Source organism: Miscanthus floridulus, chromosome 8, assembly GCF_019320115.1.
Source record: "Miscanthus floridulus cultivar M001 chromosome 8, ASM1932011v1, whole genome shotgun sequence".
Taxonomy (NCBI): domain Eukaryota; kingdom Viridiplantae; phylum Streptophyta; class Magnoliopsida; order Poales; family Poaceae; genus Miscanthus; species Miscanthus floridulus.
The window spans coordinates 20,467,289-20,539,377 of NC_089587.1; the positions used below are offsets into that span (position 1 = coordinate 20,467,289).

The 72,089-nt window shown below is 43.9% G+C and overlaps 4 protein-coding genes and 1 non-coding gene across 5 annotated transcripts in view; 3 read left to right on the forward strand and 2 right to left on the reverse strand.

Annotated features, from left to right (window-relative positions):
- LOC136475917 (zealexin A1 synthase-like) overlaps positions 1-964 on the forward strand; it is a 1,674-nt gene extending 710 nt beyond the window's left edge. The window contains exons 1-2 of the mRNA XM_066473580.1: positions 1-152; positions 283-964. The exon at positions 1-152 is cut by the window's left edge and continues 710 nt beyond it. Of these exons, the coding sequence (XP_066329677.1) occupies positions 1-152; positions 283-903 (773 nt within the window). The 3' untranslated portion in view covers positions 904-964. The remainder of the gene's footprint in view (positions 153-282) is intronic.
- Positions 965-25,681: 24,717 nt separating this feature from the next.
- On the reverse strand, positions 25,682-28,922 carry LOC136475914 (intracellular protein transport protein USO1-like). The gene is made up of 2 exons (XM_066473576.1): positions 28,630-28,922; positions 25,682-28,233 (listed from the first exon to the last, which is right to left on the reverse strand). Exons 1-2 carry the CDS (start codon positions 28,720-28,722, stop codon positions 26,002-26,004), a joined length of 2,325 nt encoding a protein of 774 aa, XP_066329673.1. The 5' UTR covers positions 28,723-28,922; the 3' UTR covers positions 25,682-26,001.
- Positions 28,923-29,049: 127 nt separating this feature from the next.
- On the forward strand, positions 29,050-37,378 carry LOC136468662 (uncharacterized). The gene is made up of 11 exons (XM_066467151.1): positions 29,050-29,499; positions 29,748-30,569; positions 30,701-30,817; positions 31,966-32,107; positions 32,522-32,569; positions 32,659-32,966; positions 33,843-33,902; positions 35,669-35,963; positions 36,405-36,494; positions 36,576-37,115; positions 37,298-37,378. Exons 4-11 carry the CDS (start codon positions 32,039-32,041, stop codon positions 37,376-37,378), a joined length of 1,491 nt encoding a protein of 496 aa, XP_066323248.1. The 5' UTR covers positions 29,050-29,499; positions 29,748-30,569; positions 30,701-30,817; positions 31,966-32,038.
- Positions 37,379-50,934: 13,556 nt separating this feature from the next.
- Positions 50,935-51,041, forward strand: LOC136478750 (small nucleolar RNA R71). Its single transcript, XR_010764463.1, has one exon. It is a non-coding gene; the product is annotated as a small nucleolar RNA R71 (small nucleolar RNA).
- A 16,915-nt stretch (positions 51,042-67,956) lies between these two features.
- LOC136468663 (uncharacterized) lies at positions 67,957-68,789 on the reverse strand. Its single transcript, XM_066467152.1, has 3 exons — positions 68,475-68,789; positions 68,082-68,402; positions 67,957-67,986 (listed from the first exon to the last, which is right to left on the reverse strand). Exons 1-3 carry the CDS (start codon positions 68,787-68,789, stop codon positions 67,957-67,959), a joined length of 666 nt encoding a protein of 221 aa, XP_066323249.1.
- Positions 68,790-72,089: the final 3,300 nt, after the last annotated feature.

A 72,089-nucleotide genomic window follows, 5' to 3' on the forward strand; every position in this document is an offset into this window, starting at 1 on the left:
AACAGCACGAGGAGCGGAGGGCAGCCATGGCCACATCTACCGAGGGAGAGGCCATCGTGAAGGAGGATCTGGTGGACGTGCTTCTGAGGATACAGAAGGAAGGTGGCCTGGAGGTGCCACTCACCATGGGAATGATCAAGGCCATCATCCTGGTAAGTAGAGTACTAGTGCTACTGCATGCATGTGCATGTCTGTGGAAGGTTTTGGTTCACATCTATCTATGTGATTCATGAGTTCATGGATGTTGCGTTCCCTTTCTTGCTTGCTTGTATTTGTATGTAGGACCTTTTCGGAGCCGGGAGTGAGACCTCTGGAAGTACACTCCAATGGGCCATGTCAGAGCTTGTACGCAACCCAAAAGTGATGGAAATGGCACAAGCCGAGGTACGCGAAAAGCTCCAGGGGAAGCCAACGGTGACTGAAGATGACTTGGTTGAGTTGAGGTACATAAAGCTCATCATCAAAGAGACCCTAAGGATGCATCCGGTGGTGCCATTGCTTCTCCCAAGGGAGTGTGGAGAGTCATGTAAGGTCATGGGGTATGATGTACCCAAGGGAACTACTGTGTTTGTGAACGTTTGGGCGATCAGTAGGGATCCCAAATACTGGGACGATGCTTCGACATTTAAACCGGAACGGTTTGAGGCTGGTACAATTGATTTTAAGGGCACAGACTTTGAATACACACCATTTGGGGCAGGCCGGAGGATGTGCCCCGGCTTGGCATTTGCGCAGGCAAGCATGGAGCTCGTGCTCGCAGCACTCCTGTACCATTTTGACCGGAAGCTGCCTGATGGGATGCTGCCAAGTGAATTGGACATGATGGAGGAGATGAGCATCACCGCCCGAAGGAAACACGATCTTTACCTGCAGCCAGTTGTCAGTGTGCCGCCACATGTATGATCTTAGTTATTTAATTTACTTGCTATTTTAGCCTAGATATATGCTTTACACATCTAGTTGCATGTGTGTGCCGTTGTCTGAATTTACAAATAAGTACATGAAACACATTGTTTTTCTTTGGTGAAATGTTGAAGTTCTCTATGTAATAAAGATGAATATGAATGGTTAGAACCTCACGGTACAATGATATGTTGAAATCTATATGCTTCGTCAGTTCATCGCAAAGCTCTTGACTAGCTAGCATGGGCAGTTGGGCTGCTTTGGTTTGGCTAGGATGTGGAGACACCTCAAAACACATATTTATGAGTTCAGTTTGATGATAATCCTGGTTCTGGTTCTCATATATGGTACTATGGTCATGTACGCAGTCACAACCTCATAGACTAGACAGATAGTCCATGAAAATCGATCAAGTTGGCGTTGAATTTCGGAATCCTCCAGCCAGTCTTGCCCAAAGCTGAGGTGCTCTCTATATGCTGATGATGCTGGGGTTTTTGCTAACCCTTCGGCTTCCGAATTATAGACGCTGGCATGCATTCTTTACTTTTTTGGGAGATATTCTGGCCTAAAATTCAACTTAGAAAAAATGAGGATTTACCCGATCAATTGCCCTACAGAACAAATCCAGGGCCCTACTGTTTGTCTTCCCTAGCAAAATCAGTTCCTTTCTAGGGACCTATTTGGGCCTTCTGCTGCATACAAGAAGACTACGAAATGTGGAATTCCAGCCACTCATTGATAAAATTAGAGGGAGACTACCGGGGTGGAAAGGAAAGCTTCTTAATAAGGCTGGAAGATAAACTCTAGTTAAAATAGTTCTGCTTTCGCAACCTGTCTACCAGCTTACAGTTTCCCAGCGCAAAAGTGATTCATAAGATTGATCAAATAAGAAGAGCATTCTTTTGGAAAGGGGAGGACCTGGAAAATGTAAGTGGTGGCCATTGCCTAGGCAGGTGGACAACTTCATGCAAGCCAAAAATAGAGGAGGTTTGGGAATATTGGACTTGGAACGTTTTGCTCGAGCCCTTCGACTACAGTGGTTATGGTTCATCAGATGGAAATGTCAAGATAGAGCATGGAGGGAACTTGACATTCCTTGTGACAAGGTTGAAAAAGGGGACAAAACTTTTTTCTGGTGTTCATGCTGGATCGATGGTAGTGCTGCACGGAACATCGCCCCGCGCCTATACCCGATGACTAGGCGAAGGAAAATCAATGTGAACACTGCTCTAGTTGGAAATAGATGGGTACGACACAAAGTACCACTTTCATCGCCGGAAGAAACTGCAGAATTATTCCCTCTATGAGACGTGATTGACGACATAACAAGAGATATAAATTAAATCATTTTGACGAGATAACGTGGAGATGGACTACAAATGGAGAGGAGGCTTTTACATGTGTGCCATTAAAAAAGTTTATAATTACACACAGGCCATTAAAAAAGTTGACCGCACACATATACCACCGTTCTGAACTTTTTTGCTCTCCAAGCCATTCCGTCCGTTTTTCTATTTAACGGTGTCAAACCGACAGGTGAAATGACCATTTTACCCACGGTGGGAACCGTTTGTCAGCCACCCAAACTCTCTTTTTCTCTCTCTTTCATCGTGCTCCTGCTCGTCATCGCAGCGCAGGCGGTGTGCTGCTGCTTCCCCTTCGCGGTGGTGGAGCTCGTCGTGTTCGCGGCCGTGGGCGTGCCCGCCGCGCCGTGCCGCCGCGCGCTCCGCGCCCGGGCGAGGTGCGGGCGCGCCTCCCATGCCGCTGCGGCCAAGAAGAAGGAGATGGCGGGGATGGACAGGGTGAGCAAAGGGGAGCTGCAGCAGCCGAGGGCGGAGCTCCCCCGCGCACACCGACACGAGCCCCAACGGTGACGGCGAGGGCCCCGGTGTGCAGGGAGGCGGCCTCGTTCCCAACAGCGGCGGCGAGAGCCAGGAGGAGGCGCGCGTGGAGCTGCCGCAGCCGGTCCTCACCGTGGGTCTGCCGCAGCGCGCGTGGAGGTGACGCGAGGAGGTGAGCTCCGGCCGCCGCGGGCGCGGGCGCGGGCGCGGGCGAGCTCCAGCCCGGCCAGCCACCGCGGGCGTGGGGGAGCTCCTCCCCGGCCGCCGCTGGCACGCGCGGGCGAGCTCCGCCCCGGCCAGCCGCGGGCGCGCGCGGAGAAGAGAGATGAGGTCGAGTTTGAGAGAGAGGGGATATGGATGAGAGGGGTATTATGGACTTTTTGACTGACTTGACCCACTTGTCAGGACTCCCAAACGGTGAAATATGAACGGAATGCAGATGGAATGACTTGGAGAGCAAAGAAGTTCAGAACGGTGGCATATATGTGCGGTCAATTTTTTTAATGACCTGTGTGTAATTATAAACTTTTTTAATGGCACACATGTAAAAGCCTCAATGGAGAGTATTGACCCACAATGCTTACCTAGCACAATTCATGGGTGATGTAAGTAGGCTCAAGATTACTCCAATCTGGAAGGCAAAGGTTGATCTTAAGTGTCGATTCTTTTTGTGGACTCTGTTCCATAGGAAGAATCTTTCTGTAGAAAACCTCCAGAAGAAAGGATGACAACATGACCCTATCTACAAATTGTGTAACGGGCCAATGAAACGATTAACCATCTTTGCCCTGATGGCCCTTTCACAAAACATGTGTGGAACGTGCTTCTGAGTTGGTGAAATTTCTCAATGGTTAGTAGCGTCATTCTTCAGGGCTCACCACATAAATGGTGGAGAAGATCAAGACTCAAGATGAATGAAAAAAAGATGGAGTTAGTGTCGGCCCCACAATTTGAGTCCTAGGTGCATCCGTATTTGCGTCAGGATCACGCACAAATACGGACAAAACATAAGAATGGTACACAGATATATAATAAAAGGTTCCGAACTTTATTGATATATAGAAATAAGGTCTTACAACTATGGCCCAAGGGGCATAGTCTTAGGCCACATATCTAGCGGAAGACTACGGCTGTGATACGGCTTTATTGGTGGTCTCTATAGCGGGATTATTATACAGCGAAGCGGTGTCCTATTCCACAGGCAACTTGAGTCCGGTTGAAACCCTAGCCTCGATGTCATACTCCTACGAACGAATCTCCTAGCGGAAACTCTAATCCTCGTGGTATGCTTCTTCGTCGAAGTCATAGTATTCTTCTATGCCGAGATCCATGAGTCAACAACGGGTGAGTACTTACGTACTCAGCAAGCCATAACCATAGGGTGAAAATATAAGTGTACTGGTGATTATAATTAAGGGTGGGGTCGTAGCGGAGCATTACCATTCCCACTAGTACCTGGATTAGCATCGATTCCATTACTATTACACATAAAAAGTAAAACTAATCATAATATCACATCCTAACATTTGCCCATTCCAAGAACATGGCTATTCGAATAGATTTAAGTAAACTCTGCAGAGGTGTACAAATTTTCCCACACGATAGGTGCAACCTCATCTATGATCAGTGGACGAAATTGACCTAACGAGACCTCATACCCGAATGTATGCGACCTTAGACGTCCATATAACTCTACTATGGCTTCTCAGGGATTGAAAACACAGAACTGGGAAGATACTAAATCCCCCCAAACATGATGATACCAAATCATCACAAAAGAAAACATGGCTCAAACATAGCCAAGAAGAACAAGGGCTCGAACGCGGCCAAAAACAAAAAGCTTAACGTGAAAGATCACATAGCATCCACGCCAACCGGACCACGGAAGAAAACCTATCCCCGTGTCGGTTCCTGATATTCCGCTGCCTACACCGGCGATTTTTTTTAATTTTAACATTTTTTGTAAACTAATTCTAAATCTAACACTGTTGTTTTTATTTCCAAATCTAACACTTTTGGCCGCGTCTATTGTTATGGCGTGGCGAAATGTCTGTGCCGCGTCATGCATGGTGGTGCGACGAGAGGGCTGACGTGGCGACGACCGGGGCGCTGACCAGTGATGTGGCAGGCTTTGCCGCGCCACCGATCTTGGCGCGGCACCTGATCGGTGGCGCGGCTGAGCCCACGACGCCCTGATGATGACTGTGAGACTGCAGGGCACGGCGTGGGCAAAAGTCGATGGAGTGGGCACGTCTACCGTAGGAGTTGACACCTCTCCGCAGCGTGCACAGTGCCGCCTCATAGAGCATCGGGTCCAACGCCAGAGGGTGAGTAGTAGCGTATGGGCTGAGCCAGGGCATCGTCGGCACGTGTCTCCTGCACCGCGTGCAGCGCGCTGATGCCTGCACGACTCTAGAAAGGGTCACGTCAGAAGGTAGCCGAAAGCCCCGAGTCAGAGTAGGGCAGGCCTCCATCACGCAAAGCCCAAAGGTGTCCGACTGCCATGGACAGGCACTCTGAACCCCCAAGGAAAAGGTGACCTTCCTTAACTGTTACACTATGTGATTCCAATTTGCTCCATTTAATTAAATGGGAAAATCACATTTTTAGGTTTCTTTATTAACTTCTAACTCGGATGATCTGATGAACAGTGAATTTCGGCTGGTTTCGGATGAATAAATAGTGTTACGTGAGAGAGAATAAGCTGAAACAAGCTAGAAGTGGAATAGCCGAACACGTCGTAGCAGCAGCCGGTGGCCACGGCGCAGCAAGCACCCCTCCTCGGCCTCACTCCCTCTCGCTCCTGTAGTTGGCAACCAACGTCCAGCGGCGGAGCGGATGGCGTTGAAGCGTAGTCTTCTCCCTCGATGGCTCGCCCCCTCCCCTCCTAGCTCTGCTTAAAGGTGTTTGGATCTAGTAACTAAAATTTAGGAGGTGTGTCGGGAGAGTGTTGCATGGGGTGTTCGGATACTAATAAAAAAACAAATTACATAATCCATCAGTACTCCACGAGACAAATTTTTTAAGTCTAATTAATCCATCATTAGCATATGTTTGCTGTAGCACCACATTGTCAAATCATGGATTAATTAGGCTTAAAAGATTCGTCTCGCAAATTAGTCGCAAACTATGCAATTAGTTTCGTAATTAGTCTATATTTAATACTCCATTCATGTATCCAAACATTCGATGGAACAGCGACTAAAATTTAGGAGGGACAACCAAACACTCCCTAACTCTGCGTCTCCCTCTCCAATGTCCATTCTCCAGTCTAGACTCTAGGCTTCTAGGTTCGAATTTTGTTTTCTTTAATTTAAAACAAATTGATATCTTCATTAATGAAATCTAGTGTAAATCACTGCAATCAAGTTTTTTTGCATTATATTCTTGTTATGGTCACTATGTTATGAATTTATGGTCCAATATATTACACTAGTAGTATGCCCTTTTTCGTTTTTTTTTCTGCTTAAATTAGTCATTAGCTATCAAAATAGGTGAGGCTAATAGCAGAACTAACTTTTAGCCATCAATATTTTAGCTAAAGGGAGCTAGTTTGTAGTAACTCGCTAGCTAGCGTTCCTTGCACTCGAGACAGGCGGTGCATGCATGCCGATCAATGAAATTGAAACAAATATACTCTAAAAACAAAACCTGAAGGCGGAATTGACGGTCACATGCACTGTTTGTTTTGACTGACGAACATGGTGACTGCTGATGCATGTACAGACACAATCGAGGGGTGCCATTGTTGTGATGCGACGTGACCCTTTTTGGAGTCGCTCAGGCGTCAGCGCGCCGCACACGGTGCAGAAGACACGTGCCGACGATGCCCTGGCTCAGCCCATACACTACTGCTCACCCTCTGGCGTTGGACCCGATGCTCTCTGAGGCGGCACTGTGCACGCCACGGAGAGGTGTCAGCTCCTGCAGTAGGCGTGGCCACTCCATCCACCTTTGCCCGCGCGGTGCCCTGCAGTCTCACAGTCATCATTGGGGCGTCATGGGCTCTGCCGCGCCACCGATCAGAGCGCGGCAGTGCGGCGCCAAGATCGGTGGCGCGGCAGACATTGCCACGTCACTGGTCAGCGCCCCGGTCGTCGCCACGTCAGCCCTCTCGCCGCGCCACCATGCATGGCGCGGCACAGGCATTTCACCGCGCCATGGCAATAGGCGCGGCCAAAAGTGTTAGATTTGAAAATAAAAAACAAACAGTGTTAGATTTAGAATTAGTTTACAAAAAGTGTTAAAATTAAAAAAAATCACACCGACCTCCTAATAGAAGTTATACTTCTATCTAACGGGGTGTGAGATCAAGCCTACCCATATAGACATGTGGCTGTACGAAATAACTCAGTAGGCGAGAGGAACTACTAACCAATACTTATGTGACCGAGGCGAGTATCTTCCACAGGAATCCTTTCCAGGCATCCCTGTCATGGTAAACTACCTCCATAGTTTACCACCACTCGCCCCATCTCGGGGTTTTATTTCAGGTTTAACAAGTTTTAAATTCCATTATTATCCCTAAATCTAGTCATTACGTGGAGCTCATAACAAAATAACCATTTATCCGAAGCATATCACATTAACCGAGCTCATATTCTAGAGTAATAATCTTATAGTCATGTTTTAGCATTATAGTGGTTTAAAGCACGATGGTAGAGAGGGGAACTATGACTTGCCTTCGTCGTTGTCACCTTCCGGTATGTCTATGAAATTCAGGTCCTCGTCCTCCTGACGGTTATCGTCATCTGTCGATGTATCGATCCAAATAAGACTACCGCTAACCGCAAAAGAAAAGGGCAAAAGCAAACATAGAACTATATTGTGGCACTAGGTGCAAATGATAGGGTTGGATTTTAGATGAATTTTAGAGGTGGTTGCATGCGAAAAGGAGTTAAGGTTTAAAAGTTATATATTTTAGAAGTTTATCCTATAGTTATTTAACTGGGTAGAATTTTATATGCACTTTATAGTCATGAAAATATGTGAAAACTACATGATTAAATTCTCTAATGCATCTAGTTTACTTACAAATTTTCTGGGAATTTTTCTAAGCTAGGAAGGTGCATTTCTAACTCTCTGTGTACACTAGCCGGGTGTACCTAGCATTTTCTAGAGTGTACCCCGCGCTGTGTGTGTGGTGTGTGTGTGGATGATAGGTGGGCCACCCTGCCTATGTCAGCAGTGACGATGGTGTCGGTATTATGACCTCAGGCCCACGTGTCAGTGAGGAAGGGAGAGAGATAGGGAGACAGACGGAGAGGGGGGGGGGGTAATGGCAACGCCGTTACCACCTGGCCCCACATGCCGGAGACATAGAAGGGGAAGGAGGGGGAACAGAGGTAGACAGAGGTGATCGCCGCATCGTCGGAACAGGGGAGGCTCGGCTTGGCTCGCCGAAGCGACTTACGCCAGTCGCGTCAGCCCTCGACGGTGGCGGACGGAGCTCATGGAGTCATGCCACAGCTGGTGGCGGGATCTCTTACGACAGCGAGTGCCCATGGTGATGGCGGCGGCTCGTCGAAGGGGTTGCGGCGGCGCTGTGTGATGGACTTGGCCTTAGAGGCCCTATTCTAACCAACTAACTATGTGTACGTGCGTGCGGGTGGGCGAGGAGTGTAGTGGTGGTGGTGGCGTGCCCTGGGGTGGCCTTGCCGATGATGGCCGATGGCCATGGTGGCTCGACAGAGCGGGGCGCACGCGGGTAGCGCAACACAGAGACCTAGATCATCAACTAGCTATAGAAAACAGAAAGAGAGAAGCTTAGGGACTCACCGCTCACTCCAATCGGCCATGGACGCAGCGGAGAAGGAGAAGAGAGAGGGCGGCGTTGATGGCGCTGTTGAACTCCCAATTTGGGGAAAATGGAAGAAAGTGGAAAGGAGGAGGGGGGGATGAGGTGTTCCCGCCCTCGGCGGAGTGGATGGTGGAGAGGGTGAGGCGAGAGCGTCGCCGGCCGGGCCTATTTATAGGCCGGCTAGGCCGGTGTCCCGGCGGCGAGATATTTCTCATGTCCATGCTTATCCACCACTGGGCATGCTATTGACCTTGTTAGGTCACATCGCCATGGCTGGTGCTTGCGCATGTGCACGGTGAGGTGCCTTGGTGGCTACTCCGGTCCCTTGGTGCGGAGGCGACCATGGAGCTGGTGTTGACGAGATCACAGTAAGGGGGAAGAGAGGAGAGGAGGAGAAAGGAGTTGTGCCATGGGTCTTGTCTTATTGTCGTGTTGCCGTTGACGTTCTCTGGCATAGGGGTGGCGCTGGCGGGCGTTGACGCGCGCGCTACGCCACGTACGGCTGCCGGCAGCAAGGTTGACGACGGAGCTAATGGGTGGGGCCCAAGCATTAGCAGGAGGAAGAGGGGAGAAGAGAAGGGCATGGGTGAGCTGGGCCATGGCCGCTGTGGCATTGCTGGGCCGGCTCACGCGGGAGAAGGGGAGGAAGAGGGAAAGGGGTTGGGCTGCTACGGTGGGCCGAGATGGAGAGGGGAGAGATTGAGCCCAAGTGGCTTTATCCATTTCCATTTCCTTTTTCTTTTTCCCAACTCAAATATGTATATGTTTAAATGATTTTAAATTCAAATTTGAATGCATGAGTGTGCAAAAATGTAACACCATTAGTTCAACAAGTCAAGCAATCATTCACACACAAAGTTTTACATGAATTCTTGTGTTCGTATGTTAATTTATTTGTAAAAATTATTTAGGTTGGTTATATATGCTATCTCTTATTCAATATTTAAAAAGTTCAAATTTTTAGTGATTTTTAAACCAGGTCAGTTTTTAGGTTGTTACAAACCTACCCTCTTAAAAGAATCTCTTGTGGTCTGTGAATATCTAACATTTGTTTCCAATGAGATAGTATCTCCATATCTTCAATGCATGCACTACGGCTGCTAATTTCAAATCATGTGTTGGATAATTTTTCTCGTGTTTCTTTAGTTATTGGGAGGCGTAGGCAGCTACTTTGTCATCTTGCATTAGGACGCATCCTAGTCCTTGCCGGGAGGCATCACAATATACTATAAAGTTTTGGTGTATGTCTGGTAGTGTGAGTATTGGGGCGGTGGTTAACCAGGTCTTCAACTCTTGGAAACTCTTCTCGCATGCTTCGATCCACTTGAATTCCTTTCCTTTCTGTGTTAGAGCAGTCAAGGGTCTCACGATCTTTGAAAATCCTTCAATAAATATTTGGTAGTAGCTCGCTAGTCCTAGAAAACTATGAACTTCTGTCACGTTCGTTGGTTGCTTCCATTCTGGTACGACTTTAACCTTCTCTGGGTCTACCTTTACTCCTTCAGCGGTGATGATATGTCCTAAAAAGGTGACTTCTTGTAGCCAAAATTCACATTTGCTGAACTTAGCGTATAGCTCATGTGCTCGTAGCTTGTTCAATATTACTCTCAAATGTTGTTCATGTTCTTCAGCACTTCTTGAATAGATAAGAATGTCACCGATGAACACTACTACAAATTTATCCAATTCTTCCATGAATACTTTGTTTATCAGATTCATGAAATATGCTGGGGCATTGGTTGGCCCAAACAACATTATGGTGAACTCATATTTCCCATAGCGTGTCACAAACACGGTCTTTGGTGTATCACTGGGCCAAATCTTCAGCTGATAGTAGCCTGATCTCAGATCTATCTTGGAAAAATACTTGGCATCTTTTAGTTGATCAAATAGGTCGTCAATTATTGGTAGAGGGTACTTGTTCTTGATGGTGACTTCATTGAGTGATCGATAGTCAATACACATTCTAAAACTGCCATCTTTCTTCTTCACGAACAACACTGGTGATCCCCAAGGGGATGAGCTTGGTCTGATGTATCCTTTCTCTTGTAACTCATTGGCTGCTATTCGGTAGGATCTCTTTGCAATGGGTGCGGTTCTGGGGATTAGATCGATTATAAACTCCAAGTCTGTGTCGGGTGGCATTTCAGGTAACTCTTCAGGGAAGACATCGGGGTATTTACATATGACTGGTACTTCTTCAATGCTTGTTGCTTGTATACTACAAATCATTGGTTCTGCTTTGGGAGCTTGAGGATGACATTCTACCTTTAATCCTTTGTGGTTTATCAGGGTTACTACTCTATCGCTGCAGGATATAGTGCCATGTTGTTTCTTTAACCAATCCATTCCTAGTATTATATCCAAACCTTCTATCTTAAATACTACTAAATCTGCTTGAAATTCTACTCAATCTATCATTATCTTCACTCGAGGGCATTTAAGGGTGCATTTGAGGACAGCTCCAGGGGTTCGAATCAAGAGAGGGGTGGGGAGTAACACGGTTCTTAAACTATTTCTAAGCACAAAACAAGCAGAAACAAACGAATGCGAAGCGCCGAAATCGAACAACACAGTTGCAAGAGTGGAGTTTACTAGAAACTCACCGTACATGACATCAGGTGCTGCCTGTACTTCCTCTACGTTTACGTGGTTCACACGGCTATGGGACATAGTCCCTGGGTACCCTGCAAGGAAGGGAGAAGATCTAGTCCAACTAGGAATTCCTCACATGTAATCTTAGTAACATTGCTACCCTGTAATCCTACTAGGACTCTTACATTGTAACCGACTTGGAGACTTGCCTCCTAGCCTATATAAAGGAAGGCAAGGCTCCCTAGATTAGGGGAGAAGAGGCCATAACAATCATACAATCAATCCAATGCAAAAGGCTACACGCCGACTGGATGTAAGGCTATTACTCGACAAGAGGGCCTGAACCAGTATAAATCGTTCGTCTCTTTGCCTTTACCGTCGAGTTCTGCGTATGCCGAAGCCCTCCAAATGCCGTCCCAGGTACCCCCATGACGGATTGTCGGTCATCAAACACCGATAGCTGGCGTGCCAGGTAGGGGTTTTCGATGACTTCATGATCGAGAGCTCGATGGATCTCGACAACATGATCTTTCTAGCGGGATGAACATGTATCTTACATGGTCAACTCGTCAGCCACATCAAGTCGACCTCAATTCAGATCCTCATTACGGTGTCTCATCAACGGCGCACCAACCGAACACATCAATCTACTCAGATACTATGGCTCATCGATCGACTACTCGGCCACGGTGTCTGACTACTCGACTACGGTGACCAACTACTCAACCGTGGCGTCTGACTACTTGGCCATAGCCGTGGTCCGACTATGCCTCCACAACACGCTGACTACTCCACTCGGCCGATAATCAAGCTAAGTCAAAGCTTTAATATTTTTCTAAATATTCTTTAATCCTTATATATCTCCGAATATTATACATGCGCCTCTGCAGCCATACAATCATTGCATATCCAACTACTCGTATAGCTCCGCGCTTGTAGTCGGAACTACACCAAACAAGAGTATAACAAGCGCTCCGCGCGCATCCTCTTTTTCGTGTAGTGTCGACTGCTCTAGTCTTCTCTCTTGATGGTTGTAAAAATACTTGAGTAGTAAGAACTCACATTTGTAACACCTTGTTTCCTTGTGGCTCACATGGTCAAGGTCATGAACCTCACCACCATACGCCAGAGATCCAAGTGCTTACACATACGAGATCAACTACTTGGAAAATTTACACAGCCTAGCAAAAGCAAGACGCGAAAAAATTCATACATGCATTTCATAATACTAGGATCTGCTCCTGATCTATTATTTTACATGCATGGGACCTGCTCCCGAATTGATATCCTGAATATTAATCACAATAAATTTCTATATTTACCTTGCAGGGGACCAGATATCCACTACGCCGCTGGGTGAGGTATGCACCTGAGAGCTACCTTACTCGGCCACCGTGCTGGCTACTTTCACCACTCCGATCAAGCTTCTTCACCTCCATGACTTAGTTAGCACTAAGCTTGGGGGCTCGGCCATTGCCTCGGCTTAGTCGATATTGCTCCGACTACGCTCGAGGGCTCGGATTCAAGGATGGAAGACCAAATTTACAAGATTCTAACCACTCGGAGACAAGCACCTGTTGATCATCATCCTGGAAGGTTACTCGGCTGCACCCTTGAGGACGCCTACAATATCCTATAGTCAACTCTGAGTAGTCAGCCTTAGGCTTAGGGGCTGCGGGATACATATCCTTAGAGGATGCATTAAATTTTCTTTGACAAGGAATTGTAGACAAGACCCTCCAACTCTTTGTTCCAAATAGCAAGATGCTCGGGGGCTACATTCAGTGAGTGCAATTTTCCAGAAAGTGCATACCACTCGAAGATTTCAAGAAGCACTACATGGTTTCACCCAAGAAAGCACTCGGACAACACTTGTTTGTACTCGGCAAGACTTAGAGGAACAAGAAGGCTTCCAAAGTTCAACCATACCTTGCTCGGGGGCTTATGGGACATAGTCCCGGGTACCTTGTAAGGAAGGGAGAAGATCTAGTCCAACTAGGAATTCCCCACATGTAATCTTAGTAACATTGCTACCATGTAATCCTACTAGGACTCTTACATTGTAACCGACTAGAAGACTTGCCTCCTGGCCTATATAAAGGAGGGCAGGGCTCCCAAGATCGGGGGAGAAGAGGCCATAACAATCATACAATCAATCCAATGCAAAAGGTTACACGCCAACTAGACGTAAGGCTATTACTCGACAAGAGGGCCTGAACCAGTATAAATCGTTTATCTCTTTGTGTTTACCGTCGAGTTTTGCGTACGCTGAAGCCCTCCGAACACCGTCCTAGGTACCCCCGTGATGGGTTGTCGGTCATCAAACACCGACAACGGTGTTGCCCAAAATTTGGGCATTCCTTCTTGGTGGTCTAGAGTTCTAAGGTGCTATGCGTCCAATACCTAAGGCAGTTGTCTTATTACTAGCTATAGACTGAGTAGGGGTAGAGTTTGCGGCTTTAAGGGGGCATTGGGCTATGTGGTGTCCTAGTTGTCAGCATCTAAAACAAGTCTCCATTGTTGTATTATTGGTACTCTTGGGCTGGTTGTTGTTGTTGTTGTTGTTGCTGTTGCTGTTATTGTTGTTTTTGTAGTTGGATGTGGTCTGCGAAGTGTTGGGTCCAGATGTCCTATACTGCATGGTCAATTGGTACCTTGTGGGTGTGGTGTTGTGGGTGTGAACTCGTTGTGTTCTTTCTTGTTGTCAAGCATGTTGTATCAGGAACTTGCGCTTCCGTTCTCCTTCGCCTCTTACACGTTCTTCTTCTAGTAGGATAGTGTGGTTCATCAGCGTGTTGAAATCAGGATAGATGTGAGTGACCATTTGTTCTCTTAGGGATGCATTGTGTCCTCTCCTAAAACACTTCTGCTTCTTCTTGTTGGAGTTAACATCTTCTGGTGCATAGTGTGCTAGCTTCATAAATTTCTTGATGTACTGATTCATTATCATCGAACCTTGTCTTAGGGAATGAAATTCTTCTGCTTTTATCTCCATGATCCATTCAGGGATGTGATATTCATGGAATTTCTCCATGAATTCTTGCCATGTGATAGCTTCTAGCTCATTTTGGTAAATTTTCCACCATTCATTAGCGGCTCCTACCAGTTGGTAGGTGGCTAGAACAACTTCCTCTTCATCGATGGCTCTTACTGCATTTAATTTCTTGATGATTGTACGTAACTAATCATCTGCTGACAATGGGTCATCTTCTGCACTATCAAATGTTGGTGGGTGAAGTCTCATGAATGCTGCCATTTTTCCTTGTCCATTACCATTATCCTATCTTCTTGCAAGATTTTCCAATAACCTTGTCTGTCGATCCATCACTTCTGCCAATGTTGGTGGGGGTGGCGGGGCTTCCTCCCCTTGCACTGGGTCATTTCCAACATTTTACTCAACTTCTTCTTCACCTTCTTCATGTACTTCTTCTACACTTGGGTTATTATCCTCTGGTGGCTGCTCATGCCCATGCCTACGATTATGATTTTCACGATTGCCTCTGTTCTACCTGCCTCTAGGTTGTGGTGCAACTAGCTCTTCTTCCTCATGAGCTGGCCTTTCGGTAGCCCTTTCACGGCGATCCCGAATCCTATTTGACCTCCTTTCCATCTATTGCCATGGGGTGGCAAGCATGAGAAGACATCCTCCAGGATTTGGGCGCAAGAAAATAAAATAACAAACAAACAAGACTACTCGTACAAGGGTGCATCATACAACAACTGCTAGAGTGATTATTACAGGACTACTCGTCCTTCTAATGACATTGAAGCGATACTAGGCGTACTACCACTACTCGAAGTACTAGACATTACCACTAGTCACTAGACACTACTACTAGCTACTAGACACTACTACAGTTCTCATTATTTATTTTACAAGGACTGTATCTCACGGCTCTAACTTATTTTCTACTTCAACTGCAACTTGCGAAAGTCCCGGTGTGCAGCATTGCCCTTTTCCTAGGCCAACTACTCGTCTCACAGCATGTAAAGCTCTCTTGTATATCCATCACCATCCTGCCTAGAAGAGACTCATGACGGCTTAGCTTTTGTGAAGTTGTCTGCCATAGACTCCTCTGTCTCCACTGTCCCTCAGTCCGAGTATGACTCCTTGGGCTAATATTCATTCTGTAGTGTGAGTTCTATGGGTCATATGCTGGTACTTCATCCTATGGGCCTGCTACTATGGCCTTGATCCTTTTTTCCTTTCTTCATCTTCTTCACACGCTTCTTGGCACATAACTGCTGTAATGCTTCCTTCAACTCCTGATGACAGGAGTCTAACTTGTTGTTCAGAATTGACCTCTATTGTCTTACTAGAAACAACTCCTGGTTGGTGTCACGTAACTCATCTCCCTTCTCATTTGCCTTGGTCATCCATCTAAACAATTCCTATTGTTGGCCTTCATAGAGAGAGTCAAGTGCGTGTAGATACTTGATAGTGGATACTACTGTGTACTCTGGTGTCTATGGGTTGATCTTCTCTAGGGCCGGTACCTTTTTTTCGAAAGCATGCTATAGCATGTGCTTCATTAAGTGGAATTGGGAAACATTACAATCTCCGTAGCCGTCGTCACAACGAGATGCTATTTGAGACTAGGGGTGCACACTAGACACACATCACTGCCAGGTGGTGGAGACTAACAATTCTACTAACTAAGTAACAATTGGCGCAATGTTGCCACTAGGATTTGGCCGTGCTAGTCAAGTGACCTGGGCGGTGAGCGACACTAGACTCCTGTACCCAACGCTGATCCAAGCATCTGATTCCTCTAGGATCATGGCGATGAGCTACGTTGGTGTCCTTGACTTACGATCGAATATCCATCGGTTTTGCTCCTTCTAAAGTCCCCAAGTCACCAACAGCACCATACAGTCGAAGCTCCTCTTAAGGTTTCCTGGTAGTGGCATGCGCCCATGCTGCCACCAATCGAGCAGGGTTGAGTCATCCTGCGGTGCGAGGCCATGAAAGCCGACCGACTGTAGCAGGTGGAACCAGACCTCCTGGGCATAAACACACGAGCACATGAGGTAGTTCATGGGGCAGGGATGTGCTCAATGTCTTCTTCAAAGATATGATAGTATTCCTTAAGAGCTTGGCGTGTTGCTTTCTGACACATGTCCTATAATTCTCTTCCATAGGTTGTGTGGTACTGAGTCTAAAATGCTGGGTATGATGGATGTTCTGGAATTCGTACACGGATCTCACACTTGGGTGCACCATCCTCGATGTATACACGTCCATAATACATCGGTGCTTCGGTGTGACCCAGTCGCTGGAGCGTCTCCCATAGAAGTGGTGGGAATCCTTTGGCTTGCAGGCTGTCTGAGTTAACCAATCGTTGTCTAGTTGCTGCAAAATTCACCACAAGGGTTAGAACATTTTGCAACAAAAATGAGGAACGACAATGAGAAGGGTTCATTGCCTTCACTATTATTAGGTTTGCGGTTATTCCTAAAACTATCTAACATGTTCCAATCCTAGAGCTTCGTCCTACGGTCAAGCTCGGCTCCGATACCACTCTGTCGGCCCCTCAATTTGAGAGTCCTAGGTGCATCCATATTTGTGCCAGGATCACGCACAAATATGCACAAAACACAAGAATGATACACCGATATATAATAAAAGGTTCCAACCTTTATTGATATCTAGAAATAAGATCTTACAACTATGGCCCAAGGGGCGTAGTCTTAGGCCACATATCTAGCGAAAGACTGGCTGTGATACGACTTTATTGGTGGTCTCTAGAGCGGGATTATTGTATAGTGAAGCGGTGTCCTATTCCATAGGCAACTTGAGTGTGGTTGAAACCCTAGCCTCGATGTCATACTCCTATGAACGAATCTCCAAGCGGGAAGTCTAATCCTCATGGTATGCTTCTTCGTCGAAGTCATAGTCTTCTTCTATGCCGAGATCTGAGAGTCAACAATGGGTGAGTACTTACGTACTCTTCAAGCCCTAACCATAGGGTAGAAATAGAAGTGTAGTGGTGATTATAATTAAGGATGGGGTCCTTGTGGGGGTATAACCCCTAATACCCATAGCGCTGCACATGGGCCAAGCCGCTAGGGGAGGCACAGCCCATGAGACCACCCATGGGCTGCGCCGCCAGTCGAGGCCCAGTGTGCAAGACGATGGCATGTGAAGTATGGCGTAAGTCAGCGTGCCTCGCAAGACTGCATGAAGATCCTCGGTGATCTGGGAAATCTACTCGGATATGCTAGATTACCCTAATATCTGTAACTTCCTATCTTGTAAACCGATCAGGATAGAAACAACCGATCTGTAATCCTACCCCCTAGGCTATATAAGGCAGGTAGCGACCCCCTCATTTTCATTCGATCACATGCAATACAATCCATAAAGTCACAGGACGTAAGGTATTACGTCAACCCAATGGCCCAAACATGTCTAATCGCTGTCTCTTGCGTTTTGTGTCACCATCCGGTTTCCTCACACGCACCTCCATCGATTCATCTACTACCGTGGGCATATCTCTCGGTAGACTACTGACCAGATTTCGTCAACAGTGACATGCCAGGTAGGGGGGTGCTGAATTCATGGCCAAGCAGATGGTTGCCTTTCCAAGCTCCATGGCCCTTCCCGAGCTAGGCCAGATCTTCAAGATCAAATCCATGACTTGGGTCATTGGCCCTAACGGCAACAGGAGGATCATGGAGGTGGCATAGGATCACCCTGCACTGACCGTGCTGACACCAGCAATGACATCTCTGATCCTGGTGCCTCGCCGCTGGGGTAGGAGATCTATCAGTAGTGATGATCTGATTACATCCATCGATCAGGTCACTGACCGCCTAGCGGAATGTCAGCTCCTCATGGATTTGGTCCTAGACTAATCCAGAGTGGGTGACAATTTTCCTGCACTCTAAGATCACTAAGCCACTGTGACCGAGCGACTAGCTCGGCCACACCATTTAAGGCGACCAGATTATGATCTGGTGATCACAGTTACTCCAAAGGAGCGCACGGTGTGGCACCGACCACTTCCTGCTATCGGCCTGTGCTTGGCCGACTACGAGGACCTAATGGAGGACCCGCCAAGGCCCTATCCTTTTGGGCTAGAGGGTACGGGATCTGCGTACCAGAACACCATCCACCACCTCTTCGTTGACCACGTTGAGTGCGACCATGCCACCAATCTCTACATGATCGACCCAACTAACTCCGGTCAGCCTATGCCCGTGGTCAACATGATGGCTATTCACCAGCTCTCGGATGATTCCGATCTTCCAACTGAGTTTTTCTACAACAGTCTAGACGAGACCTCGATGATTATTCTGAGAGCTCAACCTAGACTATGCTGAGCTGCCCTACTTTCCCTCCGGGGTTCAGAGGCATGATTTTCCACATCAGCCACGACAGCATCACCAAGGATAGCAAAATTGCTGAAGAGCGCAAAGCTCGTCTAGCAAAGAATGCCGATCACCAACATCGCCGAGATGCAGAAGTATCTCAAGCGGCCGACGAGGATGGTCGTGGCCCGCCTCGCCATCAACGTAATCTAGAAGAAGCGTTTGACATGGTAGGCGACTAGCCAGTCTACTAGACCCTGAGCCCCAATCTAGCCGTCACTTTCAATGAGCTCGACAAACTCTCTCAGACTCCAGAGGTCAAGAAGGTCCGAGCATATATCATAGGTACGCAAGTCCAAGTCGACGAGTTTCAAAATGATGCCCCATCTTACTCCACCATGTTAGCTCATAGCCACCGCTCTCACCATGATGGAGGAGGCCATCAACATGGTGCTGATGGCCCCTGACCTGTGGCTAGAGGTCCTTACCTCTATAGGGGATCCAGAGGCAACTATGAAGCTCATTCATGCCACGATGCCCACCCGCCACACCACCAGGGAGGTTGAGGTGGCAACCGTAATCAGGAGGTCAATCAACCCCTCTCCCGTGACCATCGTGACCACATCAACGCTGGCGTAGATGTCCACGGCCGCATCAAAAACAGCAGGTCCGCACGCTATGAAGCAGAGATGGAACATCGCCGGCAATTTGACATCGAACATGTGGGATTTGCTGCCCGTCAATTAACACTTCCTGCCAACGTATCAGGACTTCGCCTCTTCACCGAATGGCTCCGAGCCATCTGGGGGCCTATTTCTTTCAAGGTCGTTGGTGTTAACACCTATGACAGAAAGGCCAACCCCGCTCAGTGGCTAACTCTATACGAGACTGCTATGAAAGCTATGGGCGGAGACAAAGACGTCATGGCAAACTATCTTCTCGTCATGCTTAACTAGTCTACAAACAATTGGCTCCTCAGCCTACGGGAGAACTCCATCTGATCTTGGGACGACCTCAAGAAAGTCTTCACCGACAATTATATGGCCACGTGCGAGCAGCCTGACACCAAGTATGACCTGGAGAAGCTTCATCAGTCCTCCGAGGAGTCCCTGTGCAACTTCATCAGGCACTTCTCGGAGACAAGAAACTCCATTCCCAACATCACCGATGCCGAGGCCATCGTTGCCTTCACCAAAGGTCTCCAGCATGAGCAGCTCCATGGAAAGCTATACCGCAAGAGGCCCACAACCATCGATGAACTGATACAAACAACAAACGGGTACGCTGACACGGAAGAAGCTGAACGGGCTGCCTGCTTCGCCCACCACCAGCGCCACAACGATGATCGACGTGAAGACATACGCTCTGACAGCCATGACTGCTGCCGTGACGATCATGACCGTCGCGATGACCACGACTGCTGCCAAGATGATCGCGATCTCTGGCGTGATGACCGCCCAGAGAGCTCTTGCCAAGTTCATGGCCATGTCGCACTATATGTACCTAGTGCTGAAGATGCCAACGGAGCAGGGGGACCTCTCCCTGCGTGACAACCTCGATGTCGCCTACAACTATGAGAAGGAAAACTTAAAAATACCCAAAAAACTATTTTCAGAGAAATTGTTTATGGACTACAGCATAGTAAACAATTAGTTAGTTAGATCTCACTTATTGCTATATAGGCTTAGCAGAATTATTAAGACATTGAAGTAATAAAGGAACTGTACATAGTGTAATAGCTGAACTTGGTACATAAAGTAGCCGAACCTGAATCAAAAACACTTTTGAATTCAAGTGCCTCTAATCATACTGTCGATGTTTCGGACCGGGGGGTCCTCAACCAACTAGTGAATTTGAGCTGCGTGCTCCTGATTCTGGATGGTGATGCAAAGAGACACAAAGTTTATACTGGTTCAGGCAATCGATGCCCTACGTCCAGTCCGAGAGATCGATCTTGTATTCCTTGCACTGAAGTGTTCGTAGTAGGGGGTTACAAGCTAGGGGAGAGAGGGAGCTAGTCCCAGGTCTCGGCAAGGCGTCGTGTGGGCCGTCTGAGACGTTGCTCTCAGGCGGCTGTGATGTGTGCGTGTGTTACCATGTGTTGCCCCCTTCTAAGCGGCCCAAGTCCTCGCCTTTTATAGTTGAAGGGAAGACAAGGACAATACATGTGTTAACTATGCGGCGTCGTGCCAACAGGGGCGGCATGTCCGAGCCCTGTAGCCTGTTCCTGTGGCGACGTGGTCGTCGGTGTGGTCCATCCTTGGAGCACCGGGGCGGCGTGCTAGTTCCATCTGATCCTATGCGTCGTGAGGTGGTCCGTCCTTGGAGCACCGGGGCGGCGTGCTAGTCCCATCCGATCCTGTGCGTCGTGAGAGCCCTGGGACCGTCTCGAAGCGGGTGCGGCGGTGGACGTGCAAACCGCTGTGGACGGACTGTGCGCGAGGCCGAGGCTTGGTCGGTGCCGAGGTTGCACCGCAATGGGGGTCTCAGCGGGCATGATCCCCAAGATAGCCGAGACCTTGGTGCACAGTGCCGAGGCCCCGAGTGGGCGGCTGATCTGGTACGTCGGCTTGGAGGCGGTGATGTCCCGGGACAAGTTGTCCGTGCGATGTTGTTTTCGAGGCGGGGATGGTGGGACACAGTGCAGTGTGGGCGCTGATCGTGGGCACGGCGTCAGAACACAGTGGCCGGTAATCCCCGCCGTGCCCTGCCCCGGCCGGTATGGCGCTGATGTGACCTCAGGTCCCATCGGCCATTCCGTGGCATCGAGCCCTCATCCGGCAGAGATTGCGGGAGTGGTTGAAGTATTAATGAGACACGACGTGCTGTCGGGAAGACCGGCCGAGGCGGGGGCGACGGATTATGGATAAGCTGGTCTCGTGCGATACGGGGAATGAGGCCTCGCGCGAGACGGAGAGCGGAGCCTCGCGTGGGACAAAGATCGGACTCCTTGCTGAGGCCTTTCGTGAGAAGCCTCGCGCGATACGGAAAAGGCACCCCCTGCCGAGGCCCTCCGTGGAGAGCCTCGCGTGAAGCGGAGATCGTGTTCCCTGCCGAGGCCTTCCGTGGAGAGCCTCGCGCGAGGCGGAGATTGCGTCAGGACGCCGAGACCTCCTGCGCGAGGCTCAAGGTGAGGCGGAGGGCCTGGTGGGCTCGGACGTGGCGGGTAAGGGGCCCACGGCTTACCTTCCAGCTTTGTTTTTTGACGGGACTTAAGTGACCCATTTGATTGTTCGCTCGGGGTACCCCGTTCTAAGGTACCCAACACATACATTGCTATAACCTCTAATCATACTTTTGAATTCCAGAGGATAGCTTGGCCCTTGGCCACTTGGATTGAAGGAAATGCAATGGCTTGTTTTTTACAATGACACTCCCTTGCCCTTTATAGGCAAAGGGGACTCTCACTTGCTACAATATATTCTAACCACTAAAGTGGATGCTGATAATATTCCTAACACTAGGCTTGGAAGCCAAGGAAAGTAAAAGTGCAGGAAAAGTAAGATACAAGTGCTTTAGCACTAGGCTTATCTATCAATTCTCCCCCTAAGCCTTGTGCCGAGCACTGGAGGTGATCTGCTGTAACCCAATCCTCTCCCTCATCTCCTGGAATTTGGACTTCCCCAGTGACTTGATGAGAATGTCAGCCAGCGACCAGTGGTGGCAATGTGGCTGGCCTTGATGCTCCCGTCCTCCGAGCAATCTCTGATGAAGTGGTACTTGATGCAAATGTGCTTGCTTCTCTCATGGAAGATAGGGTTCTTGGCCAGAGCTAGAGCAGACTTGTTGTCCACCTTTAGCTCAAGCACATCTACCTTCCTGCTAAGGAGCTCTGCCAGCATCCTTGACAGCCATAGTGCCTGAGTTGCTGCAGTGGTGGTGGCAATGTACTCTGCTTTACAGCTCGAGAGGGCCATCACCTTCTGCTTGAGGGACTGCCAGCTGACTAAGCAATCACTGAGGAAGAACATCATCCCGGTTGTGCTCTTGCTGGTATCCACATCGCTGGCGAGGTCGCTGTCGCAGTAGCCGACGAATCACACCGTGTCGGGGGCCCTTTCGTAGTGGAGACCGTAGTCGAGGGTGCCCGCCACGTAGCGTAGGATTCGCTTGATGGCCTACAGATGCTCCATCGTTGGCTGCTCCATGAACCGACTCATGTACCCGACGACAAACACAATATTCGGCCGGGTATGGACCAGGTAGCGCAAGCTCCTGATCAACCACCAGTAATGGGTTGGATCAACCTCCTCCGCTATGCTTTCCTAACTCAGCTTGAGCTTCTCCTCTAGCGGGGTGTGGGCAGGATTGTAGCCTGTCATGCCGCCGAGCACGAGGATGCACTTGACGTAGTGGGTTTGGCAGAGGGCGATCCCGCTGGCGTCCTAGCGCACTTCAACGCCGAGGTAGAAGCAGAGGAGACCGAGGTCACTCATGTCAAACACCTTCTTCATCTGTGCCTTGAACACCTCCACCTTCTGCTATTTAGCGCCGGTGATGATGAGGTCATCGACGTAGACACCGACCAGTAGACTGCCCCACCGGTACACCGCCACCTCATACGCGCTCTGCTTGAAGCCCATCTTCTTGTGTGTGGCGTCGAGCTTCGTGTTCTAGGTGCGCGGTGCCTGGCGCAGGCCATAGAGTGCCTTACGTAGGCGGTACACCTTCCCCACTTCTCCGGCGACGGCATAGCTAGGTGGCTGGCACACGTACACCTCTTCCTTGAGGTCGTCGTTAAGGAAAGCGGACTTGACGTCCATGTGGTGGACTTGCAACCCCTCTTGAGCTGCCAGCGTCAGGAGGACACGGACCGACTCCATGCGCGTCACGGGGGCGAAAGCATCGTCGTAGTCAATCCCCTCCTGCTAGACGAAACCGCGGGCTACTAGCCACGCCTTGTGCTTGATCACCACGCCCAGCTCGTCCTTATTGAGCTTGAATACCCACTTCAGAGTGATGGGGCGGTGGCCGTCAAGCAGTGGCACCAGCTCCCAGGTGCGGTTCTGCTCGACGGACTTGAGCTCCTGCTCCATCGCCGCCCGCCACGCCGGATCACCCTGCGCCTCAGCATAAGTGGTCGGCTCACCGACGTGCGTCAGATGTAGCTGAGCGAAGAACCTCTCGGGCTAGTCCGGTGGAGACTGCTCTCTGAGGATGTTTGCCACCGTGCGGTACCGGAGGGGCTCATTGTCGTAGTATGCGTCCAGGCGGTCTTCATCATCCTCCAGTGGCGTCGCGTACTCGACCCATGGCTGCCATGCGTGCCCTGGTGTCGTAGCGAGCGAGGTAGAAGATGCCGAGGAGGTCGGCTACGGTGCTGGAGAGGTCAGAGCTGCTGCCGATGGACTGTCGACCACCGCCGATGGGCTGCTGAGTTCCCCCGGATTTGGTGATGGAGAATGCGGCGGAGCTAATGAAGAGGTCGGTGCTGGTGATGAAGACGCAGACGTCGACGAGGATGCACCTTGTGCTCCCTCAGCACCGCCCACCCACGCGTACTCGATGGTGAAGTCGTGGAGCGCGGCCGCCGACCCGTCATCCACCGTCTTGTTCCATGCCCAGCCGCATCCTTCATCGAACACGACGTCGCGCGCCACGCACATGCGCCGTGTCGCGGGGTCGAGCACGCGGTAGGCCTTAGCCCCCTCTGCGTAGCCCAAATAGATCTCAGATTCAGATTTGGGAACTATCAGAGGATAGCTTGGCCTTTGGCCGCTTGGATTGAAGAAAATGCAATGGCTCGTTTTTTACAATGACACTCCCTTACCCTTTATAGACAAAGAGGACTTCCACTTGCTACAGTATATTTTAACCACTAAAGTGGATGCTGAGCATATTCCTAACGCTAGGCTTAGAAGCCAAGAAAAATAAAAAATGCAGAAAAAATAAGATACAAGTGCTTCACCAGTGGACTTATCGATCATACTATCGTTGAAATGTCTTCAGCCAACTGAGATGTCAACTGTCAGCGATAAAGCCTGAGATGTCAACTGAGTAGAATTCCGACGACCCTGCAGCGGACGGCGATTAAAAAAACAAGTGTTAAAAATTAAATAAGTCAAAGCATGTGAACTATATACAGTAAGAAGTATGCTACTATTTACTACTAAATCAATGACCAAATTGCTCGACTTGCTTTAATTGGAATTTGTACAGGAATAATGGGCGAACTCTCATTGCAGTACCCCAAGCAACACACTCATGATCGAAACTTCAACTATCACTGCATTTTGTGAACAGAGAATAAAAAGCAAAAGGACAATACTTAGCACAGCAGTCAATGGAATCCGAGAAATGGATCAGTCACCTTGCGGAAAATTGCTACTGCAGTGAATTCACTGCACTACCCAAGCAACTCAGAAAAAGGTGAAAAACGAACTTCCAAAATTACTCAACTTCAAGCACAGCACAGAACTGAAAAAGAATCCGAAATCACCAAAAGAAAACAATGCGTGAACACTGAAGTCCAAGTTCCGTAGAGAACATAAGCAAGGACAGACGACAAATTCTAGGCTGACACTATGCCTGCTCAACAGCGAGAACAAACAGCTTGGTTGAGCCTACATGAAGCACCCAAACATCAACTCTTGGCTGGCAATAAGCTGAAATGGTTGTAAGAGAAGAAGTGGCCTAGGTGATGAAAGAAATGTGTGGAGTACCCGACAAGTTCTGGTGTGTGCTTGGACCATGGAGTCGATAGCGTGCATTCTGAAAACTCTTCACAAAATGTCCTCTTCAGGTGTCAAACTTCATTTATGAATCTATAATTCTAGTTGACGAGCATCAACCTAATTCTAAAAGTTCTGCGGCTGATTGATTTAGAAGAAGCCAAGTTCAGCACTACAATCGTCTGGAAAAATGATTTAAGTTCACAAAGCCAGCAGCAGCAGGTGATCTAAAACCAGTTTCAGGATTCTGGCAGAATTTGATATAATATAGGGAAATATGACCCCCCCCCCCCCCCCCCCCCCCTCCCCTAAAAATGCTTTTCGTAACAGTGATCGTGTGTGATATAACATAGGCGGTATAGGATAGGCATGTTGACTTTAAGGGCAAAGATTTTGAGCTTTACACCACTTGGATCCGTCTCCAGGGTTTGACATTGCGGAACATGCTCTCTGCACTCCAATACCACTTTGACAAGTGTGCAATAATTGAGAAAACACATGAGAAAAAAAAATTCAGCAAGTGTGCTAGAATACACACCAACATAACAGGACCAGGGTAGGAGAAGACATTTTTAACCTCTGTACCCTTTCTTTGCTGCTGACAGTAATGATCCATAATACAATAGCCAGCTGATGACACACTTCTTCAAGCACTCAAAAAGAAAAAAAGAATATTTATATCTAGCAACACAACCATCATCCTTTTAACCAAAGCTGAACAATCTTTTTTTTCCTTTTGGTGATGCCCCATCCATGAACCAAAAGAACATAAAGAAATCTGAGCCTCAAAAGGAAAAAGGAAGGTAACAATTTCAGCTGCATCATTCCAATTGACATGCATAATATTCATGATACAGACATATGTTCAGTTATGATGCTATGGTTCCACAGCATCCTTCATTTGAGCACCAGCAACGAGCTCTTCTGTCAAAGAAAATAGCCCAACAATCTCCTTTTTAGCTTCAAGAATCACATTAATTTTCCTTTGTGGTTCCATTTTAGAAGCACCTTCACTAATGTTTGAATTTTGAGATACTACCAAATTGGTACCAGAATCAGTTCTACCACTTCTCAAGAATTCCTTAGTCACATTCGCAAGCTTCTTCAACAAAGTGCTAGCAGCTAGTGCCTCAGCCTCCACAGATTCCAATTCATGCTTTTGGAGCTCCACTTCTCCCACAATGTTGTCTTTTGTTGCCTCATCAGCAACGCTAGACAGTCTCCTGATGTCATAGGGGTCTACGGATAACTCTTCCAACTTGTCTAGTTCCTTGTCCCTAACATCTAACCTTCCAACTACTGCCTTCAACTCTTGATCTTTGGCGTCAAGCGCTTTATAAGCAGCACTCAGATCCATGTCCTTTTGTCGTAAGGATTCTTTTAACATGTCTATGTCAGCCTTCAATTGGCTATGTTTATGCAAATTGGACTCAAGTGCTGTACTTGTGCTTAAAATTTCATCATCCAGCAAGCTATAAATGTCAACTTCTTCAATTTCGGCAGAACCTATAAGATTGCCAGTAAGCTCAACTATCTTTTGCACCACAGATTCAGCTTGTGAGCGTCCTAATCTCATCTTATCCAATTCATCTTGCATTAATTGTATGCATTGCTCTTTATCCTGTAATTCAGTTCTAACTTGAACCAGTTGATCCTCCTTGCTATTTATCAGCTGCTGAAGTTCAATAACCTCACTGTTAACTCCATCAAGTTTTCTTTGTGTCTCCAGAAGCTCCAAATCCTTCTCTTGAACAGAAAATTGTATGGAATCCACCTTCAATTTCATATCTTCGACTTCATGTCTGGCCTCTAACAACTCAGCCTCTTTTGTTTCAACAAGCTTTTGTGAATTGAAGTAATCCTTCTCCTTCTGAACTAGCTCCTCTTGAAGCAAGTCTACTTCCTTAGTTTTCCATTCCAAGCTCTCCCTTTCTTTGGTTAACATAGCCTCTAGGGACTCAACCTTCTTCGTTTCCTCGAGTAACTGAGATTCAAGTTCACTACAGCGAGATTGTACAGCAGTGAGCTCATTTGTCTTTCCTTGAATCTCCAGCTGAGCAGCTTCCAAATTCCGGGTATAAGAAATAATTAATGCCTTTTGGTCTGTGAGTTCCTGCACTTGGTTACTCAACTGTGCTGCTTGATCTTCGACTTGTTTGCGCGAGAAGGTGAGAGCCTCTTTCGTAGCTATTAGTTCAGAACGCACAGCATCTAACAAAGACCTCACCCGTTTGAAGTCACTGATTGTATTCTTGATATTATCCTTATCCTTGGATGCCATTTGCGCCAGTTCCTTTAACTCTTGCTGTGCTGCAATCCATCCTGAATTCTGCTTCTCAAGTTCCTGTTCTGCAACTTTCAGTTTCTCTTCATTAGCTTTCATCAATTCATTTAATCTCTCAATCTCAGTTTCCTTTCGTTTAATTTCACTTTGAAGCTCCCTAATTGTTGCTTCTTGACGTGCAATGGCCTGATTAGCTACAAGAAGGTCTTGTTCCTTGGATTCGATCTCTGAACGCATCAAGGCTGCTTCATCATTCTTCTTCAGCATCTCTTGTTTAACCTTATCCATTTCAATAACCTTCTTAGAAAGTGCATCTTGTGAACTAACAATTTTTTTGTCTTGTTCCTCGACCAGAACCTTAAGATTATTGATCTGTCGAACTTGTAGAGTCAAATCCCTACTCGCCTTCATCAGTGCTTTCTCCATTTCATGTTGCCTCGAATATGCTTTGATGATGTCTTCCTCCCTCTGATCGAGGTCCTGCTTCGTCTGGTTCAACCTTGACCTATCCACAGAGACTTTCTTCTCTGCATCACGAAGATCCCTTTCTTTCTTCTTTAGGATTGATATGGCAGCCTCAAATTCAGTCTTCAGGACCTCAATGCTCATGCTCAGCTCCCCATCCTGAGAAGCGCTTGGATCTAGACTCTTTGTCTTGGCGAACAGACGCTCCAATAGTTCTCTTGCGGGCTCAGTTGTTCCATTGTCACCGTCATTGATATCTAATCTAGAACTTTTTACAATAGATCTGATCAAATGAGGTGAGCATTTCGCACGTTGAGCCTGGAATGCCGCCAGAAAGCCCAGCTTCTGCCTGAACAAAACCTGAGAGTTTGCAGGAAACAACGCATGGGAGGACTATCAGGATAATGCACATGAATTGCCCTTTAAGTAGAAGAGTTCAAACGGACTACAGAAAAATCCACAAGGACCACAACTATCTTTACTCGACGAATTTTGGTAATGGATTTGATTAATCTGAAATGCACACGAACCTACCACCATAAAATCGACTCCGGAAAAGATAAAGATACCAAAAGAGAACGAGTTAGGAATCCGAAATTCATCTTTTATCTTTAGTTAAACATAACTAAACAAGTACTACACGAGACCGCAATTTGGAAGGCATCCAAGAACACAATCGCCACTGAGCTCAGCAACCAAATACCATGACACATCATGAAAATTGATAAGAAACAGTGAAGATAAACGAATGCTCACGTGGGTGGCGGCGCGGAGAGGCGGCGAAGCGGTGCGGACTGCGGCGGCGGCGGCCGCCCCCGTCGCCGGCGAGGAGGTGGAGGAGAGGGGCATGGCCGCGGAACATGGGGGAGGGGATCGCGGCTGCCCGGGCGCGATCAGACGGGTGGCGACGCGCGCGCTCGCGGACTGCGGGCGAGGCGACAGGAGAGAGCGGCGGCTGCAGAGGGATGAGGTGGTGGAACCGGGCGAGCTCCCGGCCGCTTGTGGAGTGCACAGCGCCAGCGCAGCGTGGATGATGCGATCACGCGAGGAGCACGAGAGACGTGTTTTTCATTTTATAAACGAGAAATTGTTTTTTCTCATTCCCCCCCTTTCTTTGAGAAAAGAAAATGGAAAGGCTAGCGTCCCGAGGGACGCACCTCCCGCGCTCCGCCCGCATCGCATCTCATGTCTCCTCAGGTCCATCCCACACCAGCTTCCCGTGTTCCGGACATAGCACCGCCGCCCACCCAGCTTCCCATCCTGCTCCAACACCACCGAGCGGCGGCCGTCCTCTGGCGTACCGGAGCGGCCAGGCCTCAGCGCTGGGCGCAGCCGTTGGCCTGCGGCCGCTGTCCTCTCCCGAGCGGCGCGCGCATCTCTCTCTCTCGCCTTCGGTCCCGACATGGCGGCGTGCCACCCGGCAGCGGGCGCCGGTGGATCCCCACGCTGCGACCGGGCGTGGAGACTGCGCCCCCCATCCCTGTGCGGCACAGCGGCATGAGCGCGCCCACCGGTCGGTGGCCCCCCGGCAAGGGACCTCTGCACAGCACGGCGCCGGCGGCGCAGCATGCCCACCGACGTCGGCCACGGCTCCTCCCCACCCCCGCTCCGTGCGGGCTGCTGCAGGTGCCTCACGCGGCTCCGTTGTTCCTCGTGTAATAGGCTCGCCTGTTCGCTCCACCTACCCTTCTCTCTCTCCTTATCTCAGTGCGGTGATGTTGCTCCCTTGCATTATTTTTTACTGCATGTGACATTTGGAGGGGGGATCTTGGTGAAATGAGGAAAACGAACAAGGCAAGGTCTATTTCACCATAGATCTATTGTTGTTCTCAACAAACGATATATGTTAATACAAACTGTTATGCGTTGTGTAGGGAGTGGCCTACTCGGTTCGGCGGGTCTTGAGAGCAGGCAACTGTTGTGCCATGGATCTGAGCATGTGACGCTGTCGATGGTATTTGTTTCAGGTCTCAGTGTACGATAAAAAATGAGACTATCTATACTACGTTCCTGGTGATTTCTGGTTTACTCTTTGCATTTTGGTCACTTGCAATGATGAATACACTTTTCTCTTCCCGTGACATTTTACTTTGAGGGAATGGGCTGCTGCTGTGATGATTACACCATAAATTATGTTCAGTATTTGATGCAATGATTGCTCTTCCTTTCTTTTATATATGACGTATGAGGCAATGATCATGAGCTCTAAATTCTATTTTTGTCATCTCTTTGTACCGTTCCATGATAGTTGGGGTGATGGTCAATTGGTTGTTCCTTTTTTTGGCGTCTCTTCTTATCTATTCTAAGTTTGGAGGTACCAGTGAGAGTGATGATTTCATCCTTTCTGTACTCTCATGATTTCATTTTGTTTTCCACTCACACTTGCTTATGATCATTGCCTACGATGTCAATAAACACATAATTGTGTTGTCTGAGGTTGTGTTTACTGCCTGAGAAGTGATAGATATATTCTTGTTCATTCTGGCCTTGTGATCATTGTCTATGATCGTTGGTTGTGATGACAGATTATATATTGTTAGTTCTGAGCGCATGCACTATTCCCAACGATTACGTTCTTAGGCTTTTGGCTCTCCTGTTTGTTTGAGTTTTTGGTTCAATTATGTGCATTGGTCCTCTTTCAACTCAATTAATTGGAGTACCTGCAGCTGCAAGCCTAAGGAAGAAATACAACAAAGGTTAGTGTTTTCTTGCTTTGGAAGTTTATCTAATCTTAGGTTTATTGTATGTGGCTGGTAATGTCATTCGTTCCTCATTTCGAATTGGAGCAACTAGACTACTACTCACGAGAGTTCGTTATTGCATATAGAGGTTGATGATGAAGCAAGTGATGTATCCAAATTCACTCAGCCGGTTAGCCCATCTTGAAGCTATTGGGACATGTTAAAGTAGATATGCTCAGATGGTCTCTCCATAATACAAACAGGTACTCCGTCAAATAAAGGAATATGCAACAAAATGCCTAAATTTACTTGATATTCTATAATATGTATATTGTTTATGCCATCTAGTTCTATGCATGTAGTACTACCTGCTATTATGGGTTATTCCTTTTGATGGCCATATCTATTGTTCCTGTCCTACGGCTATAGATACATATCCGTCTGCACATGTATGCCCATCTTCCTTCTGTTATTTAGCTACAGATTTGCTCATCCTCTAGAGCTCATTACTATTTCTTCTCTAATAAATTACACGGTGCTAACCTTACATGCTGCTCTAGGTCATTTGTTAGGATGCTAAACCATGCATGCTAGCTTCTAAACCTAAACTTGAACATGAATCTTAGTGTTAGTTTTCCCTTATATAGTTATATGTCAAGGGCCTCTTTTTACCGTCTGTATTGGTTTCAAGTATCAATGCTTCAACCTAGGTTTTTTGGGCGTTTCAGAATGCCTTATGACCAGACTTTTGAATTATTAGTTGATACCTCTACCATTAATTTGGTGTATTGCTTCCAAAATATTTTGTGGTTGCGTTGAAAGCCTTACGAGAGTATGTTAGTTTCCTTCAAAGTTTTGCATCTTGTGCTTATAGGCTGCTACAATTCAGATACTTTGTCTCTAATTGCCTTGGTGTGCTAGCTTTGCGTGGCTATTTACATTCATGGAGGTCTGTGTGTACAGGCTGCTGAAGCATTGTCATTTTCATAGCTCATGTTGTCGCTTGCCTTATGCAACAGAACATGCTCTTCCTACGTTCTGCTAAAAGTTTTAAGCTATATCGCCATTCCTGTTGCCAAAACTAGACTAAAACCTTAGCTATCTGATTAGCAGTGCCATTTAACCCTACAAAACGGTTGGAGTTGCCGGCTTTCGAGGCTATCCAAATAGAAACTGGGTATATATAAACTGTTGTCTCACATGTAATGTATGTATAAACTACCAAACAAAAAAATCTTCAGATGTGCCTTTTAACAATAGTAATTGTCTTCATTTTTTTGTGTACTATTATCTCAAATGGATTTTGTTCTCAGCACACTCCTATATATGGCTCACAATTTTTATAACTTGACTGTCACTAATCTCATTAGCACCAACTTTATGCACTCTGAATGTTGTTTTTTACTTACAGATCGATCCAAAAAATATGCCACTTCATGAAGTGTAGATAGCTAACGTTGGGGAACACATCATTGACCAGGTGCATGGTCGTACCATGCTTGCCGGAAAAAACAACAACACCTCATTTCAATTTCAAGGTTCGCTGCAATAAGGTAATAACCTGAACATCGTCAGTTGTTATTTTTGTGGCTTATTAGTGAATAGAGGGGCAAAGAAACTAAATATTTTTTACTGAAATGGCAGCTTATTGTATAAGAACAGGCTTTTGTCACAGTATACAAGTTTTAACATGTCATTTATCTTCCGACATTTGATATGCCAATTTCCTGTAGGTTGTCTTTTGCCTATGCATATCCTGTCTATTAATGCTACGAGACTTCTGAGCTCAACAAACCAGAGATTGAGCAGCTCATATTTTGGTGTCACTATTCTAAGGTGTTTCAGTAAATTATGTGGTTGCAATATTGACTTACATGAACAATCTACCAGATTTTAGTTTTGTTTGCTGTGCCTATGATTTAAGTTGCCCTATTGACATTTTTTAAGAGTGTGTCCTCTTGTTGCAGGCTACCATTTTACTTGGAAGCAAAGCTGACGTTCTCTATATAATTGTGGTACCCTAAGACAAATGTGCTTAGTTTGTCCTTTGCTTCTATCTTACAGTTTCTTTTAAGCATAGGGCTGATGCGTGCTTTTGGTATAGGGAACTACATCTATTTATGGGTTTTCCTTTAAGCCAGATATTTATCAGCATGACAATGAAATCGGCTGGGGCCTCCTTCAGTTGACAGCTCGAGCCACTGATATGGTCATCATTTATTTCCAGAAGGCTGCTTCCGTACGACAGAAACACTCTTTTTATCCTTTTACAATCTTTTACCTATACAACATATTTTGCATGCAGACAGACTGGCTTTTCCTAAATTTTAATATCCCATTACAAGTAGGTCACAAAAAAATGTTGAGCGCGTCCGCACAGAGCAATCTGAAGATAATACTGAAACTGGCAAGGTAAACCAATGTCCTATCCCTATTCAGCTGTATTTATAGTCTCTGCAGGATTTGAGAACTCACTATTGTTGATACTGTTGAGACCATACATCCAAAATATAATTCCGTCTTTAAACTAAAGCAAAAATAAATGATTTTCCATGCCAAACTTACTTCCTCAGCTAGCATCTATGTTTCATTTTATTTTTTAACGGACAGATCTATTTGCTTCGTGCACTTTGAGTTTTCTTACATAAATAAAATTGTACCAGTTACTTGTACTACCCTTTTACTTTTTCCACTATCAGTGCATAACATATAGCGCCAATCACTTCAGTCAAAAACTTTCAGAATTTGTTGACAGAAGCGGTCCATTTCAGATATGTTCGGAGGCCTGATCATTTATCTAAACCCATACTACCTATGATACCAAATCTTTTTTCTGCTACTATGACAGATTTAATAAGTGTCTTGCATACTCCTCATACTACTAACCATTTTCCTTATCCTACAGGTATATGAAACAGTGACATGGATCTGGCATTTTGTGACATGAACAAGTTTATGCTCAGTGCATACAACAAGTCCATGTTCACTTTCCTATATCTAGCCTATGTATGTAATAGTGCCTCCTGGATGGCAGCCTGTTTACATACTTCGAGACACTACTGTCCACTATATATTATGTGCTGAGTTGGATGCTTAGAACTACCTGTACTCAGCTATATAGACCTATCTTTTACGCATCTAGCATAGAAAATGCTAAAGTTTCTGCTTTAGGAGCGCAATCTGCGATGTTTAATTGTTTTGTAACCAGAATTTATGTTGTCTGAACAGACTACGTCTAACGAACGACTTCCTATTGCTGACTACCTTGTGTTTTTTTTTCTCTTGCAGGATCTCCAATATTTGGCAAAAGGTACGGCGGCTTGTTCCAACCGTTTATAGCCAGCTCAGGTTAGTGTCCGTTGTTACGCTCCTCTTATCTATGTTTTGACTGTGCCTATTCTGGGTTTGCCTTTTAGCTTACACGACAACTGAGTTTGTTTACCGATGAAATTAGCATACTTAGTGATTCATGCTTCTCCCTACCACTGCATGTTCTATGGAGTGAATTTAGCTACTGCTGAAATTTGTGCCACCATGTCTGCAGTTAGGTTGCCTCCTATTGTCATCTATAGTCTTTAGACCATCTAGACTATGATTTGTGATTTTTATAAAAAATCTGGTTACAGTGTTGTTCATACCGTCCTACGGCCCTGGACGACATCCATTTTTTGTCATCTATAGTCTTTAGATCTTCTAGACTCTGATTTGTGATTTTTTATAAAAAAATCCGGTTACAGTGTTGTTCATACCGTCCTACGGCCCTGGACGACATCCATTTTTCGATCCGATTTTTTTAGTTCGCATTTTTTTTCTTTACCTAACTTGGCCCCCGGGCGGACATGCACTTTTTTTCTTTACCTAACTTGCCCTTCTATCTGTTAAGTCACGATTTGCCTCATTGTACTGCTATTTCCAAAAAAAGAATTTGAAGCATTATCTATAAAATTATTTTTCTAAACAATTATTTTCCTAAACATTTTGCTGACCAACATCATTTAGATAACAAGCTTTGTACTATGTGAATAGCGTACAACACGTCTTGATGCAGTATGATAATGCTTAGTCATGCTCCAGTAACCAAATGTGTTTCAAATTCCATGTGTTCTTGTTCGCATACAAATAGCAATGTGAAGTGCTCCTGCTAAGCATCATATCCATCTCGTTGACTTTTAGGCTCCTAATTGAATTGACTGAAGCACATTTGCTAAGCATCATATCCATCTCGTTGCCTTTTAGGTTCCTAATTGAATTGACTGAAGCACATCTTTACTCACGGTAAATTGTTTTACGCATGCACACATCATATATTCATCTTTTTGTTGACAGACTGAATAGATCTACCATATTCAAATGTATCACCAGATTCACCCATCAAGCAGAGTTCAATGTCTTTCAGCAACAGCCTTTCCAATCATGGACAAAGATTACTAAAACACATCCCTTTGACATCTCAAGATGAAAGGATCAAACATCTAGAGGCGTAGTTAGCACTTAGTTTGCTACCTTCCCAGGCATCTAGAACAGTGCTATCACTGATTTGTGTTGTCAAATATGTACAAAAAATATGTACTGCCCCATGTACAAAAAAAAACTGAAGTGTTCGAGTTTATCTGTATAAAATGTCTATATTAACCTCCTTTGCCTAATTCTCTTTCCATACAAAGATTAAACGTGTATTTTTCATTTACCAGCTAATTCACGCCGTGCGCCAGGTATTACAGTGCCAGGTATTTATCGTGTCCATGCTCTGATCTTATAAAAATATATACACACCTCCAGATCTACGATTGCATTTCCAACTGACTACCGACGCGCGCGAAAGAAGCAAGCGTTGGTAAAAATCCTGGCCCAACCAGCTTTCAATGGTCTATGGTATATTATATTTTCAATAAGTTTTAAATATACACATCTAGTATAGACAGTGCATGCTTGACATAATTATCTTCAAGTTGACCTAAAGAAATATGTTTGGTATTTAAGCACTAAATCATTTTCTACTCCACTCTGCCAAAATTTTGAAAAATTGATTTACATTCTACCATCGGGTTATAAATATTCAGAAGTTTGTTTCTTGGAATTCAAAAATGCTGACATCCATTCCTGTTTATCTACAGGATCGATCGTCAGAAGCAGAAGAAAGTGACGGATTTTGTGACCTTGCACTGTGACTACATCAACCAGTGGGAAAACTTTCATGACAACCTGTACAAGAATGACCAGCCCCACACGAACGCCAACTTCAGAGCATTCCTAGCTTGGTACAGACGTGCAACAGGGATGAAGCTGAAGGTGCAATGGACCCAAGCAGACTACGCCGACATTGAGTCCTCCGATGATGAATACACATCTTACGACCTTGCGACGAGGGCAGGGACACAGGTGGAGGCTGCACCGATCTTGGACCGAGTGGTAATGTCAACTCTAACCCCATTATTTAAATACCATGGTAGCTAAATTTTTAGACATTCAGAACCTAGTGGTAAATACCATGGTAGCTAAATTATGTATGTGTCAATATTTGGAGGTTAGTTGATTAAGAATTTTAAGTTTGCATTAACATCCAGAAAAACCCTCCTATTCACATATATGCATGAAACTGAATTGACTGCTTTGTCTTCAACAAATGCTTGACTGCTTTACATATCTTTTACATTTCCTATCTTTTACAATGGCTTGAGAACTCAAAGATTCATATATTTGGCGATCCTTTTCTGCCAAGCTTTAGTGCTCTCAACTGCACATAGTTCTTTTCCCTAGTAGTGTGCATAATGTTAAACAGTAAGAGATAATATATAACGACCATGGTTTCTCTAATTTTAGTGGTTTAATTGTTAATGCCGTTGTTTGCAGGGCAACACTTTGAAACAATCCGTGCTTGACATTGAACATTTCTCAAGAACAGGCGTACACGACAGGACAATGACACAGAACTTTCTTACAGTAAGCTTTCATGACAACATTGACTAGTTTGAGATGCAAACCCTATTGAACTGTTTTTGACTAAAAAAATTGCAACTACAGAGGTTAGCACGTCGGCTAAGCCGTGCCGCTGCTCGTTGTGGTTACGGGAGTAGCGTGGTGATGGACGTACACGCGCCGCCCACAGGACTCTCTGACACGAGTGTATGTCTTGGTACTTCTTCTCATGGAGGTACTGCTTCCAGAGGCCAGAGCTCGTCCCGCGCCACCGTGGATACTTTTCAGGGGCTCAGAGATGAGGATGAGGATGAGGATGAGAATGAGGGTGGTTATGAGGAGCTTGGACCATCTCAGCTACTGAACGCTCCTTCGACTCAACCTACACAACCTGCTGGCACTAGGCGACGCCATTCGCCTGACCCTTACACTCTAGGCACCTGGGCTCTTGGCCACAAGGGTAAGGGTAAGACTAGGAGACAGCGAGGGCTTGTGGTAGACTTTCTGGTAGATGTTATTACGGACTATTATGGACTTTGCAAACTGTTATTATGGACTGTTATGTATTGTATGGACTATTATTATGGACTGTACGGACTCTATGGACTTTTAATATGCTCATGGATATGGTTTGAGATAAATGTGGTATATATTTGTGTATCTATACATGTTGTATTGTGGTCATATATTCATGTCATATTTGTGTAAGGATTGCATCAAAAAATAGGAGAATGCCAAAATTTTCTGGCTGAAGTACATTTGTGCAATACACAAAAAACATGTAGCCTTTTCAGTGATTGATTATGTCACCATCGTATCATACACAGACTTTTACAGATGAATTGATTGATCGCAAGAATCTAGACTTTTCAGTTGATTTTTCAAATAGGCTTTTCAGTCTGACTTGAAATAGTAATTCCACTATGGTTTCAAATAGGCTTTTCAGTAATCGAATCTAGCCTTTTTTAGTGTCCTTCAAAATAGGATTTTTAGTGATACCTACTAGGATTTTCAGGACCATTTATGCCATAATACAACGGCTACTAAATCTCGGGCTACCTGTATATACGCAGTGCTGGATGTGTTGCTACTCACTTCAAACGAGTGCTGGATGGCATTGATTAAGAGACTAGTGTGGATATGAACTTGAATAATGATGCTTACAATTACACCAATTGTTTATAGCAGGGATAAGAATGATATGATCAAGATAATGGACACACACATTTAGCATTCCTCAAAGGACAAAATAGAAAAGAAAGGATAAAATAATAATCCTAAGTTGAGCAGGCATTGATCTAATATAGTCATACATAGATTCGTGAATAATCATACAAGTTACATAATTAGTCCTAGAGCTTAGTGTAAAGCAAGTCGGGAGGCCACCGAGTACTGGTCTGCCAGCAACCTCATGTGACAATTTAGACTCCTACACCCTAGTCGAATGTGGGGGAATACAAGGGACGGACAGGGCTGTCACCACCTACCGCCTACCCCACTACCGTGGAAAGGGACAATGCATTCACCTGTTCCTCCATACCCAAGCACCACGCTTGCATATACAGAAACTACCCAAATCCCCCTGGGTCCCCGACCCTACGGATCGACGGGTAAAGAACTTAGGTACACCTGACGGCACGATGAACCGCCACCTCAACTTTACTCTAGTTCTATTTATATAATTTACATGATTGGTTAAGCATAAAGTTAAGTGTGCTACTCTCATGACACATAAACTTTGCACTAGTTCATATATCATGATCATAACATAATAACCATACTCTAGTTCATAAGCATGACTATAAATGTAATGTGAGAGCATAGCTTTGGAAGAACTCATAATTCTATTCATACCCAAAGGTCTCTTCTTCCAAGGAGTCAAGCTCTCCATGGTAGCTTTGCCTTGCTCTAAAACAACTAAGAAAGTAAAGCTACTACTAAAGAATGGAGTGGGTGAGAGGCAATGCTCAAGTGGTGTGTGTGTTATGAGAGGGGGGGTACCCCCTTATTTATACACGGAGGTATGGCAGTGCTCTGGCTATATTTGGCGTGAAGCCCCAGGATGCACCGCCATAGCATGAAGCCATGTTGCCGCTAGTCAAAGGAGAGGTGGAGAGGAGCCAGCAGGGGGGCGGCCGCCCCCTAGGACTAGCCGCCCCTTGACTATGCTGCCTCGCCATCGCCTTCACGTGTCAGGCCATGGGTTGACCATGGATCCTTGCTCCATGCGTTTTTGCCCAATTGGACTTGGTTTGGTGGGCGTCTCCTTTGATCCTTTGCGCAAATCTATGTCGGAAAGCGCCTTTTGATAATTTCTTTCATGTATTTGTGTTTATGACCTACAAAATAATGTTCTCCAAATACATGTGGAACTTGGTTGGTAGTAAAAGCATATGTGATCAAGTTTGCTAATTTCTCTTCTTTTTGTTGCTTAATTGGTGGTCGGATTTGATCGGTAATGGCTACCAACAAGCTCCCCCAAGCTTAACCTTTGCTCGTCCCGAGCAAATAGCTAAGTTGTTTCGTTGTTGATCAGTAGTTGCTACGATGACGATTATAATTCATAAGTGCCATGCCTATAACAAAGTATTCTTCCTTGATTTAAATAAGTTTGGCATTCTATCCACCCTTTTAACTTAATCCTATGGGGCTTATTGCTTTTCCAAATCTTAGGCGGTTGCAAGATAGAACAGATATAGAATTACTAATCATTCATTCTTTGATCAACCTTCTATCCGAAGGTTTTACGAATTTTGCAAAATAAAATATAAGTTCCTCAAATGATTCACTCAATCGCTCAATGTGTATGATCCTTACCAAGGCATTTGTTTTGCCTTCTTTTCATCCTATCTCTAAAAGGCTTTGAGTGGAGTTTTAGGTAGGTATGAACAAGAGGCATACTTACATCACATATATTGTTAAGTCAAAAACCGAATCCAAAGAGATGCAAGTCATACACTTTGATCAAGGCGTGCAAGTGTGTGGAATATTTTTCTAATCCTAATATTTTTGGTACTCCTTTGATCATGACTTTCTCTCTTTTTGATAATTGCCTTTAGAAGTATGGACTATCTCTTTTTTCAATACTTTGGAACCTTCATGTGTTCCATTCTTTTCTTCTTTTCTTTTGCTTATTTTGAGAGCTTCATATGTCTCTCTCTTTTTTTAGCATAGCCCTATACTTTCTTTTTGGCGTATGAAAACTTTGGAGAGAAAGACTCATGACAAATAAATAGAGTTTATTTTAGGTGGATGGAAAGAATGTTTTTGCGTAACTCTCAGTGTAAGAGTTAGCATTTATATATGTGGGTGTACGTGAATCTTGATCATGGGTGCATGAAAGAATCTCAACAAGGGTCACAACAATTTGACAAAACTCAATGTGAATATAAGTAGCACATGGCTAAGGTTTTGAATTTGAATTATGTCATATGGTCGTGGTAGGAATTCATAACCATTGAGGAACTTTTGATTTTAGCATTTTTGAAATGAAAACTCCGGATGTCTAGTTTCTCTTAGAATAAAGTCATAGCATATTCTGTTTATCATATCATAACTTGCAACAGCTTAGAAAAGGATCATGCTTTTGCAACTCACAAGTTTCGAGTAGGCCAAGCTTGCTCTTTTGCTTACAGTCTAGGATTAAATCCCATGAACCGCCAGTAGGCCACTTGATGTTCTTGTTGTTGCTGTATCATCGCATTTATTTATGCCATTTGTTGCTGCTGTTGCTGATGCCACTGGGCCGAATCCTGCACGTGAGTATGGAGTGTGTTTTGAATCTCACCGGTGCGGATCTCTAATCCTCCAAGGCGGGCATGAATGTCCTCCCATCCCGAGATAGAATGCCGTGGTTGCACAGGTGGGGGTAGCCCCTCAGAGTCAGAGGAGTGGAGTATCGTGGTGTCGTCTCTTGCCCATCCAGAGCCTCCTGCCTCATGTGTCTGTGAAGTGTGTTCCTACCCGGGGTGATGCGTGGGTGCAACAGGAAAAGGCTGTGAACTGCTTGCGTCATTTAGGGTCATGCTCCGGGTTACCCTGCCATGTATAGAACTTCTGCGAGCTTCCTCTTGTGAAACAAGAGGGAAGGTTAGTGCAGGGGATGTATACAAACAAAGATCCGGGTTAGGTAACTGGATCTCGTTTGTATATCCTAGGAAGAAGAACACAATTTCCCTGGTAGCATTATGTTTTAGATGGTGTCCTTGTATCAAATAATGCTCATCAATGATAAGGCGCAGAGTTGTTATATATTCCACTTCTTGATTTTCTAATGCACCAACACTATTGGCAATACGGGTGATAAGAGATGTGCATGATATTGAGGTTGAAAATGTTTTTTGTCATTTCTAACCAGTGTTTAAATATCTCTTGGACAGGAGCAATCTTAATTCTTCTAATCATAGCATAAAGTATTTTCATTTTAGTGTTATGAACAACTCGAATATCTTGCTTAGAGAATAAAGTCATCGCAATCCAACGGTGCATGAACCTTAGAGTGGGGTGTTGTATGTCCATGTTATGGGGTGAAAATTTTCCAACTACAACTTATCCCGAAATTTCATTCCAAAATTTGTGACAATTAAAACCTCTGCAAGCGTGATCTATGTCAATTAGGCATTTCTGACTAAAACCTATGTGTTGAGCAAGATCTCTCCAAGAGCAAAAATATTCTACCTCAAACAAGCGAAAAGTGATGCCATTATCGACTTCTTTTAGTGAACATAGAAATTGAATGGTTAAAAGACGAGAACCTTCTTCCCAAATAGGATTGATGTCTTCCCACCCAATGGTTTTCCAAATAGTGGTGAATTCATCATCCATACCTATGGCTTGGAGAAGCATGGGGTTGTACAATGGCGTAGGCTCGAAGTTGCGGTCTTTGATGAGGCAGTAGGCCTCCATCTCCCGGCCTCTCTCCAAGTCGAGGTGGGGCTCATCGTCTTCCTCCATCGACTGCTCTTGCACTTGTTCTTGTTCTTCCGTCGGCTCGGTTTCTTCGTCTTCTCGCATCAGGCTTTCTTCATGCTCGGTGTAGCGTGAGCTTGAGCTTGCACGGGAATGCTTGGAGCTTGACCATGTGACCTTTTTGATGGCATCGGCTATGGCCTTCACAAACCTACCCATGGCAAAAACAATGAAACAACAAGTGAAAACTCGGGTGCGGTTAAGGGTTAGTACAAAAAAACAAATTGGTGAACCCATGAACTAGCTTGAGCTTGGAATTTTGCAGAGCTTTGTTACACTAGAATTTGTTGGAGAATGCTTGAAAGAAACTTGAGAGCAATTGAATGAGTGAGGAGTGAAAATGTGGGAGTGTGAGAGGGGTGGAGTGCTCCTCCCGGCCACCCTTGTATTTATAGGGGCCAAAACCAAGAGGGACGGGGAGTGGCAACGGCCACCGACCTGCTGTCCGAAGGACATAGCCAATGGTCAACTGTAGGGGCCGGTCGCTACCTAGGGTCGGCCACCCCTGCGGTGGGCCCGCCTAGCCAGCCCTTTGTTAGGTAGCCTCCAACGGCTCTTTGCAGCCCGAGACCATTGGGGCTTCGGTTTGCTCGAAATTGATTTTCCAACAAATTTTTATTTTTATTTTTTAATTTTTATACTTATTGAAAAAATGATAATCAGTAATGGTAAATTATTCTTATTCTGAAAATGATTTTTGTGAGATTTTTCGGAGATTTTTATTTTAACATAAAAATTCAAAATTTAAAAAAGTTTTTAGAGATGTATAGTTTGAATATATATGTATATATATTTTAATAAAAACATTTATTTATGTATAGAAGAATTTATTTATAGTTTTATTATTTTAAGATGTATTTAAATCCAAGCAAAAATTTAAGCAAATTGTAAAAGATAACTACCAATTTACCTTTTGGCAAGGACTCACCTTTTAAGGTCCAATGAGTAGGATCCTTCTCCGTTCATTTCTTGCTCGATGAGGATGCATCCGTGCTTGGAGAAGTAGACATGGATGCTGCTCCTTTTACTCGCCATACCTGTTTAACCCTTTTAGGTGTTTGTCTCTTGGGTTGGCTTTTAACACATGTGTTCTTGTTATACCCATAAAATAGACATTTTATGTCTTGGTTTTTAATACAAAAGTTAACATACCCAGATCCCACATAGACAGTAGCATTAGTTGTGTTAAGAAATGGTCTCCCCAAGAGGAGAGGAATTCCTTCATTTCGGCCCATATCTAGAACAACGAAATCTATAGGGACGTTGCTGTTTTGGACTTTTACCAAGATGTCCTTGGCTAGTCCCTCTGGAATTCGGGTAGATTGGTCCGCCATCTATAAGCAGAAATATGTAGTGGACAAAGGTCCCCCCAAAATTCTATCATACACTACCTTTGACATGATGTTAATACTTGCCCCAAGGTCACAGAAAGCATTGTTAAAAGTGTGCGGGCCGATCGAGCATGTGATAGTCGGGCGACCAGGATCTTCTTTCTTTGCGATAAATGGTGGATCCAGGAAATAACCATAGTTTACCCGATGTGAAGGGTTAACAAACTTTATTGAGACCATTTTAATAGATTCACAAGAAGTTTCAGGTTGCCCTAGAATCTTGCCACTACTATCAACAGGAATTGCAGCAGCTATTTGAGCTAGTTGTGTTTCTATCATTTTATTAAAGCTTAATTGGTTTTTGACTGTAGAAGTTAAACCTTCAATTTGAGAGTTTATATTTTCTAAGATTTTATCATTTGACATTAATTTCTTTGTAATATTCTCATTTATTTTTTACTTGGCTTAATACTAGTTCTTTTAAAGAAGGCTAATTCGAATTGTAGTTTGAGTTATAGTTCGAATTACCTTGCCGGCGGGACTAGTTATTCCACCCGTTATTACTTGGTTGGCGAAACCCATTGTTGATGAAGGCAGCTTCTTTGTGGGTTTCAGGGCAATCATTCCCCCGAATGGCCAACATTTACACAGACCTCACATGTCATATGTGAGTCCATGGCCTGGACGGTGCCTATCACGGCATCTTTCTCTTGGGCCCGTTCCTCCTATCTTTTCATCAGTAAATCTATTTTTGCGAAAAGCATGTCCGTCTCCTTTATAGTATGCATTCCTTTTTGTGTTTTCCTTTCCTCCCCCAGCTTTGATTTGACACCATTTTATTAATGAGAGACGTGGCTCCATCAACGGTGAGGGAAAGGAAGGTGCCTCCAGCAGCGGCGTCGAGGTGGCCCCTAGACATGGGTATTAATCCATCATAAAAATTCTAGAACACTAACCAGCTATCAATCCCGTGGTGTAGGCATGCTTGGATGTAGTCCTGCAGCCTTTCCCATGCCTTGGAATGCTTTCCATGGAGCTTTGCTGGAAGTTTGAAATTCATCCCCTAAGGGCGTTGGTTTTGCCCATGGGGAATAACTTAGCAAGGAACGCTGTGGAACACTTGTCCCATGTTCTGACAGCTTCCTTTTCCCTCTAGAACCACTGCTTTGCCTTCCTCAAAAGGGAGAAGGGAAACAAGCAGAGCCTAATGCTCTCAGGTGTGACATCTTTGATGACGATGGTGTTGCACAATTCGAGGAAGTGTTGGAGATGCACATTTGCATCCTCACTTGGCAAACCATGGAATTGGTTTGCTTACACCATCGTGATGAGGTTGGTACGAAGCTCAAAGTTCCCATCACCAATGTTGACAGTCGGCCCAACTGGTATTTTGGCAACAGCGGGGGTCGAGTAGTCACGGAGAGACTTCTGGGCCATAGTGCTAGTAGCGGATGGTGCTGGGGTGACTGGTTTGACTAACAGTAAAAAGTAGAAGAAGCGATACAAGACTGTTTCTTCCTTAGGAGTGCCTTTGGATTTTGGATGTAGTTGTTCGGCAGGTCAAAACTGGTCATACACAATCATGTTTTCATCCACAACAGGAGAAAACAAGCGAAGTTAGCCTGCATAAACACTGGCTACCTTACATGCATATTATCATGATCATGTCCTACTAGACTCTTTAATCAATATGCCTTCCCCGACAACGGCGCAAGAAATGTTTGTTGGCATTTCTTAGCGACATCACTAGGAATGGAGTTCATCCCTGGCAACGGCGCCAGAAATGTTTGTTGGCATTTCTAAACACAATCACCAAGTACAGAGTTAGAACCCATCCTTAGTAATAGCGCTAGAAATGCTTTGTTGGTATTTCCTAGTGTCTTCACTAATAATTTAGCAATGGCACTAAGTAATAGCCTTGATAGTTCCTTAACAATTTTAGATATTTATCCGCAAGCACATGGAGCTATCATTGTAGCATTTCACCCGGAAGTATTCAGGGTATCGTTATTTATATTTTCCCAAAGGATGGCATTGATTAATAGACTAGTATGGACATGAACTTGAATAATGATGCTTGCAATTACACCAATTGTTTATAGCAGGGGTAAGAATGATATGATCAAGATAGTGGACACACACTTTTAGCATTCCTCAAAGGACAAAATAGAAAAGAAAGGATAAAATAATAATCCTAAGTTGAGCAGGCATTGATCTAATATAGTCATACATAGATTCGTGAATAATCATACAAGTTACATAATTAGTCCTAGAGCTTAGTGTAAATCAGGTCGAGAGGCCACCGAGTACTGGTCTGCCAGCAACCTCATGTGACAATTTAGACTCCTACACCCTAGTCGAACGTGGGGGAATACAAGGGACGGACAGGGCTATCACCACCTACCGCCTACCCCACTACCGTAGAAAGGGACAATGCATTCACCTGTTCCTCCATACCCAAGCACCACGCTTGCATATACAGAAACTACCCAAATCCTCCTGGGTCCCCAACCCTACGGATCGACGGGTAAAGAACTTAGGTACACCTGACGGCACGATGAACCGCCACCTCAACTTTACTCTAGTTCTATTTATATAATTTACATGATTGGTTAAGCATAAAGTTAAGTGTGCTACTCTCATGACACATAAACTTTGCACTAGTTCATATATCATGATCATAACATAATAACCATACTCTAGTTCATAAGCTTGACTATAAATGTAATGTGAGAGCATAGCTTTGGAAGAACACATAATTCTATTCATACCCAAAGGTCTCTTCTTCCAAGGAGTCAAGCTCTCCATGGTAGCTTTGCCTTGCTCTAAAACAACTAAGAAAGTAAAGCTACTACTAAAGAATGGAGTGGGTGAGAGGCAATGCTCAAGTGGTGTGTGTGTTATGAGAGGGGGGGTACCCCCTTATTTATACACGGAGGTATGGCAGTGCTCTGGCTATATTTGGCGTGAAACCCCAGGATGCACCGCCATAGCATGAAGCCATGTTGCCGCTAGTCAAAGGAGAGGTGGAGAGGAGCCAATAGGGGGCCGGCCGCCCCTTGACTATGCTGCCTCACCATCGCCTTCACGTGTCAGGCCATGGGTTGACCATGAATCCTTGCTCCATGCGTTTTTGCCCAATTGGACTTGGTTTGGTGGGCGTCTCCTTTGATCCTTTGCGCAAATCTATGTCGGAAAGCGCCTTTTGATAATTTCTTTCATGTATTTGTGTTTATGACCTACAAAATAATGTTCTCCAAATACATGTGGAACATGGTTGGTAGTAAAAGCATATGTGATCAAGTTTGCTAATTTCTCTTTTTTTTGTTGCTTAATTGGTGGTCGGATTTGATCGGTAATGGCTACCAACAAGCTCCCCCAAGCTTAACCTTTGCTCGTCCCGAGCAAATAGCTAAGTTGTTTCGTTGTTGATCAGTAGTTGCTACGATGACGATTATAATTCATAAGTGCCATGCCTATAACAAAGTATTCTTCCTTGATTTAAATAAGTTTGGCATTCTATCCACCCTTTTAACTTAATCCTATGGGGCTTATTGCTTTTCCAAATCTTAGGCGGTTGCAAGATAGAACAGATATAGAATTACTAATCATTCATTCTTTGATCAACCTTCTATCCGAAGGTTTTACGAATTTTGCAAAATAAAATATAAGTTCCTCAAATGATTCACTCAATCGCTCAATGTGTATGATCCTTACCAAGGCATTTGTTTTGCCTTCTTTTCATCCTATCTCTAAAAGGCTTTGAGTGGAGTTTTAGGTAGGTATGAACAAGAGGCATACTTACATCACATATATTGTTAAGTCAAAAACCGAATCCAAAGAGATGCAAGTCATACACTTTGATCAAGGCGTGCAAGTGTGTGGAATATTTTTCTAATCCTAATATTTTTGGTACTCCTTTGATCATGACTTTCTCTCTTTTTGATAATTGCCTTTAGAAGTATGGACTATCTCTTTTTTCAATACTTTGGAACCTTCATGTGTTCCATTCTTTTCTTCTTTTCTTTTGCTTATTTTGAGAGCTTCATATGTCTCTCTCTTTTTTTAGCATAGCCCTATACTTTCTTTTTGGCGTATGAAAACTTTGGAGAGAAAGACTCATGACAAATAAATAGAGTTTATTTTAGGTGGATGGAAAGAATGTTTTTGCGTAACTCTCAGTGTAAGAGTTAGCATTTATATATGTGGGTGTACGTGAATCTTGATCATGGGTGCATGAAAGAATCTCAACAAGGGTCACAACAATTTGACAAAACTCAATGTGAATATAAGTAGCACATGGCTAAGGTTTTGAATTTGAATTATGTCATATGGCCGTGGTAGGAATTCATAACCATTGAGGAACTTTTGATTTTAGCATTTTTGAAATGAAAACTCCGGATGTCTAGTTTCTCTTAGAATAAAGTCATAGCATATTCTGTTTATCATATCATAACTTGCAACAGCTTAGAAAAGGATCATGCTTTTGCAACTCACAAGTTTCGAGTAGGCCAAGCTTGCTCTTTTGCTTACAGTCTAGGATTAAATCCCATGAACCGCCAGTAGGCCACTTGATGTTCTTGTTGTTGCTGTATCATCGCATTTATTTATGCCATTTGTTGCTGCTGTTGCTGATGCCACTGGGCCGAATCCTGCACGTGAGTATGGAGTGTGTTTTGAATCTCACCGGTGCGGATCTCTAATCCTCCAAGGCGGGCATGAATGTCCTCCCATCCCGAGATAGAATGCCGTGGTTGCACAGGTGGGGGTAGCCCCTCAGAGTCAGAGGAGTGGAGTATCGTGGTGTCGTCTCTTGCCCATCCAGAGCCTCCTGCCTCATGTGTCTGTGAAGTGTGTTCCTACCCGGGGTGATGCGTGGGTGCAACGGGAAAAGGCTGTGAACTGCTTGCGTCATTTAGGGTCATGCTCCGGGTTACCCTGCCATGTATAGAACTTCTGCGAGCTTCCTCTTGTGAAACAAGAGGGAAGGTTAGTGCAGGGGATGTATACAAACAAAGATCCGGGTTAGGTAACTGGATCTCGTTTGTATATCCTAGGAAGAAGAACACAATTTCCCTGGTAGCATTATGTTTTAGATGGTGTCCTTGTATCAAATAATGCTCATCAATGATAAGGCGCAGAGTTGTTATATATTCCACTTCTTGATTTTCTAATGCACCAACACTATTGGCAATACGGGTGATAAGAGATGTGCATGATATTGAGGTTGAAAATGTTTTTTGTCATTTCTAACCAGTGTTTAAATATCTCTTGGACAGGAGCAATCTTAATTCTTCTAATCATAGCATAAAGTATTTTCATTTTAGTGTTATGAACAACTCGAATATCTTGCTTAGAGAATAAAGTCATCGCAATCCAACGGTGCATGAACCTTAGAGTGGGGTGTTGTATGTCCATGTTATGGGGTGAAAATTTTCCAACTACAACTTATCCCGAAATTTCATTCCAAAATTTGTGAAAATTAAAACCTCTGCAAGCGTGATCTATGTCAATTAGGCATTTCTGACTAAAACCTATGTGTTGAGCAAGATCTCTCCAAGAGCAAAAATATTCTACCTCAAACAAGCGAAAAGTGATGCCATTATCGACTTCTTTTAGTGAACATAGAAATTGAATGGTTAAAAGACGAGAACCTTCTTCCCAAATAGGATCGATGTCTTCCCACCCAATGGTTTTCCAAATAGTGGTGAATTCATCATCCATACCTATGGCTTGGAGAAGCATAGGGTTGTACAATGGCGTAGGCTCGAAGTTACGGTCTTTGATGAGGTGGTAGGCCTCCATCTCCCGGCCTCTCTCCAAGTCGAGGTGGGGCTCGTCGTCTTCCTCCATCGATTGCTCTTGCACTTGTTCTTGTTCTTCTGTCGGCTCAGTTTCTTCGTCTTCTCGCATCGGGCTTTCTTCATGCTCGGTGTAGCGTGAGCTTGAGCTTGCACGGGAATGCTTGGAGCTTGACCCTGTGACCTTTTTGATGGCATCGGCTATGGCCTTCACAAACCTACCCATGGCAAAAACAATGAAACAACAAGTGAAAACTCGGGTGCGGTTAAGGGTTAGTACAAAAAAACAAATTGGTGAACCCATGAACTAGCTTGAGCTTGGAATTTTGCAGAGCTTTGTTACACTAGAATTTGTTGGAGAATGCTTGAAAGAAACTTGAGAGCAATTGAATGAGTGAGGAGTGAAAATGTGGGAGTGTCAGAGGGGTGGAGTGCTCCTCCCGGCCACCCTTGTATTTATAGGGGCCAAAACCAAGAGGGACGGGGAGTGGCAACGGCAACCGACCTGCTGTCCGAAGGACATAGCCAATGGTCAACTGCAGGGGCCGGTCGCTACCTGGGGTCGGCCACCCCTGCGGTGGGCCCGCCTAGCCAGCCCTTTGTTAGGTAGCCTCCAACGGCTCTTTGCAGCCCGAGACCATTGGGGCTTCGGTTTGCTCGAAATTGATTTTCCAACAAATTTTTATTTTTATTTTTTAATTTTTATACTTATTGAAAAAATGATAATCAGTAATGGTAAATTATTCTTATTCTGAAAATGATTTTTGTGAGATTTTTCGGAGATTTTTATTTTAACATAAAAATTCAAAATTTTAAAAAGTTTTTAGAGATGTTTAGTTTGAATATATATGTATATATATTTTAATAAAAACATTTATTTATGTATAGAAGAATTTATTTATAGTTTTATTATTTTAAGATGTATTTAAATCCAAGCAAAAATTTAAGCAAATTGTAAAAGATAACTACCAATTTACCTTTTGGCAAGGACTCACCTTTTAAGGTCCAATGAGTAGGACCCTTCTCCGTTCATTTCTTGCTCGATGAGGATGCATCCGTGCTTGGAGAAGTAGACATGGATGCTGCTCCTTTTACTCGCCATACCTGTTTAACCCTTTTAGGTGTTTGTCTCTTGGGTTGGCTTTTAACACATGTGTTCTTGTTATACCCATAAAATAGACATTTTATGTCTTGGTTTTTAATACAAAAGTTAACATACCCGGATCCGACATAGATAGTTGCATTAGTTGTGTTAAGAAATGGTCTCCCCAAGAGGAGAGGAATTCCTTCATTTCGGCCCATATCTAGAACAACGAAATCTATAGGGACGTTGCTGTTTTGGACTTTTACCAAGATGTCCTTGGCTAGTCCCTCTGGAATTCGGGTAGATTGGTCCGCCATCTATAAGCGGAAATATGTAGTGGACAAAGGTCCCCCCAAAATTCTATCATACACTACCTTTGACATGATGTTAATACTCGCCCCAAGGTCACAAAAAGCATTGTTAAAAGTGTGCGGGCCGATCGAGCATGTGATAGTTGGGCGACCAGGATCTTCTTTCTTTGCGATAAATGGTGGATCTAGGAAATAACCATAGTTTACCTGATGTGAAGGGTTAACAAACTTTATTGAGACCATTTTAATAGATTCGCAAGAAGTTTCAGGTTGCCCTAGAATCTTGCCACTACTATCAACAGGAATTGCAGCAGCTATTTGAGCTAGTTGTGTTTCTATTATTTTATTAAAGCTTAATTGGTTTTTGACTGCAGAAGTTAAACCTTCAATTTGAGAGTTTATATTTTCTAAGATTTTATCATTTGACATTAATTTCTTTGTAATATTCTCATTTATTTTTTACGTGGCTTAATACTAGTTCTTTTAAAGAAGGCTGATTCGAATTGTAGTTTGAGTTATAGTTCGAATTACCTTGCCGGCGGGACTAGTTATTCCACCCGTTATTACCTGGTTGGCGAAACCCATTGTTGATGAAGGCAGCTTCTTTGTGGGTTTCAGGGCAATCATTCCCTCGAATGGCCAACATTTACACAGACCTCACATGTCATATGTGAGTCCATGGCCTGGACGGTGCCTATCACGGCGTCTTTCTCTTGGGCCCGTTCCTCCTGTCTTTTCATCAGTAAATCTATTTTTGCGGAAAGCATGTCCATCTCCTTTACAGTATGCATTCCTTTTTGTGTTTTCCTTTCCTCCCCTAGCTTTGATTTGACACCATTTTATTAATGAGAGACATGGCTCCATCAACGGTGAGGGAAAGGAAGGTGCCTCCAGCAGCGGTGTCGAGGTGGCCCCTAGACATGGGTATTAATCCATCATAAAAAAATCTAGAACACTAACCAGCTATCAATCCCATGGTGCGGGCATGCTTGGATGTAGTCCTGTAGCCTTTCCCATGCCTTGGGAATGCTTTCCGTGGAGCTTTGCTGGAAGTTTGAAATTCATCCCCTAAGGGCGTTGGTTTTGCCCATGGGGAATAACTTAGCGAGGAACGCCGTAGAACACTTGTTCCATGTTCTAACAGCTTCCTTTTCCCCCTAGAACCACTGCTTTGCCTTCCTCAAAAGGGAGAAGGGAAATAAGCAGAGCCTGATGCTCTTAGGTGTGACATCTTTGATGACGATTTTGTTGCACAATTCGAGGAAGTGTTGGAGATGCACATTTGCGTCCTCACTTGGCAAACCATGGAATTGGTTTGCCTACACCATCGTGATGAGGCTGGTACGAAGCTCAAAGTTCCCATCACCAATGTTGACAGTCGGCCCAACTGGTATTTTGGCAACAGCGAGGGTTGAGTAGTCGCGGAGAGACTTCTGGGCCATAGTGCTAGTAGCGGATGGTGCTGGGGTGACTGGTTTGACTAACGGTAAAAAGTAGAAGAAGCGGTACAAGTCTGTTTCTTCCTTAGGAGTGCCTTTGGATTTTGGATGTAGTTGTTCGGCAGGTCGAAACCGGTCATACACAATCATGTTTTCATCCACAATAGGAGAAAACAAGCGAAGTTAGCCTGCATAAACACTGGCTACCTTACATGCATATTATCATGATCATGTCCTACTAGACTCTTTAATCAATATGCCTTCCTCGACAACGGCGCTAGAAATGTTTGTTGGCATTTCTTAGCGACATCACTAGGAATGGAGTTCATCCCCGGGAACGGCGCCAGAAATGTTTTTTGGCATTTCTAAACGCAATCACCAAGTATAGAGTTAGAACCCATCCTTAGTAATAGCGCTAGAAATGCTTTGTTGGTATTTCCCAGTGTCTTCACTAATAATTTAGCAATGGCACTAAGTAATAGCCTTGATAGTTCCTTAACAATTTAGATATTTATCCGCAAGCGCACGGAGCTATCATTGTAGCATTTCACCCGAAAGTATTCAGGGTATCGTTATTTATATTTTCCCAAAGGATGGCATTGATTAATAGACTAGTATGGATATGAACTTGAATAATGATGCTTGCAATTACACCAATTGTTTATAGCAGGGGTAAGAATGATATGATCAAGAATCATACAAGTTACATAATTAGTCCTAGAGCTTAGTGCAAAGCAGGTCAGGAGGCCACCGAGTACTGGTCTACCAGCAACCTCATGTGACAATTTAGACTCCTACACCCTAGTCGAATGTGGGGGAATACAAGGGACGGACAGGGCTATCACCACCTACCGCCTACCCCACTACCGTGGAAAGGGACAATGCATTCATTTGTTCCTCCATACCCAAGCACCACGCTTGCGTATACAGAAACTACCCAAATCCCCTGGGTCCCTGACCCTATGGATCGATAGGTAAAGAACTTGGGCGGACCTGACGGCATGATGAACCACCACCTCAACTTTACTCTAGTTCTATTTATATAATTTACATGATTGGTTAAGCATAAAGTTAAGTGTGCTACTCTCATGACACATACACTTTGCACTAGTTCATATATCATGATCATAACACAATAACCATACTCTAGTTCATAAGCATGACTATAAATGTAATGTGAGAGCATAGCTTTGGATGAACTCATAATTCTATTCATACCCAAAGGTCTCTTCTTCCAAGGAGCCAAGCTCTCCAAGGTAGCTATGCCTTGCTCTAAAACAACTAAGAAAGTAAAGCTACTACTAAAGAATGGAGTGGGTGAGAGGCAATGCTCAAGTGGTGTGTGTGTTATGAGAGGGGGTACCCCCTTATTTATACATGGAAGTATGGCGGTGCTCTGGCTATATTTGGTGCGGAATGCCAGGATGCACCGCTATAGCATGAAGCCATGCTGCCGCCATTCGAAGGAGAGGTGGAGAGGAGCCAGTAGGGGGGCGGCCACCCCCCCTAGGACCGGCCGCCCCTTGAATATGCTGCCTCGCCACTGCCTTCGCATGGCAGGCCATGGGCTGACCATGGAGCCTTGCTCCGTGGGTTTTTGCCCAATTGGACTTGGTTTTGGGGGGCGTCTCCTTTGATCCTTTGCGCAAATCTATGTCGAAAAGCGCCTTTTGATAATTTCTTTCATGTATTTGTGTTTATGACCTACAAAATAATGTTCTCCAAATACATGTGGAACTTGGTTAGTAGTAAAAGCATATGTGATCAAGTTTGCTAATTTCTCTTCATTTTGTTGCTTAATTGGCGATCAGATTTGATCGGTAATGACCACCAACAGTGCCCTCTCAGAGGATAAGATAGTCGGAAGGAAGATTGGCCAAAATGCATGCATGGTGAGGATTGCTTAGTGTAGATGTTCACCGAGGGGATCGACGGAGGTCGTCGCTTCTTCAAATGCCCACGAGCATGGGTAAGTGCTAGTACTATTCGTTTGTTAAATATGTTTTTCGAATACCCTTACGACTCATAGGACATACTTATTGCAGTCTTCCGAGTTCAAAGAAAACTATGGGTTCTCTAGGTGGGTCGATCCTTGACCAATTTATCCGCATCAGCAGTACATCTACTACCTATAGGACCGTATCTTCGATCTAGAAAGGGAAGTTAGCAACGGTTACAAGGAAGACGAAGATGAAGACACCGACAACAACAATGGTGTAGGTTCACAGGAGGCACTCTACAATGATCCATATTGCACCTGCCCTAATCATAAGAACAAGGGGCCTCCACCGCCACCCCTGCCACCACCACCACCAACAATGGGAAGCTACTGTGGAGAAGGTGCAACACAATTTGTGATGTGGCCACACTACTATGACGAACCTATGTATCCTTGTTTGGTATATGTTCTCACATGCCATTTCATATGCTTGTTGTTCGTTTCAATCACCTAAGGCATGTTAGGTTTAGTCGAGGACCTCTGTACCCTAGTTTGGCACATGTTCTCACATGCCATTTCATGTGTTGTACATGTCGAATTATGTAATGCACTAGTTCGTTATGTTTTATTTGCAGTTCGTGAACTCGTTTCACTACCTACGCAATATTAAACTAAATATTATGACCACAAATAATGAAAACAACAAAACAATGAAAAGTGCAATACTAGGGCACATTAAACAACACAATGAAAATATAAGTACATGCCGACAAACTAAACAACGCAGTAAATAGCATTAGTACGTCCATAATTAAAGTGCAGTACATGACAACACAATGAATAGTCCAAGACTAGACAACATTGTTCATGAATAAACCATACAACTAGCAAGTCATGGAGACTACTGAGTGCAATGAGGCCACTTTCCCTTCCTCAGGGCATCGGGATTCTCCTCCATCACTGCTTTTGCTCGGCGCACATGCTCAAGCTTCTTCTCCCTCTCCTCCCTATACGTAGCAACACGCCTCCTTTCCTCCTCTTCCTTGTGTTTCTTTTCTACAACCACCTCTTTGTGTCTCCTCTTGATCAATTCCTTGTCCTCTGCCTCCCACCATAAGAGTTTTTGCATCCACTCCTTGTCTTCCGGCTTGATCTCAGTGTCGATCCACTGCTCAAAATCACAGAGTGGTGGAGGGGTCTGCAATACATTCAAATATTACACACCAAATAAACTATGCATGACTTTATATGACACAAAATAATTATTACACAACATCTTTTTCCCACCATCTTGTTAATGCGGTGCTGACGAAGTGTAGGCTCAAAGGCAAAATTAGCACACATCCAATACCTCTGCCTATACGTGTCCTCTTCATCGGACTTCGCTACCTTGCAAGGATCACCGCAAAAGCACATGGGCACTGGAACACAACTAGGCAGAGGCAATGGGTCGAAGGCATTTCTGATCATCCGGCCATAACTACAAATGAACCAATTTCATTATAAGAACCTAAAGCAATGACCATTAAACCCTAAACATAGGGTTTTCCATTTGTTGCACATAAATGAACCAATAATATAACACGATTGACAAAGATTACCTTAGTTTACTAGCTTTACCATGCCTTAGCATCCTTCCATTACATAATACAAAAAATTAATAATCACTTCAAACAATAAGTACTAACGTATTTAGGGTTGCAAAATACACATAATATATACCAAACCAATGCATACAAAATGAGGAGGGGAGAGAACATACCTTGCTCTCGAAGAACTATGGATCAAATCCAACTTTACAAGGTCAAATTGCTCGATTCAAGAGATTAGGGGGAAGGGGGAGAGTAAAAACCCGAGAACAAGGAGGAAGATATGAAAGGAGCCTCAGCTAGGGAAACCTTGGCGTTGGTTTTGAATACAAGGTCAGCACCAAGATCCAAGGCTCCAAGGTCAGCATTGAGATCCATGGCTCTGAGGTCGGCGCCAAGCTCCATGGCTCCGAGCTTGGCGCCACAGACCTTGGCTCAAACCTCGGCGCCAAGATCTGTGGCTCCAAGGTGCCTGCCATGTCAGCACCATGGCCAGGCACCTCAGCACCATAGGTAGTAGCGCTGAGAAGTGTTACCTTAGAGCCATATGTTCTGGCACCGACCCCCAGGGTCCAAAGATCAGTTTACGTCACCTAGGGGGCCAAACGTAAATTTTCTTCAAAAAAGGGCTAAATTGAAAAAAATAGGACTGCAGGTCGCTGTCCACCAGCCACCGGCGCCATTGCAAACATGTGCAACACTAGATCTACTTTTGAAACACCTAGATGAAAACATTTGCAACATACGTTTGAAACAGATGAAACACTTGAAACATGAGTGTACACCGATAGCAATATATGTAACATGTATATCTACTTTTGCAATATTTAGATGAAATACTTGCAATATAAGTTTGAAACATCTTACAATATAAGTTTGAAACATTTGAAACACCTAAAACATATGCTCAAAACATGCGGTATGTCCATAAAAATATATGCAACATCTAGATGAAACACTTGAAACATACGTTTGAAATGTCTGAAACACCTGAAAACATACGATTGCAGCATGCATATATTGTCATTATAACATATGTAACATCTCAGATATACTTTTGTGACATCCAGATGAAACACTTGAATAGGGTGTAAAAGGGGAAATTATAGTAGGGTTTGGCATGTTAGAGTCAGCATCCCAGGATGAGGCAGAGTATGAGTGTATATGACCATAAAAAAGACAAGGCGGAGTTCTTGGACTTTTAGGGGCATGGTCAATAGAAGGATGTCAAAGATTTTGGAAAAATAGAATGCTATGAAAGTTTAGGTTTTATGTGGCTAGCTAGTAGCTATACAAGATACTAGGTTACAAGCTGGGGTGAATTCAAAAAATAGAAAATGGAAAGGAAGCAAAAATTGTTGTCTTTGTGAGGTAAATGAAACTACCGATCACATCTTCTTTAATTGCATCTTAGCTAAAATAATTTGGACTTGCTTTAAGGAAGCATTAGGGTGAGACAAATTACCTAAGAACATACAAGAGGTTTTTGACTTCCGGATACCTTTACAGTGTAGAAACTACCATATAAATTAAGCTCTCCATGTTCTTGATTATAATGTGGAGCATTTGGAATGCCCAAAAAAGGGATTGGAAAGGCTTTTCTAGGGTCTTCCAATGAGTTTTTCCACAATGATGTTCTTCCTGCAAAAATGGCATATTCTATTGAGGGAGGGAGATGTCAAGTACATAGACAACAAAATCAAGACCATAAAGTACATAGAAGGACCTAAAAGTGAATACTACGGAATCATTTTTAGCGATGCCACCCTTTTCTATCAGAGGCGGTTCAACTAGCACACTGCCTCTAACCGCGTCGGTGAGCACTGTAGCTCCATGACTACTTCTGAAGATACATCTTCATGGGTGGTTCTATTAAGAAAACCACCTCTAATAGACGTCTATTTTTAGGGGCGGTTACGTTAAGAGAACCGCCTCTGAAAATGGATCTTCAGAGGCAGTCCTCTTTACAAAACCATCTCTAAAAGTGATTTATTTTCAAAGATGGTTTGTTAAGAGAACCATCCCAACAAATGCATTAATAGAGGTGGTTCTCTTTAGTCAACCACCCCTAAAAATGGCTCCCCCTAATTACCCCTTCTTCCTCCTCGGAACAGTATGCATGCTGAGCACCATTATCTCACTTGGAGGGCAAGAAATGGCAAAAATAGAGGGGGGAGGTTTTGCCCTTTGAACCTTCAAAGGAGTTGGGTTTGAGAGGTGAGATAGTGGCATACCTAAACTCTTTTCAAACTTTTCATGTTCATTTCTTTCACTTAGAGATCTAGAGAGAGACATGCATGATGTTAGATTTTTTTATTTTTCCTAGCAATTTAGACTGATTTTGCCCAACTTACTTTGGCTCACATGAACTCTAGTTAATTTCTATATTTACTTTATCATTTTTTAAGTTTTAGGTCTAGAATAATGTAATATTTGTATAGAAAAATAGACATCAATTGCTTCAACATTTATATGCGAATAATACCTTCATGCAAATATAACTTTTATTTTTGAAGGGCACATATGTATAGGTCATGGATGTACATGAAAAGAAGACATGAAGCTTCCTACATACAAGATGTGAATGGTTTTATTGAAGCAGCTAAAAGGAACGCTTTGATTAAGCAGACAAAGGATATATATTGTCCCTGTGTTGACTGTCAGAACCGTATAGTATGCCGAGATCCAAATACGATAAGATCACACTTGGTAAGAAGGGGTTTCATGGAGAACTACAAGATTTGAGATCATCAAGGTGAGAGATGTACAGAAGTAGGCAACATGGAAGGTACAAATCCACCAGAAGTAAGGGAAGATGATGATGCCATCATGTCATGATGCATGATGGTCCAAGAGATGACGCTGCAGGTGGTGGTGGTGGCGAAGGCTGTGGTGGGGAGGATGATGGTGAAGACAATGAAGAAGATGAAGAAGAAGAAGACTTCCTAGATGACATGTTGCGCCACGTGGAACAAGAATTACTATTGAAAGGGCTAGATAACTTAGAGACGGTGCAGAAGGCAAGGGAAGAACGTTTGTACCTGGAGGAAAAGGGTTGTGAGAAAAGGTGGTCGTTGCTACATTTTGTGCTAGACATACTGATCTTGAAGGCTAAGTATGGCTGGTCCAATAGGAGCTTCAACGACCTATTGACTCTGTTGGCTGTTGTGCTTCCTAAGCCAAACTTTGTGCCTACCAACACGTATCAAGCGAAGAAGCTAATCGGTCCACTGATGATGGGTGTGGAACGAATACAAGCGTGTCCAAACCATTGTATCCCTTATTGTGTGGTTCAAAGGCCTAACGAAGTATCCAAACTATGGTGCTAGTCGATACAAAGTAAATGAAGATTGCAGTGAGGTACTAACAATAGGAAAAAGAGAAAGAAGGGCGGAAAGAAAAATGATGCTTCTCAGAACATTGAAGAGGAAAACAACACCTTAGCAGTAGATGATACTAACCAAAGAAGAATTCCTACATTGGTTATGTGGTATCTATCACCGATTGATCGCTTGAGGCATTTGTTCTCAAACCTAAGGGGCTCAGAGCTCATGCGATGGTGGGCTTCGAATGAACGCAAGAAAGACAATAGAGTGCTACGTTACCCATCCGATGCACAATAGTGGAACGACTTCAATGCCAAGTACCAAGAATTTCATGAAGATTCAAGAAACGTCAGGTTTGCTTTGAGCATTGATGGAATGAATCCTTTTGGTGATAGGACCAGCACACACAGCACATGGATAGTGATCCTATCAATCTACAACCTCCCTCCATTGTTGTGTAGAAGAGGAAGTATTTATTGCTGACCATTATAATTTTAGGGCCCAAAGCACTAGGTATCGACATTGATATTTTCTCAAGCTGTTGATGCAAGAAATGGAGACACTATGGAAGCATGGAGTGAAATGTGGGATGAGCTTGCGAAGAGTACCTTCACATGCAAAGCCATCATTTTTGTTACCATCACTGACTATCCAGGATAGTTTTCCCTTTTAGGATAGATCAAAGGATTCATGGGATGCTCGGAATGCTTGATTGACACTACAGCTTAGTTCCTCAAGGGTTCCTGAAAGGTAGTGTACATGCATCACCGATGCTTCTTAGTGGAAGGACACATGTACCGAAGCAAGAGGATGATGACATACTTCATTGGTAGTACTATTGAGGCAGGGCATACGTTAGAGAGGTGGGACGGGCATTACATGTATAACATGGTGAAGAACATCAAAGTCGCCTATGGTAAAAAGAAAAAGGATGGAAAGATCAATAAGAGAGATACGCATCCGATTGATGGTGTGCCATTCAAGAAGATGTCAATCTTCTTCAAGTACCTGCCTTACTGGCCAGACTTGGCCATGCGCCATTCCATCGACGGCATGCACATCAAAAAGAATGTGTTTGAGAGCGTCATTAGAATATTGATGGACATTAAGGCAAAGACAAAGGATGGACTAAAGTCATGGGAGGACCTAGTACATTTGGTCTAGACCAGAGCTTCACCCAGAAGACATGGGGAACAGAAGACACTACCATCCTGCACCCAGCTACAACCTAACAAATGATGAGAAAAAAGCAATCTGCCTGAGCCTAAGGGGCTTAAAAGTGCCGACATGTTTCTCCTCCAGCATCAAGAGACTAGTCTCGATGAAAGACCTAATGTTAATCGGTTTCAATGCTCATGATTGCCATATGATGTTGACATGTTTCCTTCCTATTGCTATTAGAGCTATAAAGCTCGTATACGTGAGGATGGTCATCACCCGGATGTGCTACTTCTTCAACCAAATTACGTGGAAGGAGATCCGTGAGGACGAATTAGGTGACTTAAAGCATTTCAAGGCGGAGACTATGGGCCAAATTGAGTAGTGCTTCCCACCATTGTTTTTTGATATAATGCCGCACCTCATGATGCACATGGTTGACCAGGTTAGGTAGCTCGGGCCTATGTACTTGAATGAGATGTGGCCATATGAGAGATTCATGTCTATTCTAAACCGCTATGTACACAATTATGCTCACCCTGAGGGATCCATGATAGAGAGATATTGTGCTGAAGAAGTCATCGAGGCTTGTCAAGATTACTTGCGAGAAAAGGATAAACATGCACTTAGTTTGCCTATAACTCATCATAAAGGTAGGTTGGTGGGGAAAGGCAGCAAGGGTAGGAAAACATTCATCAACAAGGAATACACTCAAGTGGAAGAAGCACACTCCTGTGTGTTGCAATACCTATTGGTGATGGAGCCATTTATCAAAAAAACACATTGCACTCATAAGAGCATAAAATCCAGGGTGCTCGAAGCAATGGATTGTTCATGAGCAGAAGCATCCATTTGGCAAGTGTCTTGGGGAACAAGACTTACCGGAAGGGGAACCTTATAGAGGTTGGCTTAGGAGCCATCATCCTTGGTCACATCTTGGCAGGCATATGATGTAAATGGATACACATTCTACACCAAAGCAAAGGACCAGAAGACGGTGACTCAAAACAGCGGGGTTCGTATTGAAAATGTCGATGCATTTGGGGAAGTTCACACACACTATGGTTTCATAGAGGACATATGGGAATTGGACTATGGACCAGATATACATATCACCATGTTTCGATGCCAATGGGTCAAACAGCCGGGTGGCATTGAGGTCAAGAAATTTGGACTCACACGTATCAACCTCGACAATGTTGGTTACAAGGATCACACGTGGGTGCCTGCTACTCGTGTGGCATAGGTCCTGTATTATACTGATCCCAAGAATTCAAAGAGGCATGTTGTTATATCTAGGAAACAAAGGATCCTAGGAGTAGACGGCGTTGAGGATTTGGAGGAGCATAATCAGTACTGCAAAATGCAACTATTCATAGACCTACCAAACAAGATCAAGCTTGTAGAACCACAAGTGGAAAAATCAAATGTCATTCCATACCTACGCACTGATATGGAAGGCAGAGTTGTAACAACTTAATTATTCATTTATGTCTGGAACATTTGTAATAATATTAAGACCACATGCCACATTGATGAACCGATAATTTTATATCTATATTTTACTATGGTAGGGGCGGCCACGTGAAGGGTAAAGAAAATAGGAGCCGTAGCATGGTACAGCCACCACTTAAACACAAATGCCAGAGAAAGTGGTCAACTACTTAAATTTTAAAAATGGAGCTGAAGGACAGTCCAGCCATAGCAGAAACACAAAGGCCAGACAATACTATTTGGCCGGACAATCATTTTCAGCAATGGTTGTTATAGGAAACCGCCTCTAAAAATGTTTGGCATGCTTGTTCGCACGTGAACATTTTTAGGGGAGGTTTCCTTTAAATAATCGCCTCTGTTGCTATTTTAGGGGCGGTTGTCTTTACATAATTGTCTCTAATGTATTCTAGAAGTTATCCACGCGTTACACATGCTCGGTAACTTCTCTTCTTTACTCTCTACGTGCACATGGTTACTCTTTCCGACAAGAGCGACGCTTTGCCGGTCATCTTGTGGAGACCAAGAGCGACGCTTTGCCAGCATCTAAGGAGGTAGCACTGGCGACGTGGACTCCTCTTTCCCTTTCCCTGATCTGGTAAGTGACTGCTCTTTCCTAATCTAGATTATTACCATCAAGTTAAGACATGAATGGTATTATTTTTCACTGATTTCATGTATTCATCTTGGACAAAATCATGCACGTGCATAGGGTATGATAGTGTAACTAGCACATGACAAATCATACGCGTGCACAGTCTAGGACAAAATAAATAATATTTTTAAAAAATGTTTTGTATTATGGGATGGCCGGAGTAGGACAAGAATATATTATATTTTTAAAAAATAATAGAGGAGGTTATTATTTTGTGTTAACATAAATTTAGGAGAAGAGACGGTCGAACAACTGCCTCCCCCGGATCTCGGCTTCATATATGACAATGGATTCGAACCAATCTTGTCGTATGCAGAGCACCCATATCCAAGCATAGTAAGGAACATGGTTTCAGTAAAATAATACTCCCTCCGTTCCTTAATATAAGCCATATAGATTTTTCAAGAAAATTCCAAAATATAGGTACGTATTAGCTCCCACGTCGATTAGTTTGGAAATCTTTCCACCGTACATAGCACATGCCCCAACCAATCCCTTAGATTTAGGAAGCAATCTGATTGGGAGAGAGAAGATGGCCTGATTTTCCTTTTTTTTCCTCGGTCTCATATCTTTTCCCAAGCCGTGCGTTAATATTGGTGCTAAAAACTATATGGCTTATATTAAGGAACGGAGAGAGTATGTTTTAAAGACACCTACGCATATTTTTTTCCTAATATATATGATTCTTAAATTTATTATAGATAATTCAACCACTCCAATGGTTCGAACAGACACTCTCAAAGTTTGGTGTTGATGAGATCAATGTTGAGAGAATCCCTACTATACAGGGTGGCTGGCAATGTCAAATTACCTTTTTAATCGAAGCTAGGCAGGGTGACCAAGGTGGGCTTGTACATATCAGTGAGACTGGCCCACGCCAACCCTACCAGGTTATGGCAAAAAAATATGCTGTGCTCAACTATTTAAGGGCGCTTGGGAATGTTGGGTACAATATTCTTTCATTCTCCTCCATGATGATAAGAGCTTTGGATGAGGGTGTCAGACATGACATGGTAGGTCTTTGTGCAACGGTTGCTCAACACAACCAATTTGATGTGGTAAGCTCGAAGTGAATCTCATAGCTCATACCTATATTTATTGGTATGTTTATATGCATAGTTCTCATATCTATTTTTTCAACACTTACAGGTTGAGGAGTATGATTTAACCTTTGCAGCTTGTAGCTTTGAAGCAACTCTAAACCAAGCAATGCCTCAATTGGGTCTTTATGAGTGGGAATTTGTTGGGCCAACAGCCACTACACATGGAATCCAGGAACGTGTGCGTGTGACAAATTTATCAGCATCTCCATGAACTTTGCTAACAGTTGTTAGTAGACCTTGTGCTCAATCTTGTGAAGCAAGGGAGAGTGCACTAGTGAATACGCTGCTCTACATGACACTCATGACAAAGGTTAGTACTTAGGTTTCATCAATTAGCCAAAACCAAACTAGAGCTTTCAATCTCCCCCTTTTTGGTAATTGATGACAACCTTTTCATAAAGATATTCAATAAAATCTTTTTGGATTCATGTTGCTTGCCCAAGAAGTTTACCATGTGTAAAGGATATGGACAAGTTTCATAAACCCAAAATTGGTAGCATTAGCTCCCCCTACATATGTGCTAAGAGTTTGGATTTTAAAGCTGGCACATATGCATGGAATTGAGTTGTGGGAGAGTGATATCTACCAAATGATGCTAAGGTGTAAAGAATGGACCTTTGAAGTATGATACCAATCAGAGTAGCCATTTGAACACCATCCTTAGCACCATGATTTTCTAGATATCACTTGAAAAGCAAAGACAAACTAGATACCTCATGAGATCAATATTAGAAGCAAGGTTCTAGTACCACTTGTATAAGATCAAGTTATATCTAGCTATCCTATGCATGCTAGTTTTTCATTTCATCAATCATTTTCTACAATCTAGCATACACCACACAAGCATGGATATGGAATTTAAAAACTTGTGCCATGCAAGCAAACATATGTAATGCACATACAAATGCAACATACAAGTTTATGAGCTTGCTCCCCCTACTTGTGTGCTTTAAGTTTTAACTTATCCCCTTCCTTTCATCTATCTTACTATCTTTGGTCTCTCTCCTCCTTATGCTTATCTTTAACTTTACTTGTGTGTTTCAAGTTTTAACTTATCCCCTTTCTTTCATCTATCTTACTATCTTTGGTTTCTCTCCTCCTTATGCTTATCTTTAACTTCTCCCTGTTTGTCATTAATGACCACAAAAGTTGAGACTAAATTTTAGATAGGTTGTGTGAAACCATGATAAGTGAGGATTATTCTCCCAATTTGGTTCAATCTAGATCAGTTGTAAAAGACATTTAACTCGGTTTGATCCAAGGACAAGCTTCTTCACACCTCCAAATAAGGGTTATCTTGTATCATGTTGAATTAAACACTTATAGCTCATTTTCTAGATTAAACACTAGGTTCACAAGCCCACAACCATGTCATATGCTACCACTAGATCATTTCAAGCATACAAACAATAGTGGTACTATACAAGCATCAAATCCATTTGATTTTCATGAATGAGCCTAAGACATGTGAGGAATGACTAGATGCACTAAACAAGTCCTTAGCAATGGATGAATGACATGTCAATCAATTTTATATTGCTTTGCTCCAAGGAGAGGCATGTTATATAATGGGGGCGCATCAACACATATTTGAGAAGTCAAGTATGTTCAATTCATTCCTTAGCTTGCAAAACCTCTTCTTTTCAAGTGGCTTGGTGAGAATATCAGCAAGTTGATCTTCGGTGCCCACGCTCTCAATGCAAATGTCCCTTTTTTGTTGGTAGTCTCTTATGAAATGATGGTGGACATCTATGTGCTTTGTTCTTGAATGTTAAACCGGGTTGTTGATGAGCTTCATGACACTCTCATTGTCACAAAGCAATGGCACTTGTTTGAACTTGATTCCAAAGTCACTCAAAGTAGCCTTCATCCAAAGTAATTGAGCACAACAACTATCAGTCAAAATGTACTCCGCTTCGGCGGTTGAAAGTGCTACACTATTTTGCTTCTTTGATGACCAAGACATAAGTGATCTTCCCAATAGTTGACATGTGTCCAATGTGCTTTTTCTCTCAACTTTGCATCCCGCATAGTCGGAGTCCGAATATCCAATCAACTCAAATCTTGCTCCTTTGGGATACCACAATCTAACATTTTATGTATGCTTCAAGTACCTCAATATTCTCTTTGTTGCTTTCAAATGACTCTCTTGGTGAGGCTTAAAATCTAGCACACATGCATACACTAAACATTGCATCCGGTTTTGATGCGGTCATATAGAGTAGGCTTCCAATCATAGACCCATACATGTTTTGATCCACCGTGTTGCCACTAGCATCACTATCCAAGCTTCCATTTGTCCCCATTGGTGTACTAATAGCTTTCCTTTCATCCATGCCAAACATCTTGAGCATGTTTTTAATGTACTAGCCTTGACTCACAAATGTGCCATTCTTTATTTGCTGGATTTGAAGACCAAGGAAGTAACTAAGTTCTCTAATCATGGACACCTCAAACTCACTTGCCATCATCTTACCAAACTCCTCACAAAAATCTTGATTGGTTGATCCAAATATAATATCATCAACATAGATTTGCAACACAAACAAGTCATTGCCTAGCTTCTTGGTGAAGAGAGTGGTGTCAACCTTTCTCATCTTAAATCTCTTAGAGAGTAGGAAATCCCTCAATCTCTCATGCCATGCTCTAGGTGCTTGCTTCAATCCATACAAAGCCTTTCTCAACTTGTAGACATGGCTGGGTTTCCTTTTATCTTCAAAACCGGGAGGTTGCTCAATATACACAAGCTTATTTATGTACCCATTTAGAAATGCACTCTTCACATCCATTTTATACAACTTGATGTTGTGGGCACAAGCATAGGCTAACAAGATCCTAAATACTTCTAATCTTGCAACCAGAGCATATGTTTCTCCAAAGTCAAGACCTTCAACTTGAGTGTAACCTTGAGCCACTAATCTTGCTTTATTCCTTACAACTATCTCATCTTGATCTTGCTTGTTGTGAAAGACCCACTTGGTTCCAATTATATTATGATCCTTAGGCCTCTCAACTAACTCCCATACTTGATTTCTTGTGAAGTTGTTTAGCTCTTCATACATAGCATTTACCCAATCAACATCCTTCAAAGCTTCATCTATCTTTTTTGGTTCAATGGATGACACAAATGAGAAATGCTCACAAAATGATGTCAATCTTGATCTTGTTTGCACACCTCTTGATATATCATCAATTATAGAATCCAAAGGGTGATCTCTTGTAATATTTGTTGGTTGGAGCACTTGCACTTGATTGCTTGTATTTGGTTGATCATTTGGTTGAGATGATGTACTAGCCACTTGTTGTTGATCTTGCACTTTTTCTTCACTAGCACTCGCTTGAACATGATCATGAGAACCACTAGCTTACACTTTTGAGTTATTGAACACTTGAGTCTTGTCATCTTCAACATCAATCACCTCTCTAGGTCTTATGTCACCAATGTCCATATTCTTCATTGCATTGACTAATTGAGTGCCTCTCACATCATCTATATTCTCATCTTCCTCTTGGGACCCATTGGTTTCATCAAATTCCACATTATGAACTTCCTCAAGAGTACCACTTTCCAAATTCCAAACTCTATAAGCCTTGCTAGTAGTGGAGTAACCCAGCAAGAAACCTTCATCATATTTCTTCTCAAACTTGCTCAATCTTGTGCCTTTCTTCAATATATAGCATTTGTAACCAAAACCCCAAAAATATACAATGTTGGGTTTTCTTCCATTTAAGAGCTCATATGGTGTCTTCTCCATCATGGGATGAAAATAGAGTCGGTTGCTATAGTAGCAAGCCATGTTGATTGCATCGGCCCAAAATGAATGACTCACATTGTACTCACTCAATATTGATCTTGCCATGTCAATCAAGGTTCTATTCTTCCTCTTGACTAGGTCATTTGATTGAGGATTGTACTTGGCCAAGAATTGATGCCTAATTCTAAACTCATCAATTCTTGTATTCTTGAACTCGCTTCTATTTTCACTTCTCACTTTCTTGATGGTTGTTTCAAACTCATGGTGAATTCTCTTGATGAATGTCTTGAAGATTGCAAACACATCACTCTTGTCAACAAGAAAGAACACCCATGTATATCTAGTAAAATCATCCACAATCACAAATCCATATTTGTTTCCACCAATGCTAGTGTATGTGGTTGGTCCAAATAAATCCATGTGCAACAACTCAAATGCCTTAGATGTACTCATCATGCTCTTCTTAGGATGTGTGTTGTCAACTTGTTTTCTGGCTTGACATGCACTATAAAGCTTATCCTTCTCAAATGTGACATCTTTCAAGCCTCTCTAACTAGTTCATGCTTAATCAACTTGTTCAATTGTTTTATTCTAACATGATCAAGCCTTCTATGCCATAACCAACCCATGCTAGACTTAGTGAGCAAATGTATTGACAATTGGGCTTCTCTAGCATTGAAATCAACCAAGTATAGATTCTCATATCTAAAATCTTTGAATATCAAGTTAGAGCCATCTACACTCATGATCTCTGCATCATCAACTCCAAATATGCACTTGAAACCAAGATCACACAATTGAGCTACCGACAAGAGGTTGAAGTTCAAGCTCTCTATTAGTAGCATATTAGAAATGCTCAAGTCATTGGATATTACAATCTTACCAAGACCTTTGACCTTGCCTTTGTCATTGTCATCAAATGTGATACTATCAATCCCATTGCTATCATTTTCATTGATTGAATTGAACATTCTTGAATCACCGGTCATGTGTTGTGTGCACCCACTATCAAGCACCCAATGCCTTCCTCTAGCTTTATAATTGACCTATAAAAGAAGATCAATTCTTTTTAGGTACCTAAACTTGCTTGGGTTCTTGAAGGTTAGTTACTAAGGTCTTTGGTACCCAAATGGCCTTCTTCTTTGAACCTACAATTGGTGTACCAATGAACTTAGCCTTTACACCATTGGCACCCTTAACAAGCATGTAACAAGAATCAAATCTAATTGAGGATACATTAGATTGCTTATTCTTGTTAGTCTTGTAATATTGCTCTATATGCCCAACTTGCTTGCATCTATTACAAAACCGACCATTGCCCTTCACAAAACTAGTTTTGGAAGTGACAAAGGTTGCCTTGCCTTTCTTGGGGTATAGCCTAATCCCTCTTTGTTGAGAGAAAACCTTTGGCTACCCAAGCACTTTAGCAAACGGGCATCTCCACCATAGGCATTGCCTAAGGCACGAGTGAGCTTATTCACTTCCTTCTTGAAGGTCTCATTTTCCACCATTAGTGATGCATCACAAGTGAAACCATCACTCAAAGGTGAAGTAGAAGTGGTAGTGCTACAAGAAGGGTTAGTGGGAGCAACAACAATGGGCTTATAAAAAGATTCATCAAGAATATCACATGTTAGACCCACATCATAAGGCACAATCACTTGCTCCTTCTTGGCTTCCTCCTCCTTGACTTGCTTAAGAAGAAAGGAGTGAGCCTTTTCAAGCTTAGAGTGAGCTTTGCCAAGAATCTCATGGTCTTCCTTTAGACTCTCATGAGAGGCATTGAGCTCATCAAAGGATTGCTCAAGAGATTTGATCTTCTTGAGCAATTCTTCGCACTCCTTTCTCTTCATCTCAAAGCAAGTGTGCACATGCTCACACATGTTCATGAGCTCATCCTTGGTGTACTCCTCCTCATCATCACTCCTACAATCATCACTTTCATAATCATCATCGCTCACATCATATTTTACCTTAGTAGGCTTTGCCATGAGGCATGTCAAAGGAGTGTCGAAGATAGAAGGCTTGTTGTTGATGGTGATGCTTGCTAGTACTTTCTTGATAGATTTCTTGCCATCATCACTATCCGAAGACCCATCACTATCCCATGTTACCACATAGCATCCACCTTTCTTTTTCTTTTGGAAGGTCATCTTCTTCTCCTTCTTTTCTTTCTTCTCCTTATGCTTCTTCTTCTCATCCTCATCATTATCACTATTGTAGGGACAATTCGTTACAACATGATCCAAGCTCTTGCACTTGTAGCATCTTCTCACATACTCTTTGCTCTTGTTGTTGTCTCTTCTGTTTCTTGCACCATAGCCCTTTCTCTTCATGAATCTTTCTAACTTGCATACAAAGAGAGCCATGGCTTAATCATCAATGTCACTAGCATCTTCATCATCACTTGATTCTTCTTTCTTAGACTTGCCCTTGTTCTTGGATGATAAGCTAGCCTTGAATGCTACACTCTTCTTCTTTTTATCTTCATCTTCCTTCTTGTCATCCTTGTCAACCCCCTCCCTTTCCACATGGTATGTCTCTTATGTCATGACATCACCTAGTACTTGGTTAGGGGTGAGTTGCTTCAATCCTCCTCTAATGATGATCAATTTCAATGTCTCAAATATAGGAGGTAAGCAAATCAAGAACTGATGAGAGATATCATCATCATTAATCTTCTCCCCCAAAGCCTTCAAGTCATTGACAATTACTTGCAATCTATGAAACATCTCCGGAATGCTTTCATCATCCTTCATCTTGAAGCTTGTCAACTTATCCTTGAGGATGTATAGCTTGACACTCTTCACCACCGGTATGCCCTCATAGGTCTCCTCCAATCTCTTCCACACTTCACTAGCTTTCTCACAATCATTGATTTGCTCAAACACCTTAGAATCAATGGCACTGTAAATAGTGTTGAGAGCCATTGTATTACATTGCTTGTTGGCCTTGTCGATGTTGGTGAGATTGTTCGGATCAAGAATCACATAGTCCCTCTCGGTTACATCCCACACTTGATCATTGATTGAACCAAGATACATATTCATTTTTCTCTTCCAATAATCATAGCATGTGCCATCAAAGAACGGTAGTTTATCCCCCACATGGTTGAACACAACTTGAGCCATAATTTGACGCCGAGGTTGTTAAGCCTTCAATCAAACGGTGACCATAGCTCTGATACCACTTGAAAGGTCCTAATATGGCTAGAGTGGGGTGAATAGCCTATTAAAAATCTACAAGATCACAAGAGCAATTTGATTAGTATGACAAATAGCGAGATGCAAATTTGCTCTAACTCTACAAGGGTTGCAAGCCACCGATCCAACAATTCTAGTTGCTATAATCACTAGCCACATAAAATTCTATGTTGCTACTCACTAAGAGCTCTCCAACTTGCTACACTAAAGAGCTCCACTAGATAAACTTAAACTACAAAGCAAGCTCTCAACTCTAGCTACACTAAAGAGCATGCTACAACTAGTTTGCGGGAATGCAAATGAGTGAGTAGGGTAATTATACCACCGCATAGAGGAGTGAACCAATCACAAGATGAATACCAATTTAATCACCAGGAGAATACCAATGGGCAAGAGACAATCAATTTTCTCCTGAGGTTCACATGCATGTTGGCACGCTACGTCCCCGTTGTGTCAACCAACACTTGGTGGTTCGGTGGCTAATAGGTATCACACACCTAGCCCACCACAAGAGGCGCCACAAGAACCTACCCATAAGTGAGGTAACTTAATGACATGAGCAATTTACTAGAGCTACCTTGAGGCTCTTCAGCGAGGAAGGTGCAAGACCCCTCACAATCACCGGAGCCGGCCACAAACAATCACCAACACATGTCAAAGCTCCTCTGCTGCTCCAAGCCGTCTAGGTGATGGCAACCACCAAGAGAAATAAGAAATCCACAGCCACAACAATCCCCAATTACCACTAGCTGCAATCACTCAAGCAAATACACTTGGAATCACTCCCAATCTCACTATGATGATGAATTAATGAAGGAGATGAGTGAGAGATGTTTTCTTAGGCTCACAAGGATGCCAGGTATGTCAAAGTGCCAAGAGAGAGAGCCCCAAGTCGATACCTTTCTATTTATAGAGCCCTAAGACTCAAAGAGCCGCTGGGAACTCTCGAGCTGACCAGCCGTGACCCAACGTCTGGTCGGCCAGCGTCCGGTCACCTACAACCATCCACGTGTCCCCATTTGTACCAGAGCTGCTCGATCTCAATGGTCATCTCCTGATCATTCGCATAGTCAAAAGATGATCGAACATACCGCTGATGCGACCTAACGCACGTACACGTGGTGTCCGGTCATTTCCAGTAAGGGTCTAGAGGTGGTTTTTAATGACCGAACATGACAGATCAGAGGCGACCTGACATGCCCTGATGTCCGATCCTCTCTCTTCTTCTTTGTGCGCGCCCACCAAAGGTGGACCGGACGCATCGGTGCACCTGGCCCTAGCGTCTAATCGCTTCTGCTCAGTCTCGGCCAGATAGCACACCACACCTATAAATGACTGGACATGCCCAGGGTGAGTCCAGTCACCCCACGATCAGCGTCTGGTCAAGGACTTTCTGCTCCTTTTCTTTTTCTAAGTCCTCAACCGCTTCACCCTTGCTTCCAACTTGCTAACCACAAAGTGTAGAACTTGTGTGCACATGTGTTAGCATTTTACAAGGGTCAAAGTGAGCACACTAGGTTCCCAAATGCATATACAAGAATCATGTTACCTAGTGGCATTCAATAAACCGTTTAGCCAAAGATTCTCCCTCTTTATAGTACGGCTATCGATCCTAAATACACTCACACCCTCTATGGTGTCTTGAGTGCCAAAACAAAAAAACTATTTGATACCTTTGCCTTGATCAACCTTGTTTTTGTTTTTCTCTTTCTTCTTTTCAAGTTGGAGCTTGATCATCTTCAACACATGTCCATCTCTAACTCCATGGACTTCATCACCATGCTCCATCGCTTGGTATGTACCAACCTTGCTCACATGATAGTCATGACAAAGGTTAATACTTAGGTTTCATTAATTAGCCAAAACCAAACTAGGGCTTTCAACATGCTGAAGCAGCCGCGGAGGCCATAAAGGCACTTGCTCAAAAGAAAATGCAAGGTGAATTTAAACCTAGACGGGAGGTGGATGAGCTTAGTGTCACCCTAGGCAACAAAGAACACCTTGGCCATGTGCGGGGCATCTCCTCCAAGCTAGGACTTAAGCATGGTTTTCCACAAGAGGTGGGTAGCTATAGAACAAGGCAACGCTACAAGGATGACCTTTTTGACACCCTTTGCAAGAAGGCCGATGCATATATTGATGAAAAGATTAATCAGTTAAAAGCTTCATAAGGTTTTTCTACTGTGGAGCCAACATTATCTACAGTGCTAGTGCCAAGTAGTGTTGCATCAATCATGCTTGAGACTTTTCCTTTGGACACCATTGATAGGCGTACACCGTGTACTCTGCACATTCCATACAACAGGAAGGGGAAGACGGTAAAGGTTGCCAGCAAAACTACTTATCTAGGACGCACTATGCATAGTAATGTACTTCTGGATGATTATGCTAGGGTTGAAGTGCTCTTGGTTTCTCCAAATCATCTCGATTATTAAGTTGAGATCCCTGCTCCTAATGGTGAGACGG

What these genes read in the sequence shown, in the direction of transcription:
- LOC136475914 (XM_066473576.1), bottom strand. Translation starts at nt 28,722, where the DNA reads ATGCCCCTCTCCTCCACCTCCTCGCCGGCGACGGGGGCGGCCGCCGCC. An exon ending in CTCTCCGCGCCGCCACCCAC is followed by an intron (nt 28,234 to 28,629) that starts GTGAGCATTCGT and finishes GCAAACTCTCAG; the next exon opens with GTTTTGTTCAGGCAGAAGCT.
- LOC136468662 (XM_066467151.1), top strand. Translation starts at nt 32,039, where the DNA reads ATGGTCGTACCATGCTTGCCGGAAAAAACAACAACACCTCATTTCAAT. An exon ending in ATAATACTGAAACTGGCAAG is followed by an intron (nt 32,967 to 33,842) that starts GTAAACCAATGT and finishes TTTCTCTTGCAG; the next exon opens with GATCTCCAATATTTGGCAAA. An exon ending in TGACACAGAACTTTCTTACA is followed by an intron (nt 36,495 to 36,575) that starts GTAAGCTTTCAT and finishes TTGCAACTACAG; the next exon opens with AGGTTAGCACGTCGGCTAAG.
- LOC136468663 (XM_066467152.1), bottom strand. Translation starts at nt 68,789, where the DNA reads ATGGCTCTCTTTGTATGCAAGTTAGAAAGATTCATGAAGAGAAAGGGC. An exon ending in GCAAGAAATCTATCAAGAAA is followed by an intron (nt 68,403 to 68,474) that starts GTACTAGCAAGC and finishes CTCATGGCAAAG; the next exon opens with CCTACTAAGGTAAAATATGA. An exon ending in AGGAAGCCAAGAAGGAGCAA is followed by an intron (nt 67,987 to 68,081) that starts GTGATTGTGCCT and finishes CCCTTCTTGTAG; the next exon opens with CACTACCACTTCTACTTCAC.